Below are 50,522 nucleotides of genomic sequence, written 5' to 3' on the forward strand. Positions count from 1 at the left end.
ATTCACCTGTTAAATAATAAATTGATTTAAAAACCAGTGAACTGGTACTAAATTAAGTTGAACGATATTGTTTACCAAAAAAAAGAAAAAAAGTTGAACGATATTAGACTGGCACAAATTTTGAAGATTGAACCATTTTTCGAAATGTTATACAAAATTTTTAAAGACAGTTCCACTCATAAATTTTGTTTGTGTCCTAAATTATACAATTATGCACTTATTTTGATAGTCCTAACTAATATGATATTTATTACTTATATATATATATATAAAAGGATAACCGTTTATTTAATATTTGCGTAACATTATGTATATCAGATTCAACATGAGATAAATCAAATTTCTACATACATATAACAAAGGTGGGTCTCACCTCTGTTTTTTTTTTCTCTCCAATTATTTGTGAGTCTCTCTTATAATTTTGTTTCACTAATATAAGATAATTATCTCTAACAACATAAGAAAAATATTTCTTATTAATTTAAGCTATTAAATAAATAATTTAATTACGACTCACTAATTAGAATAATATCCAAGTAATCCATGATCAGAATATCAGTCTGAGTTTATGAAGACTGATTGACAAGTACGGAAATTGACAATTCTAAAAAAAGTAAATTATGGAAGTGTAGTGGGTAGCATAAGGACTGAGTGGTAAGAGAAGATCTCGATTCGAATTCCACCAACACTATCTGGGAACCACCAATACTATCTGGAAAGGGACATAAGTATCATAATCTTTGGACTCACATCCAAACTCTAGATTAGTCTAATAAGCAACTCAAAAACTCGAATTCATTAAAATACCGAAAAATTCTGATTCACGGGATAATTAGAATCAGTTTAAAAAATAAAAATAAAAAGTAAATTGATGATAAAGTGAGCATGAGCGCTACAGAACAACAGCACCAGTTTCCTCCCACAATCAAAGTAGGGGTATTTTGGTATTTTGAAACAAGTGAGTAGGGTGTGAGAGTGTAATTATAGGAATGATAAAGGGATGGTTGGGTCAATTCACAGTGAAAATATTAGAAAACGGAGGATAGAGTACATTGGAGGGATATTTGTCAGTCAGACTCAGAATCCCCTTTGGAACTTCCTCCTATTACTTCTTCTCCATACACCCACTTAACACACTGACACACATACACACACACTCTCTCTATACACACACCCCCAGGTGATCTCATCTCATCTTATTATTCATATTATTCATCACACAACAAAACTAAAAACCTCATTTCTCAAATTTACGAGTTGGAGGCCCTCGGCGAAATGCAGGAAATACATTCCATCGGAGGAGGCCGGTTCTTCGGCGGCGGAAGCGGCGGCGGAGGAGACAGGAGGCTCAGACCTCACCACCACAACCACCAGCAGAATCACCAGGCTTTGAAGTGTCCACGCTGTGATTCACTCAACACCAAGTTCTGTTACTACAACAACTACAACCTCTCACAGCCTCGCCACTTTTGCAAAAACTGCCGTCGATACTGGACCAAGGGCGGCGTCCTCCGCAACGTCCCCGTCGGTGGCGGTTGTCGCAAATCAAAGCGCTCTAATAAGCCCAAGAACAACTCATCCTCCTCCTCCGAAGCCGCCGCTGCGCCAACCACATCGGTGCAGCCGCCGGAGCAGGAGAACAAGTCGAACTCTCATTCCAGCAGTGAGAGTTCCAGCCTCACCGCCGCCAACACCATCGCCGCGGCAACGGAGGCTGTGTCGGCGCCGACTTTAAACTCCGATTCAAACAACAACGTGTTGATCACATCAAACCCTGGTTTTGAGACTGGTGCGTTGGAACAGGGAGCAGGGGACTGCGGTATTTTCTCTGAGATTGGAACCTTCACGAACTTGATCACTTCGTCCAACGAGGCATTGGCGTTTGGATTCGGTAACAGTACTATGCCAGATGCGTCGTCGTTTCAGTGGCAGCACCAGAAGGTGATGACCATGAGCGGTGATCATAATCTTCTTCATCATCATCATCATCATCATCATCATGAAGAGGAATTGAAGCTTCCGGAGAATCTCGGTGCTGGTTCCTTGCTTGATCATAGTACTCTTCCGGTTGATTTGTCGGTGCTGCAAAATAAAACCGGTCACGGAGGATTTGGACCGTTGGATTGGCAAGGTGGTGCTGATCAAGGTTTGTTTGATCTTTCTAACACCGTTGATCAGCCTTACTGGTCTCACACTCACTGGGCTGATCAGGACAGTTCTACTCTCTTTCATCTTCCTTGAAAATGGCTCTCACTTTTTTTTTTCTTTTTTACCCCTTTTTTATTTATTATAAAATTTAACCTGATAAAGAGCAAAGAAAGTTTGAAATCAAAACCAAAGTAAAGAATTTGAAAGAGAAGGAAGGAAGGATATCGTATAATTAATTAATCACTGAGTTGTATATTGTTTTTTTTTTTTTTTTTTTTTGTATTTATAAATTTGGGAGGTGATGAGCTTGATTTTAATTGGGTGATGTGCATGCACAACTAACTTCCATGTTAGTTTCTCTATCTGATTTTTCTTTTTCTTTTATTTTCGGTTTTCGTGTTTTATAATATATATGTATGTGGAATTGGATTGATTAGAGAAACAGAAAATATAGCAGCTGTGTTTTATTAATATCGATCGTCGGTAATTATTAATTTGGTTGGTCGGTTTAGGTTTGCAATCTTATTCTGGTTTGTTTTTGAGATGCTAATCCTTCCATACTGTTTTAATTAGCGGATACGATTATGGCAGCGCTTTAATTAATCATAAATAAAGGAACCATGAAGCTGATGTAGGGATATTAATATATATTATAATTAGGAGCTTGTTTAAGTTTGTTTGGACGAGGAAGAAGACATTATTGCTTAGATGATAAATTGTAAACTCTATCTCCTTTTTCATTCAAGTTATTAGTATTATCTAATTTATGCGGGTCTTGTCTGATGTGTGGATTTTATTTATAAGATTTCACATAATCAGAAGACAATTATAAGTAAGAAATTTCGGAGGGAGAGGGCATGTTGAGGAGTGGGGCTTACATGATAGTGACCTGTTGCATGCGCGATGATGAGTCCGCGTGAGAGGAAGGTTGTGAATACGAAGGGGAGACACGTGGGTTTGGGGGACAAAGACAAGAATGTGATGTGAGGAGTCGGTTAGGTCGTGTTTTATTGTGGTGGCTTATTTTGGTCCTTTCCTAGTGACTTGGCCAAGTCTCATTAGTAGCCAATTCCAGAGCTGAAGGCCAAGCAAACTAATTAATAATCAGGACGGCGTGGTGTTGAAGATTTAGTTAGATAGGGTGCATAGATAGTGGAGTATCAACTCAACTACCATTATGTAATGTGCATGGAGAGGGTGATGATTGCTCTGGCTCCGTGGGTCTTGGTCACGAATCATGGATCTGGTGAGAATGATGTTGGTGGTGGTTTGGATATTGATGATGCAGGTGGGTGGGTCCCTTAACTCTTGGTGTGCTAGTGTGAGCATGATGCCGATTGCCTCATTTCAAACAGAGCAAGCCAATAATCACTCCATTACCACGGTACATGTTGATTTCCACCGACGCGGATTCATGTTCACTCTTATCGTATTTCACATAATGTTCTAATTCGAAATACTAGTACAACATATATTAGTTATTGATAATTTATATTTGATAAAGTGAAGTGCCAAACATTAATAAACAAGCGACCGACCAATTTCCTTGTATGTGTATATTCAACGTACACGCTTTGTTGTCCATCATGTGAGTTTATATATATAGGAATATAGGAGGGTAAAAAATAAAACGCACCAGGGAGAAGGAATGCGAGGGAAATGGTCCAAAGGGATGGGCAAGTACATCAAAATATGGTAAGCAAAGCAACTATTGAGTGGCCTGCAGGCGTAGCCCATATTATTTGCCAAAATAGGTCATGGAAGGATGGAATAAGAGGAGTGACAACTGGTTCATTGCGTGGCCTTTTAATGTGATAGGGCAGCGTGGATTACGACTGCAACCATGTTAGGGTCTCAGAGCTAGGCACATGGTTTTCGTGGTCCTTCTTTCCTCTTGCCATGGAGTTGTCATATATAGGTGCACCTATTCGACCTTGACTATACACCATTATTACTTAGCTCCTTTATGTTCAGGCACTTATCAAGCTTCAACTACTATTGCTATTATTATATTGGACGATGGAGCTGAATAAGAGATAGACCATACGTGAGGTCAGATTTTCATGAACAAGAGTTTATTGAATTTGGTGATGATGGTAACGTTAGGAATGCTTCATATTCTGCTAACTGATTTGCCGCGATCTTTGCTATTTATATTAATTACGTAGCAGTGCTGCTACTTAATATATCTTCTTTATATGTGGGTGTATTCTCGGTAATAATCGAATGCCTTGACTCGACGGAAGTGGTATCATTTGGACGAGGTTCTATATATTCAGTAGCTCAATTACAAATCCAAGTTCGGCAGAAATGGCATCAAAGTCAAATGTCATTAATGCTCTGCTTGACCCGGTTGAGCATGCCTATGATTTTTCATGGATTCTTCATCAGTTGTAGGACCTAAATACTCTTACTATGTGCATATTCTGAAGTGACAAAGTTGTTGGAAATGGAAACACACAAATTAAAAAAATGAAAAGAAATAAGGAAGAGAGAAATCGATAGAATAAATTATTCTGGTTCACTCAATGTAAGCTATATTCAGCTTATTTCTATTATATTTACCTAACTGTCAGTTGATTTTTTACTGATCCTGCCAACAAAGATCCTTATCAGTATAGGAGCCATACCTAACAAAAATGCCATTGAGTTGAAGGAACTAGAGTTTTTCCGTACCAGCCATCAATTGTGCTACGAGGCATGTATTGTTTCACCTGTACAATTTGTATTAAGCGAAAGGGATTCATAGAATTTGTATGCATATTTTATTGGAGATTAATTTTCTCATTTTACTTGAGAATAATTTTATATAAGAATATTTTTTCATGTTACACATACAATATATGAGTGAGGTTCACAAAAAAGTGAGAAGACAAAAAAATCAGGATGGAATCCACCTTTTAATTGTGAATGTAATATGAAAAAAATTTCTTATGTAAAATGAGAAAACTATTTTCCTATTTGATTTCTGGCAGGCAGCATGTATATAAATTGGGTTAAACACTTCTCATGTTATATGAGAAATGTTTTCTCATACTGTGACTCAACTAATGATAAGCCTCATACTTATTAAAAAAGCTTTGTATGCAGATTAAAGAATCACAATATGAGAAAACATTTATCATACAACATATATATTTAAAGGGTTTTATAAGAGTTATGTTGTAGGAAAGATGATTGTGTTATGTTATAGAGATTCGTTTTGCGTGCTGTAGTTTTTTTTTTTTCAAAACATGCTGGTCCCACAAAATATTGTGTGTGTAGGAAATTTTTTGTGGTCATATTAAATGATAGATATAAACCCATATTTAAAATAAAACAATGTACTTTTGTCACCCCAAATTGTTTCGTACTTGAATTTCAATTTCATGGATTAATTAGATACACAGTGATCCACCCATTAGGAAAAGACTTCTCAATCTTAAACTTAAATTCAATGGATGTGGGGCTAGCATTTGCTCTTTTTTAAAGTACAATTTTATTTTTTATTTTTTTCTTCTAAAATCCGCATCTAGTCTTGGAGACAAATTATCTTTTTAATTGGTTATTATGAAAAAAGATGACAAAAGCTAGCTCAAAGGGTAGGAGTGTCCAAGGCCTTATAAACCTCACATTAGTTGCCCATACAACCAATGTGGGACTATATATCTCAACACGCCCCCTCACACGAGAGTCCACTGGGCTTGAAGGTTGGACAACATACAAGCCCACCTACATGTGGAAATTCCATTACAAAACGCTCTGATACCATGTTAAGAACCTTGAGGTCACCACCCCAAAAGCTAGCTCAAATGGTGGGAGTGCCCAAGGCCTTATAGAGACCACATTAGTTGCACATACAACCAATGTGGGACTATATATCTCAACACGCCACCTCACACAAGAGCCCATTGGGACTTGAAGAGTGGATGATGCAACAGTCTCAGCTTTCCTGTGCGAAGAAATTCCACAAGAGAAAGTGGAGGGCGGCGATGCTTTGATACCATGTAAAAAGATGACAAAAGCTGACAAAAGGGCGGAGAGCCCACTGGGCTTGAAGGGTGGACAACATACAAGCCCACCTACATGTGGAAATTCCACTACAAAGAAAGTGGGAGACAGTGAGATTTCGAACGCTCTGATACCATGTAAAGAACCTTGAGATACACCACCCCAAAAGCTAGCTCAAAGGGTGGGAGTGCCCAAGGCCTTATAAACCTCACATTAGTTGCCCATACAACCAATGTGGGACTATATTTCTCAACACGCCTCCTCACACGAGAGCCCACTGGGCTTGAAGGGTGGACAACATACAAGCCCACCTACATGTGGAAATTCCACTACAAAGAAAATGGGAGACAGTGAGAGTTCGAACGCTCTGATACCATGTAAAGAACCTTGGGATACACCACCCCAAAAGATAGCTCAAAGGGTGGGAGTGCCCAAGGCCTTATAAACCTCACATTAGTTGTCCTTACAACCAATATAGGATTATATTTCTCAACCGTTATTATGAAAGAAAGAGTGAAAAAAGATGACAAAGAACATATCCTCCGTAGATTTACTAAATTTCCTGGTAAAGCAAGGAAAATTAACCATGAACCTCTGCTTGGATATATTGTACCTCCAAGCAGGAATAAGTAACAAAGAGATGATGACAAGGGATACCATCAAAACCAGACAAAAATGTAATCCCTTCTTCTGCATTTCAAGGTGTTCTCATAGGAACCCAGATCAGTGACACATAATTATTGAACAAGAACAAAGATTAAGATGAGAAATCTGTATTTGTATTGTTATATATTGGTTTAAACAGTACAGGAAATTGAATTATACAGATACAGTAACTGCAGATTAAATAAAACTAAAGAAAATGATAGTGTAGAGCAATTAGAGAGTCTCTATTAGAGAGTTTCTACTGTTGGGTATGACTCATACTTCGCATACTATGAATGCCTTAATTATCTGGGGGGCAGCGTCCCCAAGCCCGTAGATGCTAGGTACTATTGTGGGCATCTGTTTTATTGTAATTTTCTTGACAGTTTGGGCTTGGGTCCATGAATAGCTGCTGTTAGAGTTTTCTAATCCTATTTATATTTTCCTTGTAAACCGAGTTACTTGTAACGAGTGGCGGTGAGGTGAATATAGTATAGACAAGCTGAACGTAACCTAAATTGGGTAAACCAGAGTAAATCGCTGTTTCTATTCTGTCTCTCTTTTCTTTTCCGCTTTCGATTTGTGTGTTGTCTATTTTCAACATCTACTATCTCCCAAATCTCAAGTCCAAGCGATATCCAAGATGATTCTCATGCTCCGAACCCTAGCTTTTCGCTCTATTTCTTCTTAAACCATTTTTTGTTTTAATCACACCTAACAGTTCATTTGTTGACTCATCCAAATTGCTTTCCCTCAATGCCCTTAAAGTAGTGTTCACTTCAGCTAACAATACTTTCACAATTTCATTGGCTGCAACTTATTTCTACACTTGAATCTTACAAAACAAAAAATGACAGGAACACGTCATCATAAAATTACAATAGATGCTATTGTTTCCAAACAGTAATGTAACATCGATTTTAAATTTTGGGATAAGCTTCTAGCATGGATTTGTAATTTCCCTAAAATTTTAAAAAACTAAATGCACTAGGCTCACTGTCTACATTAAAATTTACATTCATTGTAGCATGGTTGGTGCAATAGTTCAGCATAAGTTTTGCACCATTCTTCCATCAGGCAGCACAAAAGCACGCCTAGATCATGCATCGGCTCCTGCAATTGAAGAACCATGACGAAATCATTTTGGCAAATTCCCTTTCAAGGTAGAATTATGTTTGGGGGCTAGAGGTTGATTTTATCTCGCTGAAAGACTAATGAAACAAACTTTGATTTAGTCATCAATTTGGGTATCTTATGAAATAATTTTTATTAAATAATTTTTGATGACCCTGCTTTTAAATTGAATAGTTACAGGCTTACAACGGTTGTAAATAATATATATTTTTTCAACATCCCTCTCTCTTATTCTCTCAAATTTCAAACTGCAGTGTTTTTGTTTGAAAGAAGTATAGACCAGGACCAGTTGATGACCACATGTTTCTTCGCTCAAGTAAATGACAAAACAAGATGGCTATTTCTTTTTTCTGAAGCCAACAAAGTATACCTAAGAACACAAAACAAAAAAAACTTACTTCCTCATGATCCACCATACCTAATTCAGGAGTTTTATATGTTTTATTGTGTTACAACATGATAAATTATGTAGCAAAAATAAGTATGATAAATTTTTCTTTAAGCAATGCTTGACGTGGAAGTCTCATATGCTCCTCAAAGTCTAACTCCCTCACAGATCCAAGGATATAAAATTAAAGAGAAGACAATAGCTCAAAATAAGTGATTCCGCTAACGAGACTAAAAAAAGAAGACAACACGGTCAATTCCTCAAAAACATGTGCATGCAGAGATAGATACTTTGTTACTCAGAAATTAGAATAGAAGTATTGTTGCTGGCTTCGTGAGCAATGAGTTAAGCAAATTTAAAAGACTTTGCGGTGCTGCTGGTTTTTGAAAAGAAAAAACAAAGTCAAATAAAAAACTTCTAACAAACATAATCAATGAAAATTTTTCTGTTGAATTTTTTTCTGTTGTACCAATGAATGTTATTAAATTTGAATCCGTAATTAATTGACTCTGTTTAGATACTGGATTAATGAATAATTAGTTGAACTGCTTGAATTGAATTTATATAGATATATTAATAAAAACATTATGACAAACAGATGACATAGGTTTACAGTTTACTAGTAAATGTCACATGTTTCTATCATCAACTTGTAGGCTCGATCCCAAGCAGATACATAACTCTTATTTCGGCTCAATAGATTATGCTTCTCACTACAAAAAGTTTAAAGCATTAGAATACGAGTGAAGAAACAAACATGATCCAAATATAGACCAAAGAATAAAGAGTTTCATACTTTATGGGCTAGTACTGCTTACACAGTCAATATCAGTTGCCATAACATCAATTAGAAACAAAACTTCCAACTTTGAGCTTGTCAGCAGCTAACAAATACGAGAAAGGAACCCGTTTTGTTACATCCTTCGAGATTTCTTCCTCAATTAGCTTGTGCTTGCTCACGCCAGCGTACATTTTTCTTCTGACTTCTTTTCGTGCTTCCCTTTCAGATAATTTCAAATCTTTAAAGCCCTGTTCAAGCTTCGCTTCATCCTCTGGTGAAAAGAATACAACCTCCTTCGTGCCAAGCTCTTCATACAGCTTCTCAATCTTTGCCTTCCAGAAGAGGCCAATTTCCGTGTCCATCTTGTGATAAGGAGTTTTCAGCAAGTACTCATCAATCCCACCTACCTTGTCTATGCAGCGAAGGGCATGAGTAGTGACTTTAACACGAATGTGACGATCTAGTACGTAACTAAACAGCCGCTTTTCCTGGACATTAGGTTTCCAAGTTCTCCTCGTCCTATTAACACCATCAGAGAAAGAACAAGTTCTCATCAATATTATAGTCTTTTTCTTTCTTTTTTTCACCTTTCATTCTCTATAACGTAATTAAAAGGTAAAACAACTTCTAAATACAAAATTAAGCAACGAAAAGATAACATATAAGTTCTGAACTGAGTTGGAATCACTAAACCAACAAAAAGACTCATTCTGTTACTATCATGTAATTACTGTGATAGACAAGATCAAGCAAGATATCACACAATACTGCAAGAAGAACTTTTGGGATCCATATCCAGTCCAACAAATATAGGCAACTGTTAACAGGACATGTACTTCCAAAATCCAAACTTTAGTAGCCACCAACAAATTACTACTATTATTAAAAATCCAAGACCAACACATGTGCAGTGTCCTAGCGGGATATAGCATTAGCCATCAAGAAACCAAAGCATTGGCAATCATCATATGAATTGAGAAGACCAATTATCTAACAATCGTCATAGATATGAACCACAACAAAAAGAGGTCAAATAAGGGAAGTTTAGAACTCAATCACTGACACACAGTCCATTGAAGAAAATTTAGCTAGCACATCAGCCCCTATTGGAGAGAGTCCAAGAAATTGACAGTTTGAGCTAATGGTTGCAACCTGCCGCAATCAAAAGTGGAATTTCCATAATTCAACATGCATCAGATTCCATTCACTCAATAAGTGAAGAGGCAACTGGCAAGTCAATCATCTCTCTTTACCAATCCTACCTATAAGAATGGACCATGATATTCTATGTCTAGTGGATCCAAAGATGATCAGCTCTTAAACTCTTCTAATCTCTAATTTGGAGCATTAATATTTAATCTTATGCTGTTGAGAATCTTGAGATACACTGAGTTATAACAGAAACATCTTCAGAAATTTTGATAAAATATATGAATATGAATTATCCTGACCCTAGCTAGTTTGGGTTAAAAGAAACGTTGATGTTGATATTAATATGAATTATCATGCCGCTTTGAATGCATTTTGGCACTTACATTCGGAAACAAACAAAAATTACTATTAACCGAATGACTCAGATATGAACCATTACTAGAACAGTATTGAGGTCCAAAACAAATCAAATCTGGCTGATTTATATAAATGGATAAATATTGATGTTGTTTACCAATCAAATCAATTTAGAATCCCGTTTCATCTCTTTATATGTTATAGCAATTACAAATTATATCTGCAGGGAGACTCACACAGTTTAAAAACACCAATTAATTCAGGCACAAGGCACATACAAAAAGACTAGGACTACGAATTTGACATAAATTTCAAATCTAACAAGTTTATGTACCTTAGCAAAAATTGGCTGACAATATGATACTTTTGTCTGCCCTGCTTTAATTTTGTTTGTTCTATATAATTAAGATACGTTATTCCCTTAATCCTTGAATCTCTTCTTCCTTTCAAATAAAAATAATGTTATTCTTTTATCCATAAACACCTTGTGCCATTTCCCAAACATCCACCTGGGACACTTTTTAAGATTACAACAGACTTCTCCTTTCAACCCGTGCTGTCCCCTCCCCACAAGATCTCCCATTAACAACACAACATGCTGAATTCATTATTTGAAAGAAAAAGTAAATTGTTTTCAGAATTTGATGCAGTTAGTTCAAAATTAATTAGAAGATAGCCTTTGAGCTGAAACTATTTGGGATTATCATCAACACCACCCGATCCATTTCAAACAGTAGATTGTTACTCAGAATCTGTAAATCAAGATCTAACACTAGGAGCTAAAGCATGTAACTTTCGAGACATTTGTTGTTAATTAAGAAGCAGCAAAAATGGGGAAATAAAAAGCATCAAGAAGTGGATACAAACTTGTTACCGCCATCTTCACTGACAGTATTGCCAAACTGAATGTGTCGGCCAGCATAAAGACCGCGTTTGGCACGACCCATCACAATCTTGCTTCGGGGAATGCATTTATCCAAGGATTCCTTCACTCCTACACCCAAACTGTTCTCTCCCACTTTCCTCACTACTTTCTTCATCATCTCCTTCCCTCTGAATGCCATTCTCCTTATCACTTTACTTCAGCACAATAAACGCCGACGTCAACGCAACCTACAACTTCAGAGAAGAAACAAATAACACATCACAAAGGAACACTAAATTCGATGGCGCAACACTGAGAAACAAAAAGAAGAGAACGAAATGGATTGGGTTGGGGGTAAAAAATAGCCCACTGAATAAGGGTTTAAAAATTGATGGGTTGGATTGGGTCATATGGGATCAGTTATGGGCTTTTTAATCCATGATCAGAGGTCTACTTATATGAATGTATTTCATATAAATATGTACATTACACATTTTGTGAGTCTATTGATTCTGATCCAATTTTTTGGTCCACCTATAAACCCCAAATTAGTAGACTCTAATCCACTCTCCATTTAATTCTGATCCCAATTAAATATTATAAATGGAAAGAGGGGAATATATTTCTCCTGATGCATGAGATAACATAAAAAGTTGATGAGATCCACTAAGAAAAAAAAATGAAAATAAAAAAGAGAGAATCCCACCGATTTTTTATGTATGTATGAAGCAAAATTGTTTGTCTTATGCAACATTAAAAAAAATATTTCCCATGAAAAAATTATGGTCAAATAAGAGAAGTGCAATTCATTTTAGTTACCAATATTTTATTAGAAGAAAATTAAAACCCCAACTTGATCACAAGATCTGAACCTAGATTCTCCAAGGAATTAAACTAAAATGCTTATAGCCCAAAAGTGGAGTTGAAGTGAAACCAAAAATTTTGTCAGTCCACTTACATCTAGAGTCTACATTGCTACTTACATTATTCTATAGTCTAGAGTCTCTTGACTCTTGCAGATTACAAAACGGTAGAGTTCAATTGGAAATTCCAGTTTTAACCAAAAAATAAATAGTTAATTTGATTTAAAAAAAAAACAAAATTATTATTTGAAGATTGCTAGCGGGTTTTGCAATTACAAACTGTTTATGAAATTAAGCTCGAGGGGTAAATCCGTCATTTGAGTAGTTGATGACCAAATTGAATATCCGTTGTTACGTTTTCGCCTGCAGAGATGGAAACGAGCAATTTTCAAAGTGCAGTCTCCTCAGAGTCATTCTCTCTCTAACTTTCTCTCTCCTCTCATCGCACTCTTCTATTCTTCTGAGCCGAAGTCTCTGCTCTGTTTTTCTCTCTGATCTTATTAATCCGAGTGAGAAACGCTAAAACAAATGCAGCATTTGGTGGAAATGCAAGAGAATTCAGAGTTTGGTGACCCAAATTCTTGGCTCTCAGCGCATGAACACTCGTCATCCTCGCTTGCTAGCTCCACTGCTGCAGCATCTGCAGCAAATGCCAATATGGATCGCGTTCTCTTCAACGATCTCGTCGAGATTGTTCCTCTCGTTCAGTCCCTCATCGTAACCACTCTATCTAACTCTTTGCCCTTTTCCTATTTTCTCTATTTTTTCTTTGCTAAAGTTTTGTTCGTTCCAAATTCGGGGTAAAGGAAAGAAATTTTTCAAATTAAAAATAAATAAAAGCATTTTTAGGTTCCTGTGGGGGGAAAAAAGAGAAAATTTTGATTTTGTGTGGAAGAAGAAAAGGAAACAAGTTGGAAATAATGTGATTTGAACTTTAAGGAATTGGCTTGTGTATTGCGAACTTAGTAAATTAAGTGACTTAAAAGCTAGAGCAAGTTAGAAATTATTTTATTTCCCTGTTTACGATATGGTGATCAAGTGACAAGTGGAACTCTTCAATTACAATGTTAATTTTGTTAATCCTGTTGTTTAATTATGATTAGGATCGTAAAGCAAGCCGTTCATTCACCCGTCGTGGTTCCATGATCTACACCAAGACACCTACAAGAGAATCATTGTCTAAAAGAGTAAGATCGGAGCACCTTTCCCCGCTTTCGTGATTTGAATTTTCTCGTTTTTTCCCCACATGTCGTTCTTATTAGGTTTATTGTAATGTTCTTAAATCTGGCTCAGCATGTTATTGTGCAATCAACTAAGGATTTCCTTCATTTGATACAATTTACAGCAATTTACAAATATGACAATCTCCAGACTGGTCTGGTTTAGTTGGATTTGGAACGATGCAGACCCTGTTTTTGTTTACTATTTCCTCTTTCTCTATGAACTCCAGTTGGGTCGGTTAGACTTCTGTTATGATTATGAATGTATGCTAGAAGAACTAATGCTGAAGGAACCTAATTTTGGGCCTATGATGTTAATATTAGCATTTTCTTATGTTGTTTGATTTTACCTATTGTGGTTGTGTTCATGAATAGTAGCCATAATAGAGGTTAAATATGAAATATTGCAGAACTAAGTTATTTCCTTTGGAAGAGTGGACTCCATAAAACCCTGCATGTATTTATCATCAGAACACATTGAGTACTTTCTGTTGCTCCTTAAATACATGTTGCATATGTGTCCATAATCATAAATTCATATTTGGCCATATTTATGGATGGGTTGGTATGTAGTTATTCATGTAAATGACATATTTTGTGAATGATATAAATGGGATACGTTTCTTCAATCACTTGCTTTCAAATAATAATGTATTAGTCCTAGTAAGATGTGGGCATTAAATATGAATTATATTAGACTACCAATCTTTTGTGTCTTGTGAAAAATATCACTTCACTATTGGCTATCCTTTCTTCACATTATAATCTCTAGAATGGGTGCCTGTGTATTATATAACCTTTTACTTTCTTTATCACCTACTTAAAGCACTTTGTTTGAATGGTAACTTCCTTTTTTTGGTGAAACCATTAGGTATCCCTATAGGTTCAACTCAAAAATATATCAAACGCTGCCGTTTTAAAGAACCCTAAAAATACCCTCACGCACCATCTTTCTCTTACCCTTGTGATCAATCCTCACCACAGGTTGGGCATTCTACAAGAAATCATGGTCAAGAAAGTGACTGATCCTTACCATAGGTTGGGCATTCTGCGAGAAATCATGGTCAAGAAAGCGATCTCAATCATCACCACAGGTTGGGCATTTTGTGAGAAATATGGTCAAGAAACTTCTTGGGAAAAAAGGGGCGTACCTTTTTGGTCCATCCAAGCAATGGACCTTCGGTTACTAGAACCAAGATGAACCTGCACCATGCGTTGAAAGTCAATCGCATACTTCACCCCTTTAATTTTTAGTGGCACCACTGCCTCAATCACCTGCTAACCGTGATTACGGTTGTTGTTGCGATGAATTCATTGTCCAGAACGGGCACAACTTCGAACTCAGTGGTCTTCCATACAAGATCATGTTCTTCTGCCAAAATTTCTAGGAGGATTTTGATAGCAAAGCCATGGAGTCCATGTCATCTGGTTTCCATGGCTTCACTGTCAAAATCCTCCCAGAAATTTCGGCAGAAGAACATGATCTTGTACGAAGGACCACTGAGTTCGAAGTTGCGCCCGCTCTGGACAATGAATTCATCACAACAACAACCGTAGTCACGGTTAACAGGTGACTGAGGTGGTGGTGCCGCTCGAAATCGAAGGGACGAAATATGTGATTGACTTTTAGCGATGGTGCAGGTTCATCTTGGTTCCGGTGACCGAAGGTCCATTGATTAAATGGACAAAAAAGGTATGCCTTTTTTACGAAGAAGTTTCTTGAGCATAATTTCTCGTAGAATGCCCAACCTGTGGTGAGGATTGATTGAAGGGTAAAGGAAAGACAGTGCGTGAGTCTGATTTTTCGGGTTGTTTATGGATGGGTTGGTATGTAGTTATTCATGTAAATGACTTATTTTTGTGAATGTTATAAATGGGATGGGTTTCTTCAGTCACTTGCTTTGAAATAATAATGTATTAGTCCTAGTAATATGTAGGCATTAAATATGAATTATATTAGACTTCCAATATTTGTGTCTTGTGAAAAATATCACTTCATTATTGGCTATCCTAGAATGGATGCCCGTGCATTATATAACCTTTTACATTCTTTATCACCTACTTAAAGCACTTCGTTTGAATGGTAGCTTCCTGTTTTTTTTTTTTTTTTTTTTTTTTTTTGTGAAACCGTGAGGTATTCCTATAGGTTCAACTCATTTGAATCACCCTTGAAACTTATCCTCATTCGGCTGTAGGAGCACAATGGTATGTGGCCTCCCTACAAGAGCTGCATCCTTGAGATTCGAAGTAGCATTCTTGTCCTAGGTGGTCTAGACTGCATACCACCTTGACCCACTCATCTTGGGTTGAACAATAAACTCCCTTTATGGTTTTAGTCTGGAAAAACCCTCACTGTGATGGTTGGTAGAAAGTTCTTTTTATTTGTAATGCGACTTAACAATGTTAGATAACACAAGTGAAGGATAGCTAGGCCCATTGGTATGCCTCTGGAGGTTAAGATTTTGTTATTCTAACTTCCACAAAAAAGAACATAGTTATCAGTGGTTTACAAGAGAAGTTTTACTGGATATTTATCTGACTGAGCATAAATTGTCTGTATCATGTAGCTCAAGTACACTGTGCTTCATTCTTACTTTGGAGCGTTCGAGTTTAATTTTACAAATAACTGCATCACTTTCTTATACTAGATAGAAGTTTCTCATTATTATTGTTATCATTATTTTAGTTTTTTCCCTTTGTCCTGTTCACATGGCAATCTAAAACTAATCTTTCAAAAGAATAATTTCTCATATGACTGTTAAATTTGCTTCGCACAGAGCACTGTGAGTGATATTCCTTTGTGAAGATCATCACATCATACTGAACCATTTACATCCTCTGGTAGGCAACAGATTCAAAAAGCAGGAACGTTTCTCAATCTATTCCCGCCAAAAAGAAAAGGGACCATGGAGAAAAAGAACAAGGCAAAAATGGCAGCAATAATTCTGATGCCGATAGCTTGTCTATGTTTTCTTCAAGAGCTTTGAAACCAGAAAAGGACGGAGAAGAATTAGCTATATTGAAGGAGCAGTTAGAGGAACTGCAGAACAAGTTATGGGAGAAAGATGAACTTTTAAAGTCAGCTGAAAATTCAAGAGACCAGCTGAATGCTTTTAATGCAAAACTCGATGAATTGAAACACCAGGCTTCAGAAAAGGACAATTTACTAAAGTATACTCAAGAACTGCTCTCTGATACTAAGGTACTCATCTATTTCTTATGTTTTTTTCATCAATAATTTGGCACAAGGAGTTGCAAAATCTTTTACAATGTAAGCAGGGTTCATCTCTTACAACTAGCAGTACCTTTTCATTTAATACATACTCTTCACACATCTCTGGAACATATAGGCATGGCTTCTGATAGTTGTTGAAAGTTGGATTCTGCAAATCTAATGTATTTAAGTTGGTGTATGCATAGAGCATGTTGGAAGGCTTCACAGTTGCAATGAGTTCAACTTTGACACAGTTTTCTTCTTGTATTGATTCCACTCAAGATTAGTGCTATTCTTTGAAACTTTGAGTATGGTTAAATTTGAAGTGTTGTGCCCCGCTGAAATTGTTACTATAGATTATTTTTGGACTTTATGAAACCTTAATCTTAATCAGAATGCATTGAAATTAAAATGTTGTGCTCAGATCTTGTACTGCTTTATCCTATTTCAAGATTTTATGAACAATAAAGGGGGAGAAAATGTTCATTTCTTTTGGGTGGAATTTTTGAAATTTTTCTTCTCACAAGTTAACAAGTCTCCTTTTCCACAGATTAAGCTTGCAGACAAGCAAGCTGCACTTGAAAAGATACAATGGGAAGCGATGACATCCAACAAGAAAGTGGAGAAACTCCAAGATGAGCTAGATTCCATGCAAGCAGATATTTCATCATTTACTTTGTTGCTTGAAGGCTTGACAAAAACTGACACTGCTAAATACACTGATAATTATGACACCAAGCCTTACGATTTCAATTACCTGCCTAGTATTGTGAGTTTTTGAACGTTTTTCAAATCAATATGCGCAGCATATTTTTGCACATGTTGCTATATATGGTAAAAATTTCAACACAACTATGATTTGAATGGCTTTCACCCAAAAGAAAACCTTTGTGCATGGCTTCCACTTGTGCATGCGTGCATGCAAATTCAGTGATTCAACATTTGTAGATTCTCTTCATACTTCCTATAACTTACTTTCTCTGAGGAGAGGGTATCTGGTAAAGAAGTGGATTAACGAATGGCATATTATGAGATTAAACTTGTCTGATTAATGTATGCCATTGTTTTATAGAACATAATTGTGCAAGTATGCAGAAATATCTAATCCTTGGATGTTGACCTTTTCAAGTAAATATCTCTGGTTGAACAGGATGATTTGGACGAGATGGAACAGCAGAAAATGGAAGAAGCAAGAAAAGCTTATATTGCTGCTGTTGCTGTTACCAAGGAAAAACGAGATGAAGAATCAATTGCTGCTGCTGCCAATGCTAGGTTACATCTTCAGTCACTTGTTTTCAAATCCAAAAACTCCAACCTGTGATTTTACTAGTTTTATTTAACATATTTACACTCTAGGTCCTTTAGTATCAAGCGGTGAAGCACTTATCCTGTGTGTGAGAGAGAAATTTATTTGTTAACATGGCTGTTTGTGAACAAATATAAGAATTTGTACCATTTTATGTAATAGAGTAAAAAACTAGAGCTTGTTGAATGAGGTGAAAATGTTTCCTCGCGGGTCTAACTGAAGTCCGAATTTTACCAGACCTTCTTTCCATCGGGTTTTCAAAAGCACAAGAGTAAATCATGACCTGACTGTTTTTGGTTTCTCTTTGAAGTGGCATTCAGCAAGTTTTCTTCTAGTAGCTGATTCTGAATGGCAGTGGTTATATTCATGTGGGAGCCGCAGTTACTGTTCACATCGGCAAACTGTTACTGTTACGAATGACTCAAAGTTTGTTATATTATACTTGTATATGTATATTTTCCCTTTTGTACCCAAGTTGTCTTTTGGTTTCCTACATCCCTATGTGCTTCGTATAATAGCCACAAGGTGGATTTTGCGCTATTTACTATCTGAATTATTTTATAATGTGGCCAGGAGATATTTGTGCTTCTGATTTTGTATAAACTCTAATGAAAAGTTGAAAGCCTATTCTTTATTTGATAAAATTCTATTCCTTTAGTAAAAGAGATTATATGCAACCTTGCGTTATGATCGAGAGTGATGGGTAGACATTTGAAGGTGTTTTAAAAAACCCATTTGACGTATGCTTATGGCTGTACCCTCCACACAGGGTTATTGAGTTCATACCAAATTAATTTTCTCTAATTTTCATTTATTTGCTTTTATGACCATTTAATGGATTCTTTATTTTGTACAAGCCACCTTAATGTTTGAGTCAAATGATCTATATATATATATATATATGGTAACAATACTACAACTATTTTGCTCTCCATGAAGGCAAGCAATTTGCCATGTAAAAATATTTATTTATTTTTAATGTTTACTCTTGAAGTTTGTTTGACACTTGTTTTTCCCTTTAAATAAAAAGTTACTTTCAAGCTAAAGGTAAAAAAAAAAATATCTTTAAAAATAAAGCTACAAACCGATCGATGATTATATAAATTTTTTAGCTTGAAAGTTATTTAAAAACTATTTATTTTGAAAAAAAGCACACATTTCAAAAAAAGTTATACAACTTAAGAAAAGCATCCTAGGAGCTTTTGGCTTTTTTCTTCATTATAAAAAAAAATATCTTTTTTATTATAAGAATTTCCTTAAAATCTGTTTGACCTAACTTACACTTATAAAGAGAAGAGATGCTAAAAAAAGATTTCTCATTATTTAGAGAGAGTTACTAAACGAATGCAGAGATTCTGATTCATTTAGGGTCAATCACAATTTGATAACTATTTTCTAAGGATGGATATCTAAAATCCCAATTCTGGATTGGTTATTTTTAAATTGATAATTTTCGTTTTTACATCTTGATTTAATTTCTCCTTTTAAAATCTAATCGTATTAAAACCTCCCATATTTAGTTCTCATTTTTATTTAGTTCTTGTTTTTATTTAGTTTCGTTTTCATTTAGTTTCTGTTTTTATTTAGTTTTCATTTTTTTTAATTAATAGATTATTTAATTTCCCAATTTAATCCTTAATCAAGTGTTTTGGGTTAGACATAAGCCTTTATTCCAAAATTCTTTTGTTTGGGGTGGTGGTTGAAACTTTGTTCCTACATACTAAAAAATTGAAAGCAGAAACAAAAGAAATTTTAAGTTAATTCAAATTGAAACTCTACTTTTCTTTTTTCAGTTCACGTTAAATAAGTTTTCCCTATGTAAATAAGTTTTCCCTTTTAATTTCTATTTTAGTGTGTTTATTTTGAGTTTTTTTTTACAAAGTTTGCGAGTTGTAAAATTTGAAAGAAAAATACTACGGCATACATAATCTTAAACATCATAATCATATTACAAATTAATTATAATTAAATAAATTTTCAAAAAAGAAAAAAAATTAAAGATATGCTATTAAAATTCAATCAGCATTAAATATTCTTAAAAGAAAAAAAAAACTTCTTTAAAAATTAAAGTATGACTAATTGTAAATTAACATGAAATACACCTAAAATAATAAAATAATTAAACTTAAATAAGCTCTATCAGTTAAATACGCGTAAATTAAAGGAAATTTTTACAAATGAATCTCTGGCAATCAATCAAAGATCAAAACAGTTAATTTGAATAAAATCAAATAAAATAATCCATTCAAATTTGGAGAAGTTTTATTTGAAAACAAGTCCATTCAAATAAAATCCATTCATTTGCGGGGTGGGTGTGGAACTTTGTTCCTACATATTAAAACTGAAAAGCAAAAGAAATTGTAATCTCTGGACATAAGAATTTAATCTTGGAGACAAAAATTAAGAAATAAAAGAATATTGTGCAGCCATCAGAATCTACAACACTGAAATCTATCACATAGGCCCCTCTGCTTCTTTAGGTGCAAACCTTCTGACTTTGGCATTCTTTCAGGGCTTCCAATCCTTTCCCAACCTAACCTGTGTTTTTCAAGAAAACCAGTGAGTCCTTCGTAACATTAAAGTAGTACTATGCTTCCACATTCACCATTACACATGCATGCTTTAACAAAAAATCCAATAAAAATTTAAACACTAATAAAATTAACTTACACAGGGAATGTAAAAGAGCCAGTATTACTACTGTCTTCAGATTGGTCAGAGTTCCTTGATTCTTCAGCAGATACCATCTCAAGTTCTTCAATTTCCACAATATGGCATTCCCTTCTAATGCTGTCTGCATGTTGCTGTGAACCATTGTATACCATTTCTTCTTTCTTGTCCTGCAAGGAAATGAAACATGTACATTAACAAACAAACAAAAAAAAGAGTTGTTGCAGCACTCAAACATTATATAATATTGTATGCACCTCTTCTAAATGGATTATATAATATTGATCGTCTTGATCAGTATCCTGCTGATTTGCATTTGGTCTTTTCTCATTTATGTTCAAGTCACTAACTTGTTCTACATCCTCACAATATTTCAGCTGCATTTCAGTGACAAAAAGTAACACACAGAGAATTCAACTTAGATCATTCATTTTCTGCTGATGACCAATTCTCATGAGGAAATGACAGTAGTTTGCATACCTTACGATTCACAGGACTTGAATTTTTATGCATAGCATTGGGATCTCTGATCCGAGCCTCAGACATGACATGTTTGTCATCTTTCACTACATCAAATGCATCATTCTCTCCAACGCAGAACACTATGTAATCTTCATCTGTTGAGAGAGACAAACTTGGATCATCATGTCTGTTTCCAACAGGAACCCCATCTTTATTCTTTGTCATTGGATTGTTTAGCTGTCTCTTGTTGTTGCATTTTTTGCTTGGCTTTGGCATTTTGTTGTTATAGATACTCTTAAATCTCTTCTTTTTTTCCCTGGTAAATGATATGTTTCTCTCTGGCACACGATGGGATGAAGCCAGTTCATGATCATCTGCTGAGAATTCAAGAAAAATCAGGTGAGAATATGGTGTGAGATTGACTATGAAAAGTGAAAGTTTGTACCTTTGTGATGTTCTTAAAATGTTAAGATACTAAATCAAGAAAAAAGATAAAACATAAAACAGAATTCTCATTTGTTAAGGTTTACCTATAGGCAACATGCAAGCTTTGAAACATGAACCCCAGTCCCTTACAAGCCAAGTCATTGTGCTCTTCTTTGTATGCTTAATTTGTTTGCCTCTTTTGTTCTTTGTAGAGAAGCTGAATTTTGCACCTGAATTTGAACCCACAATGAGTAATGGCTCAGTTATATTTGTAAGCAGGAAAAAAGGTAATAAATTTGTGACAAAAACCAACAACTGTTATATTCATTTGCCATTTGAAATTGACATGAAATTTCAAAAGAAAACAAAACTAGAAAAATGGGCTGTTATATTTCATTAGGTTAACTGTTACATAAAATCATTATGATACATTATGGGTAGACGTCTTATAATTTTGGCATTAAATGTCTAGTTAGTGAGTAATAAATAAATAATTGTGGTCACAGTGTAATTTGGGCCTTTAATTACAATTTTTAAAATTAAATGATAAAAATGGATTGTATTAGCACATCTTGTGTCCTGAGTTATGAGGATTGTCTCCCATTAATTTAGTCCACTGAATAGGTTCAGGCCACACTCAAGCACCCTGTCATTCTTAAGTTCCTTTTTATTTACCTATGTTACCACTTCTATATAGTATTGAAATGATTTCTATACACTTTATGTATTTGTTAATGTCTATATATAAAAATAATTTGATCAGATCGAATTATAAATAGGAATAATATTTGATTGATTCTGATTTAACCCAACGCAATAAATCAGACTCTGAGAATTATTTCTGTTTTAAACTTTTTATTGATTGGCCCCATTTAAATTTTTCTTTCTATATTCTTACTTGTTTTCTAATTTCTATATTTTGTTGCTATACAGTCCAGCCTGATTTTTATACAGTATGATGCATTTAAGATTAACTTAGAAATATTCATGTGTTCTTTTGTGTGTGTCATTTTGGGCTTTTTAAGTTTATTCCATAGCTTAAGACTTTTCAATAATCGTTAGTTATTTACTTTTGTTGTTATTTCTCTGATTTTGTTTGAGCGTGCGATGATTGTGCAATATATCTTTTAATTATAAAAACTGAAAAACCGAAAAACCGAAAACCGAAAAAAAACCACAAATTTTAATTGGATTGGATCAATTTTTAATAATCGTTAGATCCAATATATTATTTACTTGGGTTTTTTCATTCAAAAGTTTCTAAACCAAAGACTCATTAATCCATTCTCTAGTCACATCTCATCAATAAAATTTTATTTTGTCATTGCCCAAAAAAAAAATTATATTATAGTTTACTAATGCTTTTGTATTTCAAAATAAAATAAAATTACAAAGCCAATATATACAAAGATGTAATTTGCACAATATCTTTTCATTGTGAATGAAAAAATTTTTTTATATGATCAAACCGAAAGGATTGGATCGGTTTTATTTTTATTTTATTTTGGGTATGGAGAATCCTATTGTTATTTGCTTATTTTTTTGGTTAAATAAAATATAGAAAAGAGAAATAATTTTTTTTCAAAATCCTTTTGTTCAGTCTTTCGTTCTATTTAGCCAATGACATACTGCTTTAATATTATTTTGTTCTCCCTATATAAGACATGGAGAACCCTATTGTTATTTGGTTGTTTTTTTAGTTAAATAAAATATAAAAAAGAGAAATAAAAAAGAGAGTAAAAATTAACAATTATTAAAAGCCCCCAACTAACAATAAAATAATAAATTGTGTTTCTAAACCAATCTTAGGTGCATCATAATCTGATCCCATATGATGTTTGACCTTGTAAATTATATTTTGAATTTATTTTTCCTAGTGTATTGAATTATAATAAATTAAAAACTTTATTCCAGGATAAGTATTCAAATATCTAAGAAATATTTTATAATATAATTATATATTAAAATTGAAATTCAATTGTCTATTATGAATGTAAATTAAGAATTAATTATTTGTCAATTGTATTATATCATATTATTATATTATTACACACCATGTATTTGTTGTTATTTTTATGGCTTCCTCCCTTGTTTCTATCAAAGTTTCTGTCATTCTAACATGGTGTTTTACATCTGCAAGGAGAATTTTCGTCGTTTGCAATCTTAATCTGCATTTAAGAGCTGTGAGTTCTAATGTTGTCACAATGCTATGTAGCTTATATATAATGTTCATTGAAGAAAATATTTTATTAACTAAATGCTTATGCTACTTGATTGCAGTTCTTGAAGAAATCTCATTTTGTTATGGTTAATGATGAATTAGCATATGAAGGTGCTAATTCCTTCAAGGTGATAATCACTTTTTTCTACTGACATGAATACTGCAAGCTAAAATTGTGTTTCTCTTTCATTCCTTGGTGTTTTTTTTTTTTGGTACATATTCTTTCGTGTCTTTATTCAGTGTTGACTATGTGGTTAGCTCCAAATGAGTCAAGTGCAATTAATCTGATTGATATCATTCTTGAAAAAGACTTACCGACGTGAGTTGGTAGGTAGAGATACAAGGAAGACCCACCCCAAATAATGCTATATTGTCTTTTATAGGTTATATAAGATACAAATTAACGAGAGAAAAATGTTCATGGGTATTCAAGTACTAATTTGTAATTGAATTGAAATTTTGGAAATGGGAGTGGATTTGCATCCTCCATATATAGTGAAACAAATTAATTATGTTATGTAAGTTTATTTAGGGTTATTGAGATATATAGGCCATAATGAGTATTCTTATTTATTTCTATACACTTAAATTTGTGTAATAGAATTTTTTCTTTATAAGTAATGATATAAACTTAGGTTCTAATACACATCCTCTACCTAACTTTATACAAAAAAGTAAAATGAAAAAATGAATTGAAAATTTTGATTTATAAATGTCAATATCTTCTAAAAGGGTGGATAACCGAACCGGGCTAATAACTTTTAAACCACAGCAATATTATAATCAAAAGAAGTGTTATGAATTAAAAAAATAAAATTTGTGCTAGTATATTAGCACTAGCAGCAACTACATGCTACATAGCATCTAACTATCAGCATGTAATAGGTTTTTATATTTATCCACACAAAAAGTTCTTATAGTCACATTTAGATTTTTATATTTTATTTCAAATATGAACTTTCATTTATTACAATCACATTTAAAAAATAATAATAAATAATTATTTTTGCAAGGATTTGTGTCGTTAGTATTTGGAATTTTACAAATTTATATTTATAAAAATTTATGAATTTTATTATAAAAAAAGAAGGATGAAATTTTAATTTAATTATAAAAATATGTTGGTGGGCCGGCCCTCCGGACAGAGCCCAGTTTTCCACCTCTAAGTATCAGCATGTAATAGATTTTTATATTTATCCACAAAAAAAGCTCTTATAGTTGCGTCTAGGTTTTTATATTTTATCTTAGAGATGAACTTTCATTTATTACAATTAGATTTACAAAATAATAAGAAATAATTATTTTTTTGCAAGAATTTGTGTCGTTAGTATTTAAAATTTTACTAATTTGTATTTACAAAAATTGAAATCAGATTTAGAAATTTAATTATAAAATAAGAATAGTGGAATATTAATTTAATTATAAAAACTTGTTGGCAGGCAGGGCGGGCAGGCCCTCGGGCCAAGCCCAGTTTGCAATATTTAACTATCAACATTTTATGTAAATAATAATTTTCTTGCAAGGATTTGTGTCCTTAGTATTTTGAATTTTATGACTGAAATCAGATTTAGGAATTTAATTATAAAAGAATAATGATGAAATTTCAATTTAATTATAAAAATAAGTTGGTGGGCTGGCCCTCCGGGCTAACCCAGTTTGTCACCTCTAACTGTTAGCATTTTATATTATCATGTAATATGTTTTTATATTTATCAACACAAAATTGTTCTTATAATTGCATCTAGATTACTATATATCTGTATTTTTTACAGTTGCCTTTAAATCAACTCTTTGTGGTCTTTGTATTTGTGACATATATAAGAGATAAAGAGTTAGAAAAAATTTGAGTTCGTACGTTTAATATTCTATCAAACACTTTATAGTTGAATAGGGTAATATTAAAATACTATTCATTAGTTTAATTACATAATAATTATTAATAGGCTTAACAAAATATTATTTATAGGTTTAACAATTTTTGATGCAGAAAGTTGTGGTATTATTAATAGGCTTAACAATCATCTATGCAAAAAGTAGTATGATATTAATATGGTTATTTAACAACCAAAATTTTAAACTTTTTTTTCCCACCCATGAAGTTTAAATTTCAAATTTAAATTATTTTTATCAACTATAAATATATTTTTTTATTTTTAAGTAAGATTTTTTGTTTAATCTATAATTTTATATCAAATTCAAATTTATTATATATGTCCATTTTCCACTGCAAAAACATTAATTGTTGAACTCTTTCTTCACCTATCAAGTTCAAAATTCAAATTTAAAAAGTTTAAAGTTTAAATATTAAATATTTTCTCACCCAATAGATATAATAATAAATTTTATTAAAAGACTTAATAATTTTTCATACAGAAAGTAGAGAAAAACATCCATAGAAGGTTGTGCACTTTTTCCATGTAATAGTTTTTAGTTATTCATTCACGACATAAAAAATTGTGTTAAATATATTCTTGTAATAAAAAAAATGAAAGTTTAATTTCTTTCTTATATACTTAATTAAAATTTTCATTTTTATACTTACTAAATTTTTATAATTTTTTTTACAGAAACATAGAGGTCGTTTTATTTTTATTTAAATTTAAAATTTAAATTCTTTTGTACTAATTTATAATTTTCATATACTTTTTTAAATTGGTGATACATGTACATTCAAAATACTTATGTTAAATATTTTTAAATAAAAATATTTGTACGGATTTTTTTTTCTCTTTTTGTATTACTTTTATAAGTTTAAATTTTAATAAATATTCTTTTATAGTATAAATTCGTCATTTCTTATTTTTATTTAAATTATTTTTTATCAACTATACATATATTTTATAATTTTAAATATTTTTTATTCTATAATTTTATATTAAATTCAAATTTCTCATACAGATATATTTTTTCCGTTACATAATATTAGATGCTGAACTCTTTTTTCACTTTTCAAGTTCAAAATTAAAATTTAAAAAAAAATTAAATTTTCAATATTAATCTTTTTTCCACCCAATAGACATAATAATTAATATTATTAATAAGCTTAATAATCTTCCATATAGAAAATTGTGGGAAACAGGGATAGAAGGTTGCGCATATTCTCCAAGTATATTTTGTTCATTATATATTAAATTAAAACTTTTTTTGTAGTGATTAAATTTCATTATTTATTTTTTACAGAAAGATAAATGTAATTTTTTATTTATTTAAATTCAATTATTTTCATTGTGTATATTTTTTTTATATTTGAAACAAAAATATAATGAACAAATATGGGTTGATACAAAAAAGTATTCTATTAAATCGAATATTTGGTGAATTGAATTGAACTGCATTTAATATAATCGAATATTTTGTTATTTAAACAAAAATATATTTAAACGTATATATATATATATATACATATATATATATATATATATATATGTTTATGAGAAAAATATTTCTGCAGTTACTGCAGATAAGTTATCTGCATTTACTCCCAAAATGACGTCGTTGTAGGATTGAAAAATTAAAAAATTATAATTATAAAGACTATAAAAATCCTGAAATAAATTAAAATTACAAAAATACCATGATATCCGCCCAAAACGACATCGTATTGGGCTTACTGCAGATAACTTATCTGCACTGACTGCAAAAAAGTGAACCAAATATCTCGGTCATTAGAAAAAACGTAATTAGAATACTCTTTTTAATCAATCCAATTTTTGATAATTTCAGTTTTTGCTTTATACTATTTTCCCACCTATCAAGTTCAAAATTCAAATTTAAAAAGTTAGAATTATAAACATTAAGGGTTCACTTTTTCTACCGTTACTGCAGATAAGTTATCTGCAGTAAGTCAATACGACATCGTTTTGGGGCAGAAATCATGATGTTTTTGTAATTTTAATTTATTTTAGGGTTATAATAGTCTTTATATTTATACTTTTTTAAGATTTCAATACCAAAATGGCGTCGTTTTGGGAATAAATGCAGATAACTTGTCTGGATTAACTGCAGAAACATTTTTTCCAAACATTAAATATTCCCCCCCAATAGTTACAATAAATAATATTATTAATAGGCTTAACAATTTTCCATGCAAAAAGTAATGAGAAACATTAAAATAGTCTGTAAAATATTTATTGGTAAACATCTTTTGATGATGCAAGAGTTGGATGATGAGTGGTCACTGGATGGTCATTCATTTTCATAGTGATTAATTTTTTATATTTTAATTTATACAGAATGATAGATATAATTTTTTTATTAGTTATTCATAATTTTTAGATTATATTTAAAATATTTATGTTAATTGTTTTTTAAGAAAATACTCGTACGGATTTTTTTCTCTTTTGGTATTAATTTTTTAAGTTAATTTTTTTATTTATTTTCTTTTATAGTATAAATGTGTCATTTCTTATTTGTTTTGCAATTAAATTTAATATTTATTTTATTTTTTAACAACTATGCATATATTTTTACAATTTTAAATATCATTTGATCTATAATTTTATATTAAATTTAAATTTATTATATATATCTTTGCACTTCAGAAATATTAATTGTTGAATAAATGCTAAACATCATTAAATTTTATTATTATAATATATGATCATTTTTAATTGATCGAAAAAATTATCCCAAATAATATAATAATAAAAATTATTAAACCTAACCATAAGAATATATTTTCCAATAAATATATAATAATACAGTTGTCTACCACTAAAAACTTTTGAACTCTTTTTCCACCTATATCAATTTAAAATTCGAATTTCAAAAAAAGTAGTGGGATATAAATAAAAATATTTGCAACCAATTAATGCTGAACTCTTTTATCACATATATCAAGTTTGAATTTCGAAATTTAGAAAAGTAATGAGATATTAATCATAAAAAAATGATTAAATATTTTTAAAAAATGTATATATTATATATATATTTTAAAAAATTACTTGTACGAAATTCTTTTCTCTTTTTGTATTATGTTTTCGAATTGATTTTTTTTTAAAAAAAAAACATTCTGGAATATTCTTTTTTTTAAAGGAGGTTGGTTTCAAGGCTAATTATGATAAATTTAATTAGAAGATAAAAAGTTTCATATGCCTGTATTATATTTTGAAATTGAAGAGCCATCAATTTCTTTACCATTTTATATTCTTAATATGAGCATGCAAAACAGAGCTTTCCAATGCCTAATTATATTGAATTACGCTAAGCACTTATACAATAGGCACAAACAAAATTAAAAAAAGTAGAAGGATGAATCAATAGTGATAATTAAATTAAAAAATTCCTAAAAGAAAAATTGCTTTGTAATTATGTTGCTAGGTTGCATTGATCTAGCATCTAGCATATTTCCAACATTCTTTGAAAAAATAGAAGATGGTTTTATGAGGGTCAAAGTAGTATCATCCTTATCCAACTCATCGCTCCCATCATCACGATAAGCATATCTGTCAAGAGCAAATATAAATTAAAGAACAGCAACAACAATGCGAAACAAATTATGTATGGACAGGAAGAATAGAAGGAAAATCTCATCTTGCTCTTGCAGACATTAAAGATAGAAAATAGAAGAACTTTAAGATAAAAGAGACATTTTTACCGTGTTGAATTTTGAGATGGTGCCCAAAGAGCACAAATAACACACAGGATAGAAAAAGACAGTACTTGCCAAAAGGCCGAGATGATCCACGCATTATGCTATTGGTCGTTGTATACTTTTGTTTCTTTGTTACAGCTTGTAGATCTTTCCAAAGAAAGCTAAAGTCAAATATTTAGTCATTTAAAAGTTAAGACATTTTATTATATCATCTCATTCATTCATGATATTAGATTATGGAGAAAAAAAATACTTATAGAAGAAAAACATATAGAGAAGAATGTCATACCTTCTTCCGAGGAAGTACAAAAGCACATATCTCAGTGATTCCAAATCATTCCGTCAGTTTTGTTCTACAACAAACTGCAAAAAAAGAAAAAGAAATTTATTACATGTTCATGTAATAGAACAACAATTTGAAAAGATGATTATAAAAAAAAAAAAAAGATGAAGAAGATAAACAGACAGATAAGGGAAGAAATATGTACACAAAAGCTAATTATCAAATTTGAGAGGATGAAGAAGATAAATAAAAGAAGAAATATGTGCACATAAGCTAATTATCAAATAAATAAAAAAAGGACAGAATATACTTACTAACAAAAAAGTTTACCACCAAACAAGTTTAACCTTACTTTTTAAAATATTAAACACTACTTTAGTACCGATCGATTTTGAAAATTAGAAGTAATTTAGCAAAAAAGAAAAAAGAAAAAATAGAAGTAACACAGTTTATTCAAGTATACAACTCCATGCAATGAGAGTTGATTAGCCATTCAACCATACGATGGAAATACCGCTTTAGTTTTATAGGCATCTCAGTTTTACGAACTCTTTGTATGTATAGAATTTGATTGTGATTGTGTTGCGATTAAAAATTTTAAACTTTCAATCTATACATAATATAGAAATTTAGTGAGATATAACTTTTGGAAATTGCTACGCAGGTTACTTGACGTATAAGAGATGAGTAAATGGAGATAAATGTGTTTGATTCTCTCTAGTATTATTTTTTGAAGAAATTTAAATCTTTGATTCTGCATCCACTCAAACTTTGAATTTATTCATAAAAACATCTACGGGATTACCGGTAAATAATTTCAACAAAAAATAATAATTTAGAAATTGTTGAGCAGTAAACCAATTTTTTTAGGGGTTTGTATCTATTATGTCACATGATCCAAAAAAATTTCTACACATATAACATTTTGTGGGACCCGCACTTTTTGAAGCAAAAAAAAAAAAACTAAGGCACGCAAAATGAATCTCTATAACATTACAGAATCACTTTTCCTATAACATAAGTCTTATAAAAAAAAATTTCGATATGTCACGTGTCCACATGATTTTTTATTATTTTTTTCGGTAATTTGATTGTTACCCACATGGTAAATTTAATATTATTTCATTATTGAATTTACCAAGAAACAATGGCAGTGGGTAGGTATCCAGCCTAATACCTTATCGGAGAAATTTGTTAGTTGTAACGTTTGTATTATTATACTTGAATATATTAAATATGGGAGGTTCTAGTTACTAATTCTTTTTTTATTATCTTTAACTACTAAATTTTAATCGTTGATTTCTGTCAATCTAACGGTTGTAATTTATTAGATCATACTTATTAATTAATTATAAATTTGCAATAAATTATAATTATTAGATTGACGAAAATCAACAGTTGAGATTTGGTAGTAAGAGATAATAAGAAAAAGAGGTAGTAAGTATAAACTCTTCCTATTAAATATATATTTTATAGTATTATTTGACAATTATAATATATCTTAATAAATTTTAACAAAATTATTTTAAAATATAATTTCTTCTAAAATGAGTTTTTTCATATCGTTGGATTCATTTATTTTGAAATATTAATTTATTTTAATCTAAAATAATATAAGTTAAATAAAATTTTAAAGAAAAATTTTAATACATAAATTCATCAAATTATATAAATTTAATTTTATAAAAATATATCAAATGGTAAAGAAAAATCCAGTTTTAAAAATCGTATTTTAAATAATTTTATTAGAATTTATATTTTTATAATTTATTAAAATATCTTATAACATAAAAGATCAAATTATTTCTTACACGTACATAATAAAAATATGTGATTTATATAAAAACGTATCCACCTCACAAAATTGAGAATTGAAAAAGCTTGAGGTGAATTGGAGTGTAGTGATGGTCATGGATGTTGACGTCATTGACGGAATTGTCTTACTCTTTGTTGGCTTGACAAGGAGGCTCCACTTCCAACTCCATCGTCCACTTAATAAAATGTGTGTGAGAGACTCAAATATCATATCACATACCTATTATTTTTTCTCTTTATTTTTGCTTACCACCGTGAAATAATAAATGTAGTTGAGATTTTAATCTAATGGTGTTAAAAAAATAATAAATAAAATAACTTATCTCATTATATAATTAAATATTGGGTTCACTTTTTCTACAGTAAGCCTAATACGACGTCGTTTTGGGACAGAAATAATGTTGTTTTTGTAATTTAAATTTATTTCAGAGTTATTATAGTATTTATCATTATAATTATGGGTTCGCTTTTTCTGCAGTTACTGTAGATAAGTTATCTGCAGTAAACCCAATACGACGTCGTTTTGGGATGGAAATAATGGTATTTTTGTAATTTTAATTTATTTCAGGGTTATTATAGTCTTTATATTTATAATTGTTTAAGATTTTAATACCAAAACGACGTCGTTTTGGGAATAAATGCAGATAACTTATCTGCATTAACTGCAGAAACATTTTTTCCTATAAGGGTTCGCTTTTTCTGCAGTTACTGTAGATAAGTTATCTGCAGTAAACCCAATACGACGTCGTTTTGGGATGGAAATAATGGTATTTTTGTAATTTTAATTTATTTCAGGGTTATTATAGTCTTTATATTTATAATTTTTTAAGATTTTAATACCAAAACGACGTCGTTTTGGGAATAAATGCAGATAACTTATCTGCATTAACTGCAGAAACATTTTTTCCTATAAGGGTTCGCTTTTTCTGCAGTTACTGTAGATAAGTTATCTGCAGTAAACCCAATACGACGTCGTTTTGGGATGGAAATAATGGTATTTTTGTAATTTTAATTTATTTCAGGGTTATTATAGTCTTCATATTTATAATTTTTTAAGATTTTAATACCAAAACGACGTCGTTTTGGGAATAAATGCAGATAACTTATCTGCATTAACTGCAGAAACATTTTTTCCTATAAGCGTTCGCTTTTTCTGCAGTTACTGTAGATAAGTTATCTGCAGTAAACCCAATACGACGTCGTTTTGGGATGGAAATAATGGTATTTTTGTAATTATTTAGTTTTTCAATCCCAAAACGAGTCATCTCGAGATTAAATGCATATAATTTATCTACAGTAATTGCAAAAATATATATTATTGAGTTAAATATTATATTTATATGTAGTGGAGACGTGGAGGTGTATATTCTTTCTTTCCCCTTTGCCCATAATAATAACATTACAAGTTACAACAACTCAAGTGAGAGTCAGAGTCATAAGAAGATGGGTTGGGCAATAGCTCTACATGGCGGCGCCGGCGACATCCCACTTTCACTACCACCGGAACGCCGCCAACCCCGCGAGGATGCCCTCCGTCACTGCCTTCAAATCGGCGTCGAAGCTCTTAAAGCCAAAATGCCTCCTTTGGACGTCGTTGAGCTTGTTGTAAGTACACCTTCCTTTTACTACCTCTCTCTGTTTCAATGGATGATTGTGAATTTTGCAGTTTCTATTTATCATGCTTATGGTGGTTATGAGTGTATATAATAGGTTCGTGAGTTAGAGAACATTCCGCAGTTCAATGCGGGCAGGGGATCGGTTCTGACCTCCAAAGGCAGTGTTGAAATGGAAGCTTCTATAATGGATGGTAACACAATGAAATGTGGAGCTGTTTCTGGTCTTACTACTGTTGTCAATCCCATTTCTTTGGCTCGTCTCGTAATGGAAAACACCCCACACATATATCTTGCTTTTCATGGAGCAGAGGACTTTGCTAGAGAACAAGTCAGTCAGTTAGTTCTTCTTCTTTTTTTATGATTCCTTTAACTGTAATTATATGATCCTAAACTTTTACCTCTGGAGTACTGTGGCTTCTTACCTTTCTTTGAAAATGAAACCCCTCCACAATAGCGGGTAAAAAACTGGTGGTGCTGTGTGTGGGAATTGGATCCCCCCCTGATTTTTTTCTCTCTCCCTTACATACAGAATCACTTAAACAGTGATAATTTAATTATGATAAAATAACAAAACATTATTATTCATAGTAATGTTTTAAACTGTGTTATTGTACTTGTACCTTTTGGCTCATCTTCAGTTATGACGGGCAAAATGGGCACTCCGCCATCAACCAGCCAAAAAATGACTCAGCCCGCTCTGCCCCGCTTTTGAAAGTGGGCGGAAAAACTCAGTCCGCCCTGCCCCGTTTGGCGGGTTGGGTGGATTGGCCCGCTCGAGCCTATTTTACACTGACCCGCCTCAGCCCATCTGTGCCCGCTATCAACCCGCCAAAAAATGAACCTGCCCCACTTTTGAGATGGATTGAAAAACTCAGCCCGTCCCGCCCCGTTTGGCGGGTTGGCCCGCCGAGTCGGCAAAACAACCCGCCCAGTCGAGCCCGTTCTGTCGGCTCTAATGATCATGCATCCATCCTTATTTTTCAGGGAGTTGAGACTGTAGATTCAAGCCATTTTATTACTGCGGAAAATATTGAAAGACTAAAGCAGGCAAAAGAAGCCAATAGGGTCCAGGTAATTTTGCCTAGTTCTCTTTCTCTGTGTGTGTGTGTGGCTTAGGATGCTGATTTTCGGCTTAAGAGTAATATATTTATTTATGTTACATCAATCACCTGAAATTATTTTTTTCCGTTCCTATGATGTTGATGACTTTTGTTCTTGTCAAATATATAGATTGATTATACCCAACCCATCCAAAATGATACTAAGAAGGAAACACCACTTGCTAATGGGGATAGTCAAATTGGAACTGTTGGGTGTGTGGCTGTTGATAGTCTTGGGAATCTAGCTTCTGCAACATCTACTGGTGGATTAGTGAACAAAATGGTTGGTCGAATTGGTGACACACCTGTCATAGGTGCTGGGACATATGCCAATGAACTTTGTGCGGTTTCTGCAACAGGCAAAGGTGAAGCAATAATACGTGGGACAGTAGCAAGAGATGTGGCTGCCCTGATGGAGTTCAAAGGTCTTTCTCTCAAGGAAGCTGCTACTTGTGTTGTTCAAGAGCGCACACCAAAAGGCACTGTTGGTTTGGTTGCTGTGTCTGCTGCAGGAGAAGTTGCAATGCCTTTTAATACAACAGGCATGTTCCGAGCATGTGCCACTGAAGATGGGTATTCAGAGATTGCAATTTGGCCTGCTGCCTAAATTTAGAGTTTTATTAGAGGCTTTTCTGATTTCCAAGCTTAATGCATTCTGACATTTGTTGGTATTTCATGCATGGTTATATCATAAGGAAATCTATCTGCTTTTCAAGTTACAAATTGTCGTTTGGTTCCAGATTATAATCTTCATGAGTACCTCGTTATCCATGACCCTGCATATTCTTCTTTATAGTTTGTCCTACATTTTGAATGCCACACCTTCTACTTATTATCAGGGGTTTTATAACGCTCCCCTTGACAAATGCTCCGTAATTGTTGAAGAGAAAACCAATATTCATTTCATGGATGTCCAATAAAATGAAGTTCTATTTCAAATTACTGTAACCTGTGCTCTTGACCTCTGATAAACTATAACTTTTAATTAGTGTGTAACTTTTTTTAGTGAATCAGACCAAACGTCAAAAAATTAATCTCACTTCAGATCCCACCACATGGACTTTGCCACTGCAAAATATCAGCCCACTACTAACACTTACTATTTGTTGGAATGGAAGATAACTGCATATTTTTTAGGCAAGGGAAGGTTGAAGACTCTTAGTTTATCCCGGATGAGGTGATCAAGCACCTTGACCAAATCACAGCAAAAACTGGCTGCTTCTCATTAGCTACTGGTGTCACGGCCTATCCTTACAGTACATGCATATGTTTATAATAATAACATACGTCATTTATTTCCATTTCTTTTTTAAGGTAAGTGGTAGGTGTGAAAGTAGGCTGGGCTGGGCCAAGCTTTGCCCTGAAAAGTCCAAGTCTATGTCAAAAAATTTCAATTTTGTCTAGCCCAAGCCTAGTACGAATCTAACTGTTAGTCTGACTTAGCCCGTTTATAAAAAAACAAATGGTCTGGCTTAGCCCGTTAGCGTATTAATTTTTAACTTCTAAGCAGAACCATGAATCAACTTTACAAAATACTCAAATTCTGTTGCTAAATCAAAAATCATAATTTCAACATCCAAACAGAATCATGAATCACAACAAAACTCATACAATCTGTATTTAAGTCAATTTTAAAAGCAAAATGCTCAAACTAAATAACATATATTTCATCAGATCCAATAAACAAATCCATACTATGTAAATTAAAATAACTATGAGAATCCAACAAACGCATCATGATGCTTGTAGTAAGTATAACATCTCCTAAAAACCTTTTAATATATTCATATACATAATCTAACATGCTGAGATGTTAGTTCCTCCTATATAAGAAATAAAGTCAGATTTTTATTAAAATATAATTGAATATAATTAAGTTATAAATAATTGCAATTGATTAAATTTATATCTTTTGTTTTTTTCTTCAAGTCATACTTATTCTATTCTATTTTATTTAAAATAAATAGTACAATATAGGTCGGCCTGTAGGCTTATAGGCCAGGCCTTGTGAAAGTGAGCCTACGGCCCTTTTATTAAATAAGTTTTTTCAAGACCCAAACCCGACCTATTTTACGAAATATACTAAGTCAGGTCTGACCTGACGTAGGCTAAGCCGTAAGCCGACTCGGCCCAGTGTTTCACCCCAGTCAGTGGTATGTGCCAATACCTCTAATTAAAAAAAAAAAAAAAAAAAAAGTAGGAGAAAAACTTATGTGACATTGATTTCAATTTATCCAACCACCCATTACCTTAATTCGGAATGATGACATAGAATCAAATTAATTTGAATATGTTAGATATTGCTTAATAACAGATGAAGTTGTAAAAAGACCACTTTTGTCTAAAATTCCTAGCCACGCAAACTTCAAATGAGTGACAAAACTACTCCCATTCGTGGATGATAGATTGCCTTATTTGAAAAAAAGAACAATATGCCATGTTGCTACCTTTAAGGGAAGGAACTCTCTCATTTTGTCTACTTAATCATGTACCACAGTAACTAAGAACAAAAAGTGGCACTTGGAGTTAGCTTAAAGGACAAAAGACTAGGATAAAATTAGTAGTAAACGTTTTCAATTCAATCTTATGAAAAAAATCCAAGAGATATGCAAAATAAAACAATTGTTCTTTTAGTAGAAATGCAAATACAATTTGCAAAAATGTAGACTATGTATATATATGGAAATGATCTTTTCACTCTGATATAAGAATAATAAATTTACTCGAGTAAAAGAATAATAAGTTTTACTCATACCTGGTTGAAAACCGAATATTGAAGTGCTAACCTGTGCTGTTGCTGTAATAATTTTCTTTCTCCAACTTTAGGTTTGTTCCTCAATCCTTGTCTACTTTTGTTCCACCAGTTGCCTTAAAGCAACACTGATATCAGATTCACTTTTTAGGTTTTTCTTTAACATATTATGCCAAGTCCATGAAGGATTACCATACCCAATAAAATACTGTTGGCTTAGCAAATAAACATCCGTTCAACTGGCATCAGCAAATTTCTATAAGATTTCATGAACGTATAACCAGACAGAAGGGAAAAAAAAATTGTTTCTATTCCATTACATTGCTATTGAAAGAGCTGATAAATTATTACAAGAATTACTAAAGAACAATCATTCTACTACTTGCAGAAGGGGAAAAGATGGCCAATAGCCAAAAATGGATTCTCCCACATCTCTTCAGCTAACGCATATGAACTTTATAGTGTGTAAGAAATCATTCTGTTCTCTTTCAAGACTGATTCAAAAGAAAAGTAAGCAGAAGAAAAGAGAAGGGATGGGGGGGAAAAGACAAAATTCCTAGCAAAGTCAAAAAATTTCTACTTCTGACTTTACAGTAAGGCAACCACAGATTAAGAGTTTAAAATAATCAGAGATTGCATAATCCATCAGCAATCGAGAAGTAGTGCATTTCAACTTGTGGCACAATGTTGAAGATGAGGGTGACTTTGATTTACGTACTTGTCCCATAGTGGCTTATACCTGCCTATAGCTAGCTTCAGCCACGGCTTCATGTTCCCGTTGAAGTGAATAACTGCTGCACTTTCAATCAGGCGGTTGTCAATATTTAGGTCATAACCCAAACCTAAAACATGCCATCTTCTGTCAAGTGGCTCTGTCAAACCATAAAAGCATAGAAGAGCAGGAGGAAGTGTCCCCAGCTTCCAGAGTGTCCCATCAGCATTCTGCTCCTGCCAATAGTGATATCTAGCGGTCACATTTGCCTTCCTCCATGCAACCAAGTCGAAAATGTTCATACCAAATGCCCATGCACATGCCTGAGGATCAAACTTAGAGCTTATGATTGAACTTGAGAAGTTGAGATACTTGTAGTACCGATGAAATGCTTCAAGACAAGTTTCAACTGCACCATTCACATTCCCATGCAAATCCAGTGAGAAAAGAGGGGTCAGGTCCTTCTGGACAACAAGATCATCATCCAGGAAAACAACCTTCTCAAGTTGTGGATAAATCTCAGGGATGTAAAACCGAAGATGATTCAATAAAGACAAATACTTGGGATTCCGCATTTTTGGTTCAACATTTACATCTTGATATGCACCAAAATAGAAGTTTTGTAATTCAGGACTGAGGAGCTGCTTGACAATTGGAGAATAAGATGCATTCAACCAATGAAACTCCTCAATATTCTGTACCTCTATGGTGGCCCCTTTAAAATCATTCCTGAGGAACCATGCTTGCATTGCTCCATAATTGACTGCATTAGTGACAATGTGAAAGATCAACTGCTTTGGATGATCAGCATTGGAAACGGTTGAGTTAACAACTACAGATGTTGACAGTACATTATCTGAAAATATGCAGAAATGATAAAGATTGTTGTCCATGAGCCGTGGGGAGTTTTTTCTCTCATCTGAGAGTTCTTGCAGGGATGACATTTTTAGCCAATCAGACACGAGTTTCACATTTAGGCAATGAAGACTCTTGGGTAGTGCTTCTGCTGCTATTTGGCCAAACACAGCGCTTTGAACTGTTGCAGCATTGGCACGCTCTTCAAGGGCTTGAATATGTGATTTCATAGTCACTATTGTGGTTGCAATGTCATAATGGATATCTTGTGCTTTAAAAATTAGAGAAGAAAGGCTTTTAATAATTGGCTCTGCATCCTCCAGTGTCACAGGCTCCCCAGTCATGGCAGCTTTTGAAAGCAAAAGCTGGCAACCTCTAATCTTTGAGCTAAGCCGCCAGGCAAGGTGAAGATTATTGTGTTCCTTGGCAATAACCACATAAGCCTTGGCCAGAATCATTTGTTGCGCTAACTGCCGTGAAAATGATGTTACACTTAAAATTTCTTCAGTAAAATTCAAACTCTCCTTAGCAAAATGTTCAACTCTTGCATTTCTCTCCTGCAAAGGAAATTCACTAGCTCCATAAGTACCCAAAAGGTGGGAATAAGGGACAACTTTTAACATCAAATAATGATATCAACTAAAGAGTAACAACAATATAACCATCACAACAGTGTGAACGATTGTAGCATTAATAACTACAATTATATCACTTTTAGGGGTGTATGGAAATGGATAAGTTGTCCGAGGTCTCTGAGGTCCCTGTCTTTCATTTCAATACCCATTTGGGAGATTTCGTACATGCATCAGTAACCTTCAAGACCCATTCTTTTACACTCCAAGGATTATCAAGGCATACTTAACCATGTTTACTACTTCATATTGACGACCAATCGCTCAACTTTTGGTTTTGATATCATCCAGAACCTTGAGTGTTCAATTCAATTTTTTGTATCATTTATGCATACAGAAGCAAATTTTTATAATTAGCACCATATTCATAAAGAAACTTCCAGAAAAAGCTTGTCATGGTTTTAGCTATTTTTCTGAATGTTGGACGACTGAAAGAAATTAACAGAAACACCATAATAATGAATTAGATATAATAACAAACACAATAACTTTATGGTTGCTACAGAATGATGAAAGGAAGGTCATCTTTGCGATGTATTCAGATTTTTGGAAACAGGTCATATGAACAGGATAAGTTGGAAAGTAGATGTAGAAAGGAGAAGCATATTGAAGGAACATGTGTTATTTAGGAATTATTATTTTATTATTAGAATTTTAGAATTTCCTCTTATTGAAGAGATCTTTCATAATTTGTAGGAATTTAATATTTAATTAAGATATATCTAAGATTTTATATTTGATTAGGATTATGGTTTATCCAAGATTTTATTACTTTTGGGTTACAAATACTCTTCAGATGCTATATGTTATTCAGACTTTTGCATAATTAATTATTGATATTCGGTTTCCTTCAAAGAGTATCTGAAACTTAAGTTGGAGGAACACCCTAGACTTAGCAGTCAGGGGAATACCCTGCCAAGAGGAATACTATTGGCTATAGAAATACGTCATAGGCTCTGGTCACATAAGAAAAAATGGCTGGATCCTGCATGGGGTTGACAAAAGTATAACAATTCTGAAGATTGGGTGGTACATAAGTTAACAGTCTCAAGGGGAATGCTGTTCAAGTGAACACTGAACAGTTTCCAAACCTAATAATTAGTGACCTTTTCCCATTCTAGAAATAAATCACAAAAAGTAATCAAAAAAATTCTGTTCTTATCCTTGTCATCAACCTCTTTGTTGAAAACTAGTATCTTCCTTGGCTTAACTACACGCATTTTTCTTTACCATACCACTCATTTTCAATAGGACTCAAACATATTCCAATGCACTCAAAATACAAATGAAAATTTGTTTTAGCATGCTAAATAAAAGCCATTTGAAACAGAAGTAAGCAAATTCAGACCAAATGAATAGGGTCCTAGAGATTTTTCCCCCCTATAGCTCATCTAGCCATAGATGTTACTACTGTGACCAAAGGATATTGCTCCTCAAAAATGGTAAAGGTTGATGCTGATGGTGTGGATCCAGCCGACAACCCAAAACACCATTAAAATTAGGGATTAATCAGGTAACAAGTCTTCTTCTTTCTGTTTTAATCAGTAACACATCTTATTCCCAGAGTAAATGCAAGATATCTCTCACTAAATGCAAGATATACTCAGGTCAAGCTTGAAATCATATCTAAAAGTATGAAATCAACAATTTCCAACATGATTGACTTCAAAAACTTCAGCTATGACAAGTAATAACTCTCTGAAATTGGTAGAGTATCAGGTAAAAGAATGTTATAGCAACTAAGGTACAAAAATGTTTAATATGGAGCCAATTAGGCAGTCCATAAAAATGTTCCATTCTTGCCCCAGTACTGAACCAGGTATATATTTTGAAAAGATCTAAGGCGTAATCCTCCAAGAAATTACAAAAAAAAGGACAAGAAAACATCTGATACTGAATTAGAGACGACTAAATCTGGAACAACTATACCATCAAATTCTAAGCCCAGGAAAGCTCACAAAACGAGAACACTAGGATCTCCTCATGAAAAAAAAAGGTTTACATTTACAGTCCATAGAAGCCTATTAATATGTATTGAAGAAAAGCAATAAAAAAACAAGAAGAAACACGACAATCAGTTTTCAGTGGCACGGATACTAAACTTCTGCTTGTGAAACAAGAAAGGAGACAGAGTATTGAGACTCCAGATTACACTTGATCCACATCGAATTGAACGGACTTTAACCTCAACTATATCTTTTAAAATAAAATAATATAAAAAGTTAAAAATAAGAGTTGTAGAGTTGCCAATTCAATTGTTTCAGACCATTTGAATAAATATTAATTGGTTTCTTCTGAATCACAATGTTGACACAAACATAGGTTCCTCTCATCCATCAATTTGGCAATAGAAAAAGCAAAGATAGGCTAATGATCAGAAGTTGATAGAGTTAACACACGCAAAAAACATTAAGACGAATTGATTCATAGAAGTGAGCATAGATGAATTCAATTAGAAAACTTGAGACGCAAAAGGAGAACCCATGAAAGCCATAAACAACCATCACCATGCTCTAAGATCAATAGGGCATCTCCAAAAACAGTCACTTTATAAAACGAATAACTTAATAATAAAAAATGAAGCGAAGAGAGAGAGAGAGAGAGATTGGTGAATTGTTGTTACCAGCAAAGGATATTGAACCCGATCTTGGTGGTGATTGTGTTGGAAAACAAACAAAACCAATCCGAGAAGAGAGGAGAAGCCAAGTAGCACCCAGATCCAATAAGAAAACCTCCGTCGAACCGGGCGCCGATACTCGGCAGCCCGCCGTCGCATCTTTCACCGTTTCCGGTCCACAATTCACCAGGGAGTCGAGAATTCAGACCCACCCATGTTTTTGAATTGATCAGAAACCCATCAAAAAGGGCTCTTTTTTCCAATGTTCAGTCTACACAATCCACACACCTCTCCGAGGTGGACAGCCTATGCAACATGCGCTTGCATTCGATTCGAATTGGAATTGGAAGGACCAACAATGAGTGACCTATCTGTGTATTTAGTGACAGTAAATTCGACTACAGAATAAGACCGACAAAATTATTTATTTAATTATTAAATTACAAATTCATAAAAAAAAAAAAAAAAAGGAGAGAGAGAGAGAGAGATGAGCAAAGGCTTGGTTTGGTCAGTGAGAAAGCTTACGAGGGCACCATTACAATTTACAAATGTAAATGTTAGGTGTGGGTTTACAAATAAAAATAAAGAATTAAAATACAAAACACAAAAAAATGGAAATGCCGGCGGCACATGATCGCATGTGATGATGATGTGTGATGTTAATCGTAACGTAAACTATGCAGTTTTTTAATTATTTATTTTTGATATAATTCGAAAAGTATTTTCATTCAATATCTTCTGATCACTTTGTTTTACAGCTCATTGGAACAGATGATGCATTGAAGACAGAGGCAGGATTTAAACTCTTGACCCAAGCAAAACCTTTAAAAGCTTACTTGGGGGTTAGTTTTTTAATTTTTAATGTCTTAATTATGGATCTTGTTTCTCATACTATATTGTTAATAATACTGATTTCATTGCAAATTTTCATTTATCTTAACTATGAATTTTTCTTTCTTTCTTTTCTTTTGGGATATTATATGGGTTTTTTTTATCATTGTGCCCTTATTATATTAAAAATTACCACTATACCCCGTATCAAAACATATTACTCATATGCTCTTGTTTGACTGTTATTGAGTATGTATTCTTTGCAAAACAGTGTATACTCAAGTGTGTTGCCGACATTACATGACATTACACAATCGAGTGTTATGCTTCAGGCATGAATTTCTTGAAGACAAAAGACAATACATGACATTACCAACATTGTTTTCTGTTTCTAGGGTTCATCAATGGTGGCATCTCCTTGGCAACGGGAAGGGAATGATGGACTCTTGTCCTTATCAATCTCCACAACTTACTCGCTCATCTAGCCAACATCTTCTCTAATACATATACGCCCTTTAGAGAGAGGAGCACCATCATGTTTGTTTTTTGTATAAATCATTTTTATACTTTTGATTTCTCAGTTGTTTCCCATTGATTTTATTTTCTTTTTGTTTTTGTTGGGTTTTTTTGAGATCTATACTTTAGTTGCAACACTAATTTTAGTTAAAAACTTTTTTGTCTATATCAGATTTTGTGTAATTTTCCATTAATTTTTTTATGCTTTAGTTAAAAAAAAAAACAGAAGTCTCCTCAGCGAAGCTTGTCTTGCCTAATGGGTTTCTCCACAATTAAAGGGCATAAAGGCTGACCTGTCCCGATTCCATCTTTTTTAAGCTATGCATACTTTTGGTCCAATTTGTTAGATTGGGCCTGACACATCTGAAAAAGTTAAATCATTACGCTGCTGGGCTATGAAAGCTATAGTGGCCCAACCGAATCCGTTGCTGATCTAACAAACTTAGTTATTCAATTTTTCTCACATTCTGTTATTCAGTTACAACTTACAATCACATGCCCAATGTTATCTGGGCTCAGTCTATATATTGGGACTTAGCCCATTCAGATCATATATACAATTCATATTGTATTCAGCAGTTGATAGAAGAGATTAAGATCTCATTCTCTCTTTCGTTACTTCATTCAGATCATATATACAATTCATATTTATCAGGGTACAACCTTGTTTCTGATACGTCTCCGGAATTTTTATTTATTTTAGTAAGTGTACTATTTCGCTGAAGTAACTGCTCAGTACCAAATTGTGTTACCTACTAAGACAAAATCTTTTTTTACCCAAATACTACGCAATCACACACTATGTCATTCCTAGCATTCATGCTCAACATCAGAGAGTTCATTTGCATTAAATTAAGACTGTTTCATATTTTGGAAAATACTGTGCTGGATTAGTAGCGCAATATTTCACTGTGGCATGACACGATTTATGCGGTATATTTACTGGAACAATGCCCTGCATATGACAGCTTTTCTCCCGATCAGAAATTGTATAAAATCTTAAACATTTAATATGTTTTAAGATCAAAAACCCAAAATTACCAATACTTAGTACTCTATTGTACATTGTTTGAGTCACTTCCCTATTGGTTTTGATTAAGAACAAAGAGTAAAGGATAATAAAAAGCAATTGATTCATCTCTTGTTTCACCATGGTGTAGGTGTACAATGATTTTCACGAGCATCAAGTTAATTTCACCCGCACCTTGACGCATTCAAGTTGGGGACTCACCAGAGCAAAGTATCATTATTTTAGGGAGTACAAAGAACAAGTATCATTTTATTAATAGTGCTATTAAGCCAAAAGCCAAAACTTTTTATGGCGTTTGGTAGTAATCAAATACCCTCCAATTTTCTTATTCTTCCTCCTCACTGCAATGGTCATGCAAGGCGAGTTCTGAATACAATATTCAACAACACCAGCATTGGTTCTCTTTCGTGACCACCTTCTCATTAAGCGCCACAATATGGATCGCTTTTTTTGTCCCACAACCAACAGTGACACCATCTGTTGCTTTGCCTCTTGCACTATAGCAGCACCCTTATTATCCTCTCCTTCAAGCATTACTACATTCACTAGCACCTGAAACCCACAAACCCAACATGTTACCTCGTGTCATAAACATATAAAAATGTCCAATTCACGAAAAAAAAAATTCTTTGAAACTCACCCCTGGTCTCTTCTTTTCGCACATGCTTTTCATATCGAAGAGAAGTTGATAAGCCTTCAGATTAAACTTCCCATCAGACTCTGCACCTGGGAATAGAATAAAATTGAACCCTTTTTTTTATCCTTCTTTGTCTAATTCAGAATACAGAACAAGAGAAATAGTAGAATCATTTCTCACCTTTTCTGGTGGACCTGGCTACATGAACAAGAACAACAGTGTCCTGGCTCTGAACAGTGTGTGAGAGTGCCCATTCAAGAGCCCCTTTAGATTCAAAGCTAGAATCCACAACCACCATGATCTTATTGCCAGTTTCAGCCCCTTTTTCAGCATCTTCTCTGCCATAGTCATAGCTTCCATTGCTTGAAAACTCAGTTCTATTTTCATATTTGACAGAAAATGAAGAAGAGGCTCGAACACGAGGCTTGGCATGACCAATGCACAAATTGTGCAACTTGATGCGTGGCCTTCCCATGCCTTGTTAGTTCTAAAGGTCATCAACTGTGTCTATATCATTATATATACATCGTGGAACACAATTGAATTGAATAGGCCAGCTTCTTTGTCACGTCCTTGACTTTGTTGAACTTCTATTTTTTATTTTTATGATCCACTGTTTCAATTTCAACTGTCAATTAATGATTTCTTTGTTTGTTTTTGTACAATTTCTTATTTGTGGGGCTAATCTTGGACGTGCGAACCATCAAGATTTTGGATGATGCACAAGAGTTGACAATTTGACACAAATTCTTTAATGGTTTCCACACGCATGGAAGAATAATTCTCAAGACGTTAGCCACAAGTAGAAAAATAAATAAATTAAACTTGTAAGCGCTAATCATTAAAGCAAATGACTTTTAAATTTGACTAGTACTAATGGAGATCACGTTCAATTACAAAATTTAAGAGATTGAAACATGGGTACGTGTCATGTAATCTCAAGGAATCCAATTATTCCTTTATCACAAAAGTCACAAATGTCATATTATTGGATATGAAAAAGGAGTAAGGAAATGGTCAGTTAGAGAAATGTAAGTGCCTCTCTACTTGTTTTGGATTGGGAGATTCTAATGTAATTGCCACCACGCCATTGTGGTGAAAGTTCGAACTTTGAAATTGAACAATTTCTTTGAGTACAAGTGTTTGTTGGTAACTACTTTGATTTGTGTGGCTCAACATTTAAAAAATGGGGTGATTATATTTACGGGGAAGATATACTTACCACCAAAAAAGTTTACAACCTTTACAATTAACCTAATCACCACTAATTTCTGTCAATCTAACGGTTATAATTTATTGAAAATTATTGGGTCGCATTTATTAATTAATTATTAATTCCCAATAAATTATAATCGTTAGATTGACGAAAATCAATGGTGATTAGATTGGTTGTAAATGTGGTAAACTTTTTTGGTGGTAAATACATCATGCCCCTATATTTATTACTATTTTAATCTTATTACTTTACTGCTTACTGTTGGATTAATTTGAAATCAAGGTTAAAAAATAGAAAAAATTAATTGTTGTTGATTTTAAATTGATCCAATAATAACCAATCGTAAGAATAATAAGACTAAAATGGTTGTAAGTAAAAATATTTTAAAATAGAATTAGAAAGAAACACTTCTTTGCTTTGAATACAAGCGTAATGGGGATTTTGATAGCAAATCCATAAATTATAATATGCTTTGCTTTAATTACAAATCATCATCTCTTTGTGACGGTGACCCATACCGCGACCCTCTTTTTGACTTGCCTGCAAATATTCTACCTTAATTACGTGAATCTTTTTCCAGCCTGTGGCCGCTAAAATGTACATTCCTTTCTCAAGGGGAGGTGTAAGGTGTACAACAAAATTTATAAAAATGTTATTTGCAGAAAATTAGAGAAATAAAAAATCCATAAACATGCATAAAATAATTAAAATAAAGTGTATGCAGAGACTTGGGTTATTTTACGTATGTAGATGTGTATCGAAAGTATACAGTCACTATATGCTCGTAACTGTTGCAAATTCTGCCAACGCAGGTCATGCGCCGTGGTTCACACATCATAATCAAAGCCAGACTATTCCAGTCACCGTATAGTGACCGCCAATTATGAACCATTCCCGTAAATCAAATGCCTAATTGACTGAGGTTGGTATTTGGTAGCAGTGTTAATTAGCAAGAATGAAAGGCAGTACTTTAAAATCTGGATCGGACGAGCTGGGTCGATTCGGGTTTTGGTGACATGTTACTACTCACGACAAGTGTACCGATCGTACAAGTAATATATGATTAAGTAAGAGATTGTTCCCACGAGGATTACGGTTCAAGCACTAATTCACTATCGCAAACTTAGTTGGACAATCGAAAGTGTATTTGGAAACAGGATTTGAATTGCAAAATTAAAATATTAAATATTAAGCTAATTACTTGCAAGAATTAAAGACAAGAAATTAAAGATGTGATTTAACTAATAAAATAAAAACGTAGCTAGGGGTTCGATTTCCTTTAATCTCCTTATTATGATTCGAAGTCCTTCTTTACGTTAACCGTCCTTAATATCAATCTAACCAATTCTTTCGCGTGTTATTAGAGCTCAATCCCTTGTTACCCTAAAACCTTTACAAACTTAAAAGAACCCTAGTTTCCCGGTTATTCCCCAAGAATGCAAGCATTAAGTTCAAGAATCTTAAGGTTACGCAAATTCTATGTCTATCCCTAGAATCATAGCGTTTACGATGAAGTTATCAGATATGGATCACACACCAACATCCCTATTGTCATGCATTTACCGATGATCATTATATAAGATTCAAGCCTATATAAAGCATTAAAAACAGATAACTTCATTCATGATAAAAAGGAAAATTAACGTACGAATTATTCAAAGCATAATAAATCGACAAAAATCCATCTAACCCTGACTACTTAAAGAACTAGCCGGACATGGCAAAATCAAGAACAAAAAAAAAATAGAAAAGCTCCCCCAAACTCCATAGGTGATTGGTGGATCTTCAAAATCTCCAGTGAACACTTGACGTTGATCTGTCTCCGCCGCTCACGAACATGAATCTGATGTTTCTCCGCGTTCCCTCCGCCTCCAAGCACCCAAGAGTTGTTTAGCAATCTAAAAGTTATTCTTCTGGTTCCCAATGGTGTTTTTTTATAGGTCAAGAGTTCGTATCTTGATGAAACACCTTGAATGGGCCTAAGTTGGGTTTCCGGGGCGCTTAAGCTTGCTTCATCGCGCTTAAGCCCCCTTGAACGGTGATTGCAGAATTCGCGTTGTGCGCTTAAGCGCGCTGTAGGGCGCTTAAGCGCGATCTTCCAGTCAGAACGCGGAGACGGCTAATCATACTTAGTGAATAGCAGACAAGAAACTGATCAATAATGAGATATCCAAGTATTCAGACTTTATAAAAGTCAATGACACATCAATTTCAAGCAAACAATCATAATTCATCAGTCATAAAATCATAACATGCGTTCTCAAAAGAAAGAGTAGTTTAATTCAGATCCACAACACCCTCTCACTAGATTTTTATTTATTCATTCACACTCAGTGTTTAAGGGCATGTGTTTCACTCTTACTTTACTGAATTAACACTACCATAAGCTTGTTTATATTCTCACTCTCCACAGTCTTACTAGTATACAAAGTCAATCCAGAGGTCTTTGTTAAGGTTGTAACGTGGCTTTAGGGAAAAGGAAAGGAATCATCTGGGTAAGTGGCTTAAGAACTGATCAAAATTCAACTTCAAAGAGGAACTAGTTTAACTGTTCAACAAATAGTAAACAGATTTCTCTTATTTTTCTTCTCTTTTCTTCTTCCACTTATTCATATAATATGAGTCTTTTATTTCTTTTCCTTTTTCCTTTTGTTTTTCTTTTTCTGTTTTTGTACAGATACACATTTCAACCTTTTTCTTTGCTTTTCTTTTCCACCACTTTTTGGCTTTTTCCTCTTTTCACCCTTTTCTCCCATACACTTAGAGTTTGATTTTCTCTTTTTGTTTCAATCATATCTAGTCCCTCATTTAAATTTGAAATTTAATCAGTTCAGGTGAGGATGTGTATAAAATGGCTATTCACAATAAGTTGTCAATGAATAAATAGGCCTAGGCTCAAAGGGGCTTCAACTAAGGATGAACATCAGGGTGGCTATTTGGCTATCTAGCTTTTAGAAAGAACTGCCTCTATCATTTCAACAATTGTATACTACAGACCATTTCAAAGAGAAACAAAACAAGTTCTAGAGTGATTCAACAGTAAAGTTCACACCAAAAAAAAAATTCTGTTTAGGCTCAAAAGCTTATGGCTAAGGATGTGAGACTTATTTTTCCACTCTCTCTTTGATTACTCTAGTTATTCTTCTCTTATTCCAGTGAACTATGAAGCATGCTTGATTGACGCTCATTTATGTACGAAAATAAAATTTATTTACATCATTATACTCTTGATATCAACTATCAACCAATTTCATGTAATTATTCATCATGCATCCATATCAAGCACAATGGAAAATCTCTTAAGATCCACTAATTATTTATTGACTAAGATGGAAGGGGTCTTAAAAATAATTTAAAAAAAAACTTAAATATTAAACTAACTAATATATATGAAGACCTTAAAATAAACTAATACTAAATCAAAATAATATATTTAAAATCATATAATATGAAAATAATATTGAGAAACTCCCCTGAAAAACTGCATTTGTAATTTGGATATTTCTGTGTACTCCGTGTAATCAAGAGTTTCTTCTTTCGACCATGTGAAGTTTATGGTCTGATGAATTGCATAGTACCCATCCCCAGATTTAAATCTTGCTGTCCTCAGCAATAAACTTAAATCTAAAAGAATCCTAAGCAAGAAATCAGAAAAATTTGATACTGTACACTGCACACATGTCACAGATAAAGAAACTATGTCAGCATGTCATATCCAAAAAAAAATCATAGTCACGTCAAGATCAGTCTCAATATACATCTCATATCAACATGAACTAAAATCAACAAAAGAAAAAAAATCTAAACATTGAGACAATGGTCAATCCTCATCAATTTCAGTAGTGGGTGCAATATCATTTCTATCAGCATCCTGAGTAGTGTATGCAACCATATCAGCATTAGTATTCGAGTATCCAGCATGTTTGCAAAGTTAGTGCAATTTCCACATAACAATTCCCAAATTTATATTCAGATGCATCTGAAAATAATAATGAGTATATGGAACTGAAATATTTTAACAGTATGCATAATGTCAAAGATGAGCGCACTTAAGCACAGTGATTCGAGCTTAAGCGCGCTGAGGCAGTGAGAAATGGATAAAAATTTATTTAGCGCGCTTAAGCGCGCTAGGGCCGAGAGAAATTTCACTTTTTTGGGGGCTTAAGCCTCCTTTAAGGGCTTAAGCTCTCAATACTTAGAAAATTTTCTCCATATTTTCCTGCATTCATCTCTTGCATTCATCTCTACTGTGTATTCCCACGCTTACTTTCTTGAGAAGAATTCTCTTTGTGCTCTTCTTCTCCTTTCTTTTCACTAATATAGTAGACTTGATCTTCCGGTTGAATTATAGGTGAGGGAACTTCTTTATCAAAGAACTTGAAAATTGCTTGCTCCCCGTCTACCCGTAAGATCAACTCGCCTTTCGGTACATCAATCAGCGCTCCTAAGGTTGCCAAGAAAGGTCTTCCAAAGAT

The 50,522-nt window shown here is 33.3% G+C and overlaps 7 protein-coding genes across 9 annotated transcripts; 3 read left to right on the top strand and 4 right to left on the bottom strand.

Annotated features, from left to right (window-relative positions):
• Window positions 1-1,034: 1,034 nt before the first annotated feature.
• Window positions 1,035-3,569, top strand: LOC133299763 (dof zinc finger protein DOF5.4). Its single transcript, XM_061499252.1, has one exon. It carries the CDS (start codon window positions 1,276-1,278, stop codon window positions 2,239-2,241), a length of 966 nt encoding a protein of 321 aa, XP_061355236.1. The 5' UTR covers window positions 1,035-1,275; the 3' UTR covers window positions 2,242-3,569.
• A 5,323-nt stretch (window positions 3,570-8,892) lies between these two features.
• On the bottom strand, window positions 8,893-11,737 carry LOC133299826 (large ribosomal subunit protein bL28m). 2 transcript variants are annotated; one of them, XM_061499330.1, is made up of 3 exons: window positions 11,463-11,737; window positions 9,102-9,605; window positions 8,893-9,018 (listed from the first exon to the last, which is right to left on the bottom strand). In XM_061499330.1, the coding sequence occupies exons 1-2, from the start codon at window positions 11,657-11,659 to the stop codon at window positions 9,149-9,151; spliced, it is 654 nt and encodes a 217-aa protein (XP_061355314.1). In that variant the 5' UTR covers window positions 11,660-11,737; the 3' UTR covers window positions 8,893-9,018; window positions 9,102-9,148. The 2 variants fall into 2 exon arrangements, with proteins under 2 accessions (XP_061355314.1, XP_061355306.1); XM_061499322.1 differs by having other exon boundaries at window positions 8,943-9,605.
• Window positions 11,738-12,731: 994 nt separating this feature from the next.
• Window positions 12,732-18,633, top strand: LOC133299818 (protein MICROTUBULE BINDING PROTEIN 2C). Its single transcript, XM_061499312.1, has 5 exons — window positions 12,732-13,040; window positions 13,427-13,510; window positions 16,389-16,745; window positions 17,308-17,526; window positions 17,908-18,633. The coding sequence occupies exons 1-5, from the start codon at window positions 12,852-12,854 to the stop codon at window positions 18,076-18,078; spliced, it is 1,020 nt and encodes a 339-aa protein (XP_061355296.1). The 5' UTR covers window positions 12,732-12,851; the 3' UTR covers window positions 18,079-18,633.
• Window positions 18,634-20,492: 1,859 nt separating this feature from the next.
• On the bottom strand, window positions 20,493-21,783 carry LOC133299782 (protein BREAKING OF ASYMMETRY IN THE STOMATAL LINEAGE). Its single transcript, XM_061499267.1, has 5 exons — window positions 21,726-21,783; window positions 21,214-21,569; window positions 20,991-21,110; window positions 20,734-20,903; window positions 20,493-20,601 (listed from the first exon to the last, which is right to left on the bottom strand). The coding sequence occupies exons 1-5, from the start codon at window positions 21,781-21,783 to the stop codon at window positions 20,493-20,495; spliced, it is 813 nt and encodes a 270-aa protein (XP_061355251.1).
• An 11,143-nt stretch (window positions 21,784-32,926) lies between these two features.
• On the top strand, window positions 32,927-35,000 carry LOC133299791 (isoaspartyl peptidase/L-asparaginase). The gene is made up of 4 exons (XM_061499278.1): window positions 32,927-33,138; window positions 33,244-33,477; window positions 34,134-34,220; window positions 34,380-35,000. Exons 1-4 carry the CDS (start codon window positions 32,977-32,979, stop codon window positions 34,854-34,856), a joined length of 960 nt encoding a protein of 319 aa, XP_061355262.1. The 5' UTR covers window positions 32,927-32,976; the 3' UTR covers window positions 34,857-35,000.
• Window positions 35,001-37,276: 2,276 nt separating this feature from the next.
• On the bottom strand, window positions 37,277-42,180 carry LOC133299749 (hexosyltransferase GAUT11-like). 2 transcript variants are annotated; one of them, XM_061499240.1, is made up of 2 exons: window positions 41,824-42,180; window positions 37,277-39,122 (listed from the first exon to the last, which is right to left on the bottom strand). In XM_061499240.1, exons 1-2 carry the CDS (start codon window positions 41,974-41,976, stop codon window positions 37,671-37,673), a joined length of 1,605 nt encoding a protein of 534 aa, XP_061355224.1. In that variant the 5' UTR covers window positions 41,977-42,180; the 3' UTR covers window positions 37,277-37,670. The 2 variants fall into 2 exon arrangements, with proteins under 2 accessions (XP_061355224.1, XP_061355221.1); XM_061499237.1 differs by having other exon boundaries at window positions 37,277-39,125.
• A 2,041-nt stretch (window positions 42,181-44,221) lies between these two features.
• Window positions 44,222-45,306, bottom strand: LOC133299839 (uncharacterized). The gene is made up of 3 exons (XM_061499340.1): window positions 45,012-45,306; window positions 44,835-44,920; window positions 44,222-44,746 (listed from the first exon to the last, which is right to left on the bottom strand). Exons 1-3 carry the CDS (start codon window positions 45,304-45,306, stop codon window positions 44,459-44,461), a joined length of 669 nt encoding a protein of 222 aa, XP_061355324.1. The 3' UTR covers window positions 44,222-44,458.
• Between the last annotated feature and the right edge of the window lie 5,216 nt (window positions 45,307-50,522).

Source organism: Gastrolobium bilobum, unplaced genomic scaffold (assembly GCF_033153095.1).
Source record: "Gastrolobium bilobum isolate Gb01-03AN ecotype WA unplaced genomic scaffold, APGP_CSIRO_Gbil_v1 utg15578, whole genome shotgun sequence".
In the NCBI taxonomy this organism is placed as follows: domain Eukaryota; kingdom Viridiplantae; phylum Streptophyta; class Magnoliopsida; order Fabales; family Fabaceae; genus Gastrolobium; species Gastrolobium bilobum.

Bases quoted from the DNA above. Each gene is read 5' to 3' on its own strand.
- LOC133299791 (XM_061499278.1), top strand. From the start codon at position 32,977: ATGGGTTGGGCAATAGCTCTACATGGCGGCGCCGGCGACATCCCACTT. The intron at 33,478-34,133 runs GTCAGTCAGTTA...CTTATTTTTCAG, and splicing joins AGGACTTTGCTAGAGAACAA to GGAGTTGAGACTGTAGATTC. The intron at 34,221-34,379 runs GTAATTTTGCCT...TCAAATATATAG, and splicing joins AAGAAGCCAATAGGGTCCAG to ATTGATTATACCCAACCCAT.
- LOC133299749 (XM_061499237.1), bottom strand. From the start codon at position 41,976: ATGCGACGGCGGGCTGCCGAGTATCGGCGCCCGGTTCGACGGAGGTTT. The intron at 39,126-41,823 runs GTAACAACAATT...TTTCCTTTGCAG, and splicing joins GGGTTCAATATCCTTTGCTG to GAGAGAAATGCAAGAGTTGA.
- LOC133299839 (XM_061499340.1), bottom strand. From the start codon at position 45,306: ATGGGAAGGCCACGCATCAAGTTGCACAATTTGTGCATTGGTCATGCC. The intron at 44,921-45,011 runs GTGAGAAATGAT...TTCTATTCCCAG, and splicing joins AGCCAGGTCCACCAGAAAAG to GTGCAGAGTCTGATGGGAAG. The intron at 44,747-44,834 runs GTGAGTTTCAAA...TGTGGGTTTCAG, and splicing joins GCGAAAAGAAGAGACCAGGG to GTGCTAGTGAATGTAGTAAT.
- LOC133299782 (XM_061499267.1), bottom strand. From the start codon at position 21,783: ATGACTTGGCTTGTAAGGGACTGGGGTTCATGTTTCAAAGCTTGCATG. The intron at 21,111-21,213 runs GTATGCAAACTA...ACTGAAATGCAG, and splicing joins CAAGTCCTGTGAATCGTAAG to CTGAAATATTGTGAGGATGT. The intron at 20,904-20,990 runs GTGCATACAATA...ATTTCCTTGCAG, and splicing joins ATATAATCCATTTAGAAGAG to GACAAGAAAGAAGAAATGGT.
- LOC133299763 (XM_061499252.1), top strand. From the start codon at position 1,276: ATGCAGGAAATACATTCCATCGGAGGAGGCCGGTTCTTCGGCGGCGGA.
- LOC133299826 (XM_061499330.1), bottom strand. From the start codon at position 11,659: ATGGCATTCAGAGGGAAGGAGATGATGAAGAAAGTAGTGAGGAAAGTG. The intron at 9,606-11,462 runs GTTTGTATCCAC...TGGTGTTAATAG, and splicing joins AGTGAAGATGGCGGTAACAA to GACGAGGAGAACTTGGAAAC.
- LOC133299818 (XM_061499312.1), top strand. From the start codon at position 12,852: ATGCAGCATTTGGTGGAAATGCAAGAGAATTCAGAGTTTGGTGACCCA. The intron at 13,511-16,388 runs GTAAGATCGGAG...ATCCTCTGGTAG, and splicing joins GAGAATCATTGTCTAAAAGA to GCAACAGATTCAAAAAGCAG. The intron at 17,527-17,907 runs GTGAGTTTTTGA...CTGGTTGAACAG, and splicing joins TCAATTACCTGCCTAGTATT to GATGATTTGGACGAGATGGA.